This window comes from Leopardus geoffroyi, chromosome C1 (assembly GCF_018350155.1).
Source record: "Leopardus geoffroyi isolate Oge1 chromosome C1, O.geoffroyi_Oge1_pat1.0, whole genome shotgun sequence".
Taxonomy (NCBI): domain Eukaryota; kingdom Metazoa; phylum Chordata; class Mammalia; order Carnivora; family Felidae; genus Leopardus; species Leopardus geoffroyi.
In genome coordinates, this window is record NC_059328.1 from 65,878,274 (window position 1) to 65,950,362 (window position 72,089).

At 38.2% G+C, this 72,089-nt stretch overlaps 1 protein-coding gene across 1 annotated transcript; it reads left to right on the top strand.

Moving 5' to 3' along the window:
* Positions 1-2,123: 2,123 nt before the first annotated feature.
* PTGFR (prostaglandin F receptor) lies at positions 2,124-53,455 on the top strand. The gene is made up of 3 exons (XM_045477970.1): positions 2,124-2,237; positions 3,706-4,576; positions 49,476-53,455. The coding sequence occupies exons 2-3, from the start codon at positions 3,779-3,781 to the stop codon at positions 49,776-49,778; spliced, it is 1,101 nt and encodes a 366-aa protein (XP_045333926.1). The 5' UTR covers positions 2,124-2,237; positions 3,706-3,778; the 3' UTR covers positions 49,779-53,455.
* Positions 53,456-72,089: the final 18,634 nt, after the last annotated feature.

Here is a 72,089-nt window from a genome sequence, read left to right on the forward strand (position 1 = left end):
CCACTTCTCAGGATACCAACTACTATGTTTCAGAAGAGTTTATCAGCCATTCCCCACGTCCCAATCATTTTTGACCTGTTTGTTTTTCTTGTCTGTGGAATTACATGTTATTCTTCCTTATATAAGCAGTCAAAGGCTACCTTTGGGAACTTGGAATAGAGGATCAGATTTGGGTCCCATAAGGCCAAAGTGTGTGTATGTGTGTAATTTTTAAAGAAAAGTTAGGTGTTTAATCTTCCATATTGATTAGTAGCTGGCTCTACTAAGAGTAACATATTGTTTTTATCTTGAGGAGAAGAGATGTTGGTGTTTTAGAATCTTTTATTGAATCCCAAGTGAAATGTGTCTTGATTAAGGATTGGATTCTAAAAAAGAAACTCCAAGAATACATGCAAAGTAGATACTTTTTTTTTTTAAAAAGTGGGATTTATGTAGTATTTTGAAAAATAAATTGCTATTGTTTTGGATATGTCACATAAAGAATGTTATGATGCGACATTACATTAATGAGTTTTTTTTTTTTTTTTTTTTTTTTTTTTTTACACGATAGAGCAGCTGATGTTAGTTAGGTGCTCCAGTGAGAGATGGAGAGTTGTCAAGGTCTCAAAAGTATGATACTAGAAATGCTGGTTGTAACACTGATAAATGCAAACAGCAGATAAATGACCAGGCACAGTCCTAGGTGAGGATGGAGAGATGAACAAGACCTCTGCAGAATTAATTTCAGTGGGAGAGACATAAATGAACAGATAATAGCAATGTAATGTGATTAAGTGTTCTTAGTCATTCAAGGAAAGAATATTGCTCTATGGCATTCATGTTTTAAGTGTAGTTTAGTAGAGTTATTCTTTGGATACTGGTTACCCAGTTATAATATTCCTTTACTAACCAGAATATTTGGTTAATCAAATTGTTCAATTCCCTGACCATACCTGAGCAACAGTTTATTTTACAAGTTATGATCATATCATTAAAAAAAAAAAAATCTCCGTATCTACCACAGGGGAAAACTGTGCAGTTGTTCCTTTCTATAGTTAATGGCTAATTTATTTTATCTTACTTTAGCGTTTTATGGTCCTTTTCAATTTCCAGGAATTTAGAGGCCCCTTCTGATTTTAGAACAAAAAAGAGGGTTTATTTCCACGTGGCACTGTTTTTTCACATGGGTGGTGGCAACATTTTACTAAAATAAAGAGCAAAGGTCGGTAATAGATTTCCTTAAGTGTTTCGCTGGAAAAATGAGACACAGCAGGTATGGATCCAAACAATATTAGCAAAAAAGCAGTTACAGTGTTACAATGACTCAAATAATAATTCCTAAGGAAGTAGTGGGTATTTCTTCACTTGATCATAAAACGATCTCCACAAAATTTAGATTCACAACGCTGGGTAAACACACCATTAGAAATACTGTCAACATTGGGCTTTTAAAATCATTAAAATGTTACTAATCCCTTATCTGCAGGTGTCCTTCATGAATACTTCCCGTCCCTTCTCCTTCGCACATTAGAAAAGTTAGAAAGTAGTCCAGTCTTCTAAGTGACAGTGAACCCTTAGGCAGCTACTGCTTTCATTTACAACACGTGGCTTGAATACTTGTTCTAAGCCCCCTGGGGATATCGGCTAAGCCCCACCGTCGCTCTCTCCCTCCTTGGTTTCTTTACCCCTTTCGAGGTGAATTTGGGGCGAATTCAGTCTGCAAACTACAATCTGACAGTACAACACGCTGCCAAGACAGCTGTCTGCAGGATCTCCTCAACTCTCCCGATTCCTATTTTGCAGCTTTAGAGGCAGCGCCTTTAGCTTGAACACAAGGTTGAAGCAAAACTTTTCCCTGAGCGGTGGGGCTGCTGCAAGGGCAGCTCTGATGCTGAGGGGGGATGCGGTTGCACTGGGGCGCGCAGTCCGGGTGTCTCGCAGTGGGGCTCTGGGCTCCTGGAAAAGGGGGCGGAGAGGAGCGACGAGAGGAAGGGGGGCTGAGGTCACCCGCGCTCTCCATCCCGCCCAGACTGCGAGCGCCGCTGGGCGCTGAGGGACCAGAGGAGCCCAGCGCGCCCGCAGGTTCCGCGCTGGGGCAGCGCGCGGAGGGACCTGCTGCGGCGCCGAGCGGAGCCGAGCGGGAGCGCGGCGCTGCGCCAGAGGAGCCCGCAGCGGCCGGGAGAGGAGCCGGGCGCGCGATGGCACTGGGAACCGCGCGCCCTTCGCCGACAGTCCTGCGGGCGGCCCGGGAGGCCAAGGTAACCACCTTTCCAGGGACTGGATTCCCGCGCGTCGGCCTCCGGGTGCTCCACGCAACCGAGGCGGCGCGCTCACCCAGCCGCACTGGAGGGCACCTTAGTCTGAGCTTGGCAACAAGTTTGGACCAGATGTCCCGAGCTGGGGAGATCTTCAGAGAGAAGAGTATTCCGGCCGACGCGGACCGATTCAGAGCTGCGCGAGTAGGAAGCGGGTGGAAAGGGTCTCAAGGGAGGGAACCGGGCCAAGGGGGAGTTCTCTTCTCGTCCCGCGGTTCCCGGCCAGCGACCCTTGGGAGTCCCGCGCAGGGGCAAGCGCAGGCCTTTGGCGCCCCCCAGGGAGGAAGGGAACCGGCCCTTTGGCGTTTGAGCAATAGCAGAAAGTTTCAGCAAGTTAGGTTTGGGAAGGATGTTGCAAGCGGAGGCTTAGGGGCAGAGGGGTAGTAACGGCGAAAGTTGAGCTGTGAGTAAGACCCGGAGCAGGCGGCCGCCCTCGGGGCAGCCCGGGCGGCCCCACTCGGGCCGGGCCCAGGAAAGACTGGCTCGGTAATTCCCAGCCTCCCGGAAAGCGGCTCGGGGAAACCCCAATCGAATTAGTTGGGGCGGGTGGGTGGCTGTGGTCTTGGGTATCAAGGTCTGTGACTCAGATCTCAGCACACTACGGAGAGGACGATAAATGAATACAAATGAATACTTCGCGTTAGATGTCGCTCCCCTGAAGCTGTCACTTGATCGACAGCATGTAGGCAGATGTGCTCACAGTGTGCATGACCTGCCTCCTTTCCTACCGAGAGAGCCGGGATTTCTGCACAGGTTGTGGCTCGACAAGAAAAGCTTCTTAGCGACCCACCAGTCTACCTTCCAGGGGTTCCAGACCGTGTGGTTTGCTATTATTTGATCTAAATTCAACAGTCTTAGAACGTACTGTGGGAAGCCCCGTTTAACAACAGTGAGTTTGCCCTTCCCCTCGGCCCCCTCCCAAAGTTCGAAGAAGATGGTTTTGTCCTCCTGACAAACAGGTAGTTTACTTAAAGAATAATCTGCAGTTTGGGGACAAAGCCTATGAAAGAAAGAAAAAAAAAAAAAGCAAAACTTGAAACGGTCACTTAATTATTTAAACAGACTAGTATGCTTTTACAAATTTTCTTGGGTTTAAATCTAATCTTGTTAGTGATTTTGTAAGCTTTAAAAGTTTTAAGGTGTCTGTGAAGTGTCAGGAGGAGATTTAGGAGGCACCCGTTTGCAGAGGGGCCACAGCCTTAACCAAAGGGTCTCAAGTTTGGCAGCCTCTTTACCTTGAACATGAAATGTGGAACCGCAGGCAGATGTGTGCTGCTTTGGTATGATGCAACCTTGCTTATGATAGGCCAGATAAATGTGATTCTCACCACAGGGTGCTGGGGCGCTTCAGTCTTAAATGTCAGATGAGCAGTTATCCAGGGCTCATAATTCCTCTGTCTTTATGCTGCAGATGTCCGGACTAGAAGCCTGCACTGTTTTGAGAGGGAGATGACTTAAGTGGCCAGCTTTTTATCTCCACAACGATGTCTATGAACAATTCCAAACAGCCAGTGTCTCCTGAAGCTGGGCTCCTTTCAAATACAACTTGCCAGACGGAAAACCGGGTTTCAGTATTTTTTTCAGTAATCTTCATGACAGTGGGAATCTTATCAAACAGCCTTGCCATTGCTATTCTCATGAAGGCCTATCAGAGATTTAGACAGAAGTCCAAGGCATCATTTCTGCTTTTCGCTAGTGCCCTGGTAATCACAGACTTCTTTGGCCACCTCATCAATGGAGCTATAGCAGTCTTTGTATATGCTTCTGATAAAGAGTGGATCCGCTTTGACCAGTCGAACATCCTTTGCAGTATTTTTGGTATCTGCATGGTATTCTCTGGTCTGTGCCCACTTTTTCTAGGCAGCGTGATGGCCATTGAGCGATGTATTGGAGTCACCAAACCAATATTTCATTCAACGAAAATTACATCCAAACATGTGAAAATGATGTTGAGTGGAGTGTGCTTGTTTGCTGTTTTCATAGCTTTGCTACCCATCCTTGGGCATCGAAACTATAAAATCCAAGCATCGAAGACCTGGTGTTTCTACAAAACAGAACACGTCAAAGACTGGGAAGATAGGTTTTATCTTCTACTCTTTTCTTTTCTGGGGCTCTTAGCCCTTGGCGTTTCATTCCTGTGCAATGCCATCACGGGAATTACACTTTTAAGAGTTAAATTTAAAAGTCAGCAGCACAGACAAGGCAGGTCTCATCATTTTGAAATGGTCATCCAGCTCCTGGCTATAATGTGTGTCTCCTGCATTTGCTGGAGTCCATTTCTGGTAAGCGTCTAACGTTTTGACAATTTCTGCTTTCTTCCATTTTTCCATGTTTAATACAGGGTTTGTTGTGTTTTTTGAAGCTGTTAGTCTTGATGGGCAACAGTGTTCAATCTTAAATGCTGGAGTTTATTCCTACTCAAAACGTATGTCAACACCCAGCTCTGGCTTAGAATTAAGCTACTTATGGTACATGTGGTTATTTTCCCACAAGTCCTGAGTTGAAAGAAGGGTCTTGCTAAACAATTCTAACCATAGTAAACCTGCTTGCAGTAGAGTAGGGAGTAATTTTAACAGAGTAACATAGTTTTAATATACTTAATAGGATTGGTTTCTAAAGTGTGAAACAAAAACGACCAAGTATAATACAGTATTGGAGTGGACTCAACCAAGTCTTGGTAGCAAGTCACAGAGACTTTTAACTTATAGAAAAGGCATATTAGCTACTGAGTTTTTCTAAACATATAAGACTAGGTCTCGGCTTGCAAGAGGAGGTGATGAGTTGAGATAGTTGGATAGTGCAGGTGAAGTCTATGGATAGATTAGGTGAAGTGATCACTAGTACACCAACCCAAGAGCAGTGCCAATAGTTCAGGGAGAGGTATGATTCTCAGGAGAGCCAAGGATCCTTCCCTTATCATTCCATTCCTTTTTTTTTTTTTTTTAATGTAGCCAGTAGCTATGTTTCACAGCTTGATATTTTTATTTGGAAATGAAGGCTAAAGTTAAGGAATTAGCAACAAACATAAGTCATTTATATTACCTTCTAGGTAGAAGGAAAAAAAAATTATAATTGATAAGTATGGCCTTAACTCCCTTCCTCATTTTATGACAGAAAGGTCGACAACATGTCACGAAAGAGAAAAGAATCCTCTGTACATAGTGAGTGAAAGCAGCAAAGATGATTTTTATTCCTTTTTCTGTACCAGTGAAGAAATGGGCTAGAGACAATAACATAGGTGGTCCCCAGGCAGAGGTAAGGCAAACCGGGGAGACAAAGGTAGATGGAACAGAAAGGTTGTGGTCATACTTTGCCCGGTACTTGTTACTGATGCAGTTTTCCTAGGCCCCCAGCAGGACCACTGTCCGAGAATTGTTGCCAGTGGAGTTTTAATCAACAATCCTGCTGATCCTGATGCACAAGAAAGTTGGGGAGAGCTTCTGCGGCTGACAGATTCCATGATGGCTGACTTTATTTTACAAAAGGACTTCTACTTTTTGAATATTTCTTTATTCATATTATGTCCTCACACTTTGAATTTAGCATCTTCAATTGTTAAATCACTTAAATATTTTTTCATGATGTGCCTGAACTGGTCCTAAGAACCCAACCACGGGGGATGGGGGTCAGGTTGAGATTGTCAGTGGCAGGTCAACATTTTGAGGCCTGCTTGTTGTCAGTTTAGGAGGCCTGGGGTGAACCCAAGCAGTGATCTGATCTGTGCTCAGAGTCTAGTTGTTTGAATCTGAATAGCAGAGAGCAGTTCTATCAATACTTAGAATCACTTTAGTGCTCATTCTTGGAGATTTTAATTTACACCACTCAACAAAGGGAATTTCCCTTGGACAATGCTTCTTCTTTTTTCCTTAAACTTTGAAACACAGTAACTTTTCCAAGTAAAAAGTGAGTATGAATAGCACTGAGATTAATTTGGAGGTTGGAAAGGGAATGTGAAGAAGGTGAGAAAAGAGGTACCTGAAAATATTTAAAGAAAAATTTTAAATGAGGGCCCTAGCTCTGGAGAGAACCTGAAAACAACAAAATAGTGAACTCAGTGAGATACAAGATAGTCTGGACAACTGAGATAATCACTGGTGCTTTGGTTTTTTGTTTGTTCCAGTCACGTTTAAAATCCTGCTTCATTCTGGCTTCTGACTGGGAAATAGGAATGACAGGTTAGCTGTGGTGACACAGTGGAAGGTAGCACAATTTCATGCTCATCATGGATATTTTGAACTTACGTTTTTCTTTAATTTCTCGTTCTGAATTCTTGGCTTCCTTCACTGTTAAATTGGATATAATTTAATTCATATTTTGAACCTATTTCTAGTAGAAGCATAATTTTATTTCTGAGATCTGTGTTCTATTTACAAGTTATCCATACATCTATGACGCCAATGTATCAGTACTTTTTAGTGTGAGAAATTATTTCTGTGTGAGATGCATGGTAGATATACCACAGATGCACACTCCTTTTATTTGAAGCATTCTTTGCATTCCTGGTTTCTCTTGTGGAGACCTGGGTCTTCATAGCACATTCTGCCTAAAGGATTTATAACTTTTGTGGTCTGGACACATGTGCCTTGGGCATTAGGTTAAGGCCATCAGACAGCTCTAAATGGAGCCCTCATAAAAAACTCAGGTTTGGGAATGCCAAATAGCGCCCAACCCTAATATCTCATTTGAAACATTTCTTTTTTTTTTTTCCCTTAAATGCTTAGAAAAAGTGCATAGATATTAATGACTGAGCCATCATTCTCTATTCTCCATTTTTATTTTATCTTATATTTTTAATTTTTAAATTTTATTTAAGTCCGAGTTAGTTAACATATAGTGTAATAATGATTTCAGGAGTAGAATTTAGTGATTCATCACTTACATAAAACACCCAGTGCTCATCCCAACAATGCCCTCCTTAATGCCCATCACCCATTTAATTTAGCCCATCTCCCCACCCAACACCCCTCCACCAGCCCTCAGTTTGTCTTCTGTATTTCAGAATCTCTTATGCTTTGCCTCTCCCTCTCTCTTTATTTTATTTTTCCTTCCCTTCTCCTATGTTCATCTGTTTTGTTTCAATTCCACATATGTCTACTGTCCATTTTTAAAGTGCCTCTGAAATCAAGCTTCTGGATTCCCATAGTTGTACTATAATGCTAACAGCTTCCACAGTGCCCTATTTTACATCATGTGTCTTCTTTCTATGATTGATGAGTATGAATCGACTGGATTCATACAATCTAAATCCAATAAATCATTTGGATTTATAATTTGAATGAACATCTATACACATTTTCTGACCTGTTATCACTGTCATGTTCAAGCCTCAAACTGAAACAAAGATACAGGTGCACTCATGAAAAGGAGCAGATGATAGTGTTTGTGCTTGACAAGATTTAGTGCATCAGAGTTTATCAATAGAGGCATACTTTCTAAAATTATTTAAATTTGTAGCTGATGACAAAGGGAATACTTTGTTAATTTTGATGATTAGGTTCAGTCAATACAAAGTAAGATGATCCTGTTGTTTGAGTTTTCTCTTCCTTTGTGTTTTTAATAGACTTTATTTTTCTTGAGTACCTTTAGGGTTACAGGGAAATGAGTGGTAAGCACAGAGTTCACATATACCCTCTCATGTCCCTCCCACACCCCCAGGTATCCTTATTATTAAGTCTTACCTGGGTGTGGTACATTTGTCACAATTCATGAGTCAATACCGTTACATTCTTATTGACTAAACTCTGTAGTGTTTTACCTTAGTGTTGTAGATTGTGTGAGTTTTGATAAATGTATATTGACATGTGTCCACCATTACAGTATCATGCAGAATAGTTTCATTGCCCTAAAAATCCTGTTTTTTTAAAATTTTTAAATTTAATGTGTTATTTTTCCAAAGGAGGAAATGTGTGTTTTCAGGAATTAAGATTTAGAAATATAGTACAAAAATAGTATTAGTTTAAAATATAGCTCATTAAAATTTTGAAATTAAAAATTTTATAATATCTGGATTTTATAGTTTTAAACATGGTGAGCTCATATAAATTCGTTTAATTACAATCCCAACTGAAAAATACAGGAAACTACAAAGGGCACTTATTAGCTTATGATTTCATTTAGCAACAAATTAATACAAAAATCTTTAAGAGTCAAATGGCAGTTATAAAATTGTCTTGTGCATATCCTAGGTGAATCACTTCTCCTTAATAAATAAATCTTAAAGACATTCTTTTGTTGTTTCTAGAGTGAGGGAAAAAAACCCATTTATCCACACTTCAAGTAATATTTTCTTATTATTTTTGCCTTTATACAAGTAATGATTCTTTTTAATGTTCCATTTGTAGAATATGTAACCCTGAAAAGAATTTATTATTATTGCTATGCTTATTTAACCAGTTTGGCAGAGCAATAAATACTTGTTGACTGGTTGACTGTAACTTAAGTAGTATGAATGTCAAAAGATTGCAAATGATTGACCAGAATGTGGATTCGCAGTTTTGTAGGTAAGAGTTAATTAAGCAAATACTGAAACCAAGTGGTAATTTTTAATCTGTTCCCTAAGTCAGCAACTGTAGATGCTATTGAACTTCAACAATCTTTTACTAGAAGGCCATACGTTTGTTTACTTTCTCTTCAGGGATAGAAGATAATTTGACTTGGGAAAAGAAGTGTAAAGTATATGAAAAGTACATAGATTTCTTATGTAGGTGGGTTTACCCAAGAAATGTGTTCTCTTGCATATATAAATTTTGAACTTGATTTTTAAAAAGGCTATTACTCTTACACTAGTGTTTCTAGTCAATGTAGTTAAACATTTAGTCACTAAGATGTTTGCCAGATATAAATAACAAAATTAGGTAGCTGATTGAAGTTTGACTGAATTACTAAAGGTATTGGCATCATAATGAACAGGTCTTAGAGGGCTAATGGCAAATGATAGGTGAGCCTTGCTCTCTGGGAAGTTACCCTTAGCCAACGGAAGCTGCCTTGACTGTGGTGCACCCCTTGGTCACTGTGTATGCAGGGACGGATGGTTGTAGAGATACAAAACTCTTACCCTCTTGCCTCATTTAGGATATTTCTGAAGGGTCATCCATACTTCAGAACTCACTGGCTGAGGCCTTTGTTGCAAATGCACTGAACTCTGCTTCCCTCTTTGCCAAACCCTGCTTCCCTCACCATCCCACACTCCCCGGAACCACTCCCTGCTTGCAGATCTCTGTTTCAAAGTTTATTTCCTGCAGAGTCCAGCTTAAGACAGTCTTTCAGAAGCCCATTTGTTCATATATTATCTAAATAGAACATATATTACACATAGGCTTACAGTCTGATTCGACTAATATATTGAGCTATGTATACATCTTTGGAGTTGAATTCCTTTTAGTTTATTATCTCCCTCCATGGAGCATATAGTGTAAAATTGGTCCTGCAAAGGTCAATCAATTAAAAAAGACATTGCTAAGCTGACGATTTTCATAAAAATCTGCTTTATATGTGTACAGTGGTGTGGAATAATTTTGGTATTTTAAGTTCATTTACTCTTAACAAAACATGATTTCCTGTTTTTAAGGAGAAAGAGTTATAAAAATGCCCAAAGATACCATAGACATTGGGACGGCACTTAAAAACATTGCTTGAGTGATTCAAGTGTAAATGAATCAGAAACATGTGGATTTATTTATACTCCCTTGGATATAAAAATCTTCTGGCTTAATGTGTCTTGGGGTTTTTATTAAGCTCCCAAACATTTAAAGAACAATTCAAGATGTTAATGTGCCCAGAATCTCTCTAGGTTGCCAGTTTTAACTTTATTTGTTTAGTCGTATCCTTACAGGGGGGTATGTAAAATGCCTTCCATTTATATTTGCTCTGGAAGGCATTTATAATCACATGAAATTTACCTCGGATATCAATGCTGTTTATCTATATTTAGAGAGGATTTCATCCAATAGGAAAAAAACTGCCTTTTGATATTTGCAAATACTACTTTTCAAAGCTTGTATAAGTTTGTCATTCTGTCCATCCTCTGTCCTGGGTGTAAGTATGGTAGTGTCACAAAAGAGTGGGTACGATTATGGCTTCATACAGATGGGGAGGTGGTTTTTCTCACTCCCCCTTGGCTAATAAATCCTCAAAAAGAATTCAGACAGTGGAATGTCAGAATGGAGTGGCTGTGGTATGGTGGTGAAGGAGACAGAGACAATGGGATTATGTAAAAGGATTTATTTTTAGCTTTTAGTGCACAGTTTCAAATTAAGCCTTCTCTTTAGGTACTGTAGTTATTCAAGTACAGGAAGGGGACAGGATCCCAGCCCTACCACCTCTTAGCTGTCACATGGAGCTACTCTAAGCCAATTCTGTACCGTTGTCAACCGATTATAATAATGCTATTTCCTTAAAAGTGCTATCAGAAAAAATGATTTGACCTCCCTACATCGATAGTACAGTGATTGGCTCGTAGTAAATCTAAAATCCCCAAATCCTGCCACCCACCATCTCAATTAGAAAAGATCATCCCTGTTTAGTTCAGATGTTTTCCATGTGCTCCTCTATGAAGAAGCTTTGCTTGCACTGGAAAGGAGCATAGGGAGCTTGCAGCTTCATAAAACTTTTCTTGGACATTTCCACCTGAAGTTTCGGGTCACTGTTCCTTATTTCACTGTCTCATAAGAAGTAAAGATGTCGCCTGCTAATCTTTTGCATCTTATTCAAATTCTCTAATATTTTGTAATTATAATAATTTACAAGGTATTAATGTACAAATTATTTAAATCAAGTTAAAATTAGTTCAAAATGATTGAGACTGTTAGGTATAAGGCATTATGCCCAGGTTGTGAGTAGTTCTAGGGAGTGAGAGATAAAGCTCTTTCCTCAAAGAGCTTATAGCTTGGAGTAAAAGATATACCCTGAGAGCTAAGATAAGTCTTATTTCTTCCACTTCCTGGCTGTGTGACCATAACCACTTTGTGCCTCAGTTTCCTCATATGTAAGAGGTGTTGTAATAGTTCTCAACTTCCTTGGGTTGTTGTGAGGACTAAATAAATTAATAATGCAAGTTAAAATAGTGCCTGACATAGTATCATATGCTTCAGTTATTATACTATTATTGCTATGGTTGCTGTTATGATTAAATATTAATGCACGGGTGCCTGGGTGGCTCAGTCAGTTGAGCATCTGACTCTTGATTTCAGCTCAGGTCATGATCCCGGGTGGTTGGATTGAGTCCCATGTAGCTCTGTGCTGGACTTGGAGTCTGCTTAAGATTCTCTCTCACTCTCTCTCCCTCTGCCTCTCTCCCCAGCTCGTGTGCTCTTTCTCTCTCTCTCAAATTAAAAAAACAAACAAACAACAAAACATTAATGTTGCCAGACAGTAACTTTGTCAATGAGATGATTGAAGGCACTTTTTAGTTATTAAATGAATAATGGATGCTATAGTAGATGGCTGTCCACGAGTTATTTGTTTATTTATTTGACAAATATTTATAGAGCACCTACCATTGTGCAAGGCAGTGTTTTAGATACTATAGTAACAATCTCTGTGATTTAACTGTCACAATATCTGTGCTGTAAGCAACAATACTTGTAGACGATGAGAAGAAAGGGTATGTGTAGCAAATTGAAATATGAAGATACTTGATTATATTTTCTATTCTAACAGAGTAACAGGTATTCTGTTGTGAATATTTGTGGATGAGATTGTTTTTTATAACATGAAGGTGAAAAATTTCTATAGTATATCACTTAGAAGGAAAAATTACTGGAAGTAAATGTGATCCTAAGTGAGGTCATGTAAACTGTGAAAAACAAGGAGAAGAGAGATCATAATGCATATAATTCCTAGAGATATAAAAATGTACAAATAAGACAGTATTTGGACAGGTTTGAACAAGATAAGAATACAGCAGGCTGTAATAAACTAATATTGAAAGCTAGAAGAATTTTCAAGTAATGAAACAGGAGTAGCAGAAAAATTAAATCATATCATAACAAGTTAATAATTCAAATCAGTATTTTATGCTATCATTTGATAAGAAAAGTGACTCAAGATATAGAAGAGAAATAAATGGTGAAGTGAAGCATTACAGAAACCACCAACTCTTTCTGAGATTATACATAAAGAAAGTGTTGGAAAGGACTGAAAATAAAGAAAAAAATGTGAACATTCATAATAGAAATGAAGAAAATAAAATATTTCATTGATGCTTTAATGTACTCGTTATTTTACTCATTGATTTGTTCATTCAGCAGGCATTTGCTGAGCAAAACGTGGGGTGTCTCTCCAGGTGGAGGGTGAAGCCGAGATGGAGACTTGACCTGGGAAAGTACTCCTGAGGCACACACTAGGAATCATATTTTCTAGCTTCTTCATTTTACCCATGTTCTTTGCACTCCATTCTTCAATCTCTTGCTCATATGTGCATCCTCCTTTTCCTTCTCTTTCCACATGTAATGTGATATAAATATAACTGTTTGCATTTTTCCAGCCTTGTCTGGGAGCAGGGCAAAGGGTTGATTGCTTTATTGATTGCTCTAGTGATAGTGGAGGAACATCTGGGCCCAAAGGTGCATTAATAAGTATTAAATAATAACAGTGCTGTAGCGGTCCAGCAACAGTGGTTGATATTGTTATTATGATTACGTATTCCTTTATTTTGCTTCTTGCATTTATGTTCATGGCAGAGGACCAGAAAACAAGGAAAACGAAACCCACAGGAATGCCCAGGAAGGACTGGGAGACAGAATGCAGGAGTTGTGAGAGAAACAGGGACTAGGCAGGGAAGGAAACAGAACGCCCAGGGTAGGAGTGTAAGTGAAGAGAGAGGCACTCCAGTGTCCTAGGAATTCCGTTGGAAAGGAAAGGCTTCTGTTTATTTCCACAGGTATCTTTTCCTTATTGAGGAATATTAAATTTTGTGTACTGTGTTCTCTCAAGCTATTTTTATAAATGCAGTGTTTTTTTTTTAAGTATAAAATTTTAGTGTAAAAAAATATAGAAAACTACAAGTTAAAATTAAGGAAAAAAATGTCCCAAATCCCCACTCTCCAGAGATAACCACTATTAGCATTCTGAGTGTATCCTTTTACCTATCGGATAGGGAAAATATATTGATTTAATTTCTTTGATTGACAGAATAAACTTTCTTTTTCTTATATAATTGGGCATTATCTTCTTTTTTTGAGAATATGAGGTTTCTGTGAATCATTTGCAAGAACTCTTTGGATAATAAAGAACAGATAATTCTATTATATAAAAATAATTTTAAAATTAGTTATTATAAAAACAATTGTTTTTCCATATTTATTGTTAACCTTTTAATTTAGTATTTTAATTTATATAAGTAGTGAATGAATCAATATTTTTTTGTGTGGTTACTGCGTTCCTGTTAAGAAATACTTTTCTCAGGCTGAGATGATATTGGTGTTCATCTCTTTTTTCTTGTGGCTTTTTTCTTTTTTCTTTTTCATTTTTTGTATTTATGTTTTTAACACATTTATAGTTTATTTTGTTTAGTTTGCACATTAGTGATATGAATTTTCTTTTGAATGGTTAGTTAGCTGTCCCCAAATAGTTTATTCCATGGTCTTTCTGCAAGTGTTTAAAATTCCACCTTTAGTATGTATGAAACTCTTAAATGTGTTTGGCTCTTTCTGGACCCTTTATTTTACCCTACTGATCCATCTTTAACTTTATGTACAATTACAATCTTCTTCACATTTTACTTAGGCATACTTTCAGTTTATTAATTACAATGTTCCTTTCCATGATCATGATCTCCCATACTTGAAGTCATTTTTAGAATAATAATTTATTTTTATTGTGACAAAATTCACATAACGTAACATTCACTATTTTAACCATTTTAAGGGGTACAATTCCATGACAGTTTTTACATTTAAAATGTCATGTAACCATCACCACTATCATGTCTAGAACATTCTCATCATCCCAAAAGGAAGCCCCATACCCATTTAGCAGTCATTCCCCAGACCCTGTTTCCCACCTTGTGGCCCATGGCAACCACTAATCAATCTCTCTCTGCCTTTATGGATTTGCCTATTTTGGTTATTTTATATAAATGGAATCTTAAAATATGTCGCCTTTTCTGTTTGGCTTCTTTCAGTTAGCATGATGTTTTCAAGGTTCATGCATGTTGTAGCATGTATCAGTATTTCATTCTTTTTTGTGGCTGAATGATAATTTGTTTCTATGGATACACCACATTTTGTTTATCCATTCATTAGTTGATGGACATTTGGGTTGTTTCCAGCTTTGGCTATTGTAAATAGTGTTGCTATTTGTATACAAGGTTTTGTTTGAACACTTGTTTCCAGTTCTTTTGGGTATATAACTAGGAGTGAAATTTGCTGGGTCATGTAGTAATATTAGGTTTAACTTTTTGAGGTAACACCAAATTATTTTCCACAACAGCTGCACCATTATGCCTTCCAATCAGCAATGTATGAGGGTTCCAGTGTCTCTATATTTTCACTGACACTTGTTATTTTCTTTTGAAAAAAATTTTATAATAGCTGTTTTAGTGGATATCTAGTGGTAGCTCATTATGCTTTTGATTTTCATTTCCTTTCTGACTAATGATGTTGAGCATCCTTCCGTAGGCTTGTTGAGCATTTGTGTATTTTGGGGGAAAGTTGTTCATGCACAACTTTTTTGTGTTTAAAAAAGTCTATAATTTTCTTCTTTTATTGTATTCAGCTTTTGATACTAGAATTATACTAGTTTAAAAAATCAATAGGGAAATTCTATTTCTATGCACTGGAATAATTTAAGCAACTTGGATGTTAGCTGTTTTGTGGTGATTTGCATCATTTTGATGTTTTTTTCATAGGGTTTCAGGGTTTTTTCCTGATTTTTGGTTTGAGTTTTCTACTCTTTCTTGAGCCAACATTGGCATATTTTCACATAACTTAATTTCATCAAGAATATAAACTTAGCAAATTTTTATACTGAGAATTTCTTTATAATTGAAGATATTCTTAACTATTAACTTATATTTATCATACATAAAAGTTATATATACATTTATATGTGTTTATTTTACCAATATTTTATATAATATTTATATTTTTGCTTTTTAAATTAGGCTTTTCAGAGGGTTATATAGTTTAATAGTTTAAAATTTTTTATATCAACTTATAAATCTTACTCTTCAAATTAGTTAACTTTTTACTATCAGATTTTGTAAATATTTCATGGGCATTTGAAAAGAATCTACATTTTCTTTTTTTAAGTTATAAAGTTAAATACATAGCTATTAAACCAAGATTATTATTTATAGAATTCTATTTTTCTTCTTTTTTTTCTAAGGTAAGCAATTATGATTACAATAGTAGCATTAGACTTCTTGTATATTTTGGATTTTGTTGTGCATTTACTATTATTGATATAGTCTAAGAAAGTTTTAGGTACATTCTTATTAATAGGATGCAGCATCATCATAACATTCAAACAGAACAAGTGGAACTTCTCCCCCCTCTCTGTCATGCCCTTATACCTCTTGGTTGGGCTTCAGAATCCTGACATTGAAAAAAAGATAATGTGGGGAGTAAATTTTCTTTTCATTTTCTGCTACCTGTATTCTGTTAGCTGCTTTGGTTTTGCTAACTTAGGAAGTATGAAGTTAAATCAGAAGGGAGTCAGTGTATGGAAGGATATGGTAAAATCTGCAGTTTAGAAAGCAAATCAATTCTGATTAGTTCCAGGAATCTACTACTGACAACTCTGGGCATCAGCACTTGCCGTTGGCCTGTCCTCCATCCAGTCCTGCTTGAGGTTTTGGTTTAGAATTGCTCAAGACCTGTGCACTAGGAAGAAGCTTCTGAGAATATTCCTCCAACATAACATGTTCTTTGGGTCTGTTGATATTACAAATGCACTCTTTGGAGAAAAGCAGGACTAGAGCTGCATATAGAAAGAAGGAACTGTTGGGTGCCTGGGTGGCTCAGTCGGTTAAGCGTCCAACCTCGGCTTAGGTCATGATCTCACAGTTTGTGGGTTCGAGCCCCTCGTCAGGCTCTGTGCTGACAGCATGGAGCCTGGAGCCTGCTTCGGATTCTGTGTCTCCCTCTCTCTCTGCTCTTCCCCTATTCATGCTCTGTCTCTCTCTGTCTCTCAAAAATAAATAAAAGTTAAAAAAAATTTAGAAATAAAGAACTGTGTGAATGCCTTCTTACTCGTCATTTCCTAATGTAAAAGCTTATTTCCAAATTGCAACAGAAAGTAGCAACAGATGTCTTTATTATTATGCTTGTGATCATTGTAGTTCAGAGAATTAGTTTCTGATACAGTTTAATCTTTATATGCTTCTATAACTACATATTTTTGCGACTGACAATTTCACTATTTCTCTCATACACTATTTCTGAATCAAAAAACTACCTGACATACCAAAGAATTTTTAAAAATTCTAGAGTCTTTATAAACTTTGATAACATGCCGTGATTTTGAAATGATTGTAGGATGTGTGGTGATTCTTTTCTCTACCGAAAGTCCAAAGGCAGACTGTTTCTTATTTCAAAGGAATACAGACTTTCTAAAAAAAAAAAAAATAAGCAGTTCTAAATGCACGCTTTTTAGAAGAGATCTTTGTTTTTTCAGTTCATCCCCTGGAGCTTATGGTAGGCTGATCTATGGATTTGGGTGCCGAAGCTAGTTTGCTAGAGGCTCTCCTGGATGGTGGCAGATCCAGTAGTCTGTCTGGGAATAATTTCCGCTGTGTGATATTGACCTTCTCCTAATTGCATGCTTTAGGTTTATCTGTGTAAGCTAAATGGTAGTAATACAAAGTCATTTCTGCTTGTTTAGATAGTTTTAGATTGATGTGGATTTCCATATGGTCGATTTAGCACACCATTTATATTTGGCTGTAAAGATGAATGGATAACCTCTTTTATCTATATTGGTACCCTTGCCTCTAATACCTCCCTTGTGTATAAATTGACATTAAGATGTAGCCAAACTGTTGACGCCTTCATTTTTTTGAATTTCTTGGATGGTTTTATATGGTTGCCGAAATCTCAAGTTCAAATCAATTCAACTCACCCAGAGATTATCTGCTAAACAGTATAAAGAAACAGCCAAGAACTCAAAAATCACGCATCCAGTGATTTCTGAGTGATGCCCTATGTATTCAGGTACTGAGCAAAGTAATAGAACCCAAGGAATTCTGAGGAATTTCTGTTGGCCTCCCTTCCCTACTCTCCTCCCCAGTCAGGCCAAAACACTAAAAAATGTTTTAGTTTGAAAGATAAAGATCTCTGTTTTGGAATTAACTTCATTTTTCCTGGCTACTGAAGGCCACTCTTTGTGGTGGGTAGAGGGAGAAACCCAGCCTTAGGCTTTCTTACTCAGTGACAGACCTAGTACCCCACACAGTCTGAAGAGGGGAGGGAGGGATGAATGTGCAGTGACTTTATTTTGATTTTTTAAATTTATTATTTTATTACATTTTAATATTTATTTTTTTTTTGAGGGAGAGAGAGAGAACAAGCAGGAGAGGGGCAGAGAGAGAGGGAGAGAGAGGGAGAGAGAGAGAGAATCCCAAGAAGGCTCCATGCTGTCAGCACAGAGCCCCATGCACAAACTGCAAGATCATGACCTGAGCCGAAATCAGGAGTCAGTCGCTTAATTGACTGGACCACCCAAGTGCCCCTGTGCCATGACTTTAATAATAGGTAAGTGTTGTTCTTTAAATAATGTTTATAATTAAAGTCAGAACGCTCAGGGGCGCCTGGTGGCTCAGTCAGTTAAGCGCCTGACTTTGGCTCGGGTCATGATCTCATGGTTCACAAATTTGAGTCCCGCGTCGGGCTCTGTGCTGACAGCTCAGAGCCTGGAGCCTGTTTCGGATTCTGTGTCTTCCTCTCTCTCTGCCCCTCCCCTGCTTGTGCTGTCTCTCTCTCTCTCTCTCTCTCTCTCAAAGAATAGATATATAAATTATTAAAAAAATAAAGAGTGCTCATATATAAACGCTGATTAACTATTTTTTCTTTCAAATTTGCCCGAAGAAAGGCTGTTTCATAGATAAAATGCCGAAGTTCCATAGTTTAGCATGAAATGTCATCAAATGTGTACATACCTGGTGGCTAAAAATCATGTCTTTAAGAATATATTACTATAGCACATTACACTGATTCAAGTCTGATTTCTTTTTATTAGAGGAATCATAATTCTGAAATTCTTTGTTTTTATTTGTAATAATTTTCTCCATGAAACCTGTTCTGATTATTCTATCCCACATATATATCTCTTTCTGTGGATAAAGTATAGCATCTAATTCTATGTAATCATAAAATTCACACTGTTTGTTGTGTGATTGTCTAATCTCTTAAATGGATAGGGAGCTCTTTAGTGACCGTGTCAATGTCATATGTTTCCTGTGATGTCTGGTATACTTCTTGGAAAGGTTCAAGGAAAGTGCAGCTCATCTAATAGAATTCTTTAATCACAATTAAATTAGTGATGAAACAATATCCTTATAGCTATGGTTATTAAATACCTATGAATATCATATAAAAATTTTATTTTTTAAATGTTATTGTTTTGAAAAAAAGTAAAATTTTGGAAATATAGCTGTAAAACTCTAATGGTGATGATCATTTTAAATGTAAAGTTCTTCCTTGCTTAGAAATGTTGTTTTGTAGTGTAAGGATTAACTAATTTAAAAACCTGTAAATCTGTAACTCCTACCATATGCCAGACACAGTGCTCTCAGCATTTCACAGAGAATTCAACCCATTGAATCTTTATTATATTTTCGGTTGTATATTTTCTCAGCCATGACTCTCTATGTGCAGAGGATTTACCCAAAGGATACAGTCATAGAAGGCTTGATGTTATTTGCAGTTAGCATCAAGAGCAGTTACACTACATTCTTGGCTGTGTGTTATAAGTGAAATTTTAGCTAAAATTAAGATGTCTTCAGATTTAAGCCAAGATTCATGAAAAAGACCTCTGATAGGAAGACAGTTCAAAGACATTGAGTTGCTTGTGATGGAGAAAGATAAACATGATTAAAAGGAAGATTATTTTTGTACTCTTATTATACTGACCTAGGCCTGATTGAAAGTAAATCTTTGAACAAATTTGCTAAAAAGCCTGCCTTCAATAAACTAAAAAAATTTCTTTGCTTCTCTTCTCCTTTCTAGAACATTAACAATGCCCTTAGTCTCCTACCTTCTCCTGTCCCCAACCTAAAAGGGTCCTAATTTATCTGTGTAAATTATAAATTCCAAATTAGAACAAATATGGTAGCTTTGTTAGTTGGTATTGAATATTAAAAATAACCTGGATTTTGTGCAGAATTTTTTTTTACCCTTTGAGAAGTGTTATTTTTCTTCTGTCATTGAAAGGGTAAAAGCCCCTTCCAGGAGAAAGAAGTCTTCACTGAATGTTTTGAGGGACTAGTGAGGCTTTGATTAAAACCAGAAGGTGCCATGAGCATTACAACAAAACAAACTTTTATGTTGAAAATATCTTCATCTTTCACTGAACAGCCTGTTTATTCCAAATGTCTTGCAAAATCTGATGGCTTTGGTATCAGAACACTACTGTTTGCAATCATACCCAGGCATGTTTGTAGCTGGAGGATGCCATAGTCCTTGATTTTTAAAGAGAGCCAAAGATATGGCCTTAGTGAGAATTCACTGTAAAAAAGGAATTAAAACATGTCCGTAAATATAATATGTTTAGAAATGCTCATTCACTTATTCAATAAATATTTTTCTTGGTGCCAAGTTTCAGACACTGTTCTGGGTGCTAGGCTATGGTGCTGGACAAGACAGGCGATATTCCCTCTCTTGCGAAGGTTACATTCTTTTGGAGGAGTGGTTGCCAAGGGCTAGGGGCTGTTTGGAGAGCGTGAGAGAGAGTGTGCGCGAGAGAATATAAGTAAATAAATTAATGGGATGATTTCAAATAGCAATAAGTACTTTAACTGAGGGTGGGGCTAGGACTCTTAGATTGGATGGTTAAGGACGGCCTCACCATGAGGTTAGCCCTGGATGACCAAAAGGAGCCAGCCATGGGGAGAGGGTGGGCAGGGTGGGCAGGTAGAGGGAACAGCCAGCTCAAAAACCCAGTGGTGGGAATGAGCTACTTGTAATGAGGGACAAAACAAAGGCCATTACCTGGAACAAGGGAACCCAGGTGAAGGTGATAGGATCTGATGATGGAGAGGAAGGCAGGGGCCAGATAAGCTGTGATGGGTTTGGGTTGAAATTCAGTTGGAAACCCTTAGAGAGTTTCTTAACAAGGGAAAGATATGATCTGATACATGGCTTAGAAAGATCACTTCGGTTGCCAGATATAGAATGGGTTACAATGGAGAAGAACTATAGCAGAAAGTTTTTTGACATTTCATTTGACACATGAATATGAATAAATTACTTTTCTTGAACTTATATTGGGAAGTAAAGCAAATAATAAGTCACTATTAAACAAAGGCTAGCTTGTGAGTAAAAAAGAAAACATTTTGGGGCGCCTGGGTGGCTCAGTCGTTTAAGCATCTGACTTCGGCTCAGGTCATGATCTCGCGGTCCATGAGTTCGAGCCCCGCGTCAGGCTCTGTGCTGACAGCTCAGAGCCTGGAGCCTGTTTCAGATTCTGTGTCTCCCTCTCTCTCTGACCCTCCCCCGCTCATGCTGTCTCTCCCTGTCTCAAAAATAAATAAACGTTAAAAAAAATTTAAAAAAAGGAAACATTTTCAAAGTAATTCTCCATAGGGCTTGAAGTATAATTATAAAGGAAATATTTAATTATACCTTATCTATTCTGCTTGATTAATAATTTCAGTATATCTTCTCTGCTGGTTTAGCAAAGGGCATTTTGATGGGCATTAATTTGACTGAGAATATGCAATTATACATCTGCAGTTTGCTCTTGAAATGAAGTTATTTGGCTCTTTTTTAATTCTTTTTATTATTATTAATTTTTTGTTTCTGGTTTTGCACAGCCTAACACGCACACACACAATTAAATCACTTCATGTTTTTTAGAAATAGAAACAAATGGTTTTCTATTTCTTGGCTCTTGAGAAGTCAGCTTTGAAATGCTCTAATAATTATTTTACTACAAAAGAGAAATGTTCAGTCATTACGGCATATGTAATTATAGCATGAAGGACACACATGTGCGTGCATTTATAGGAAAGTGTGTATTACGTGCCAGATGGACCATCGACAAGGAGTTTATATATCCCTTGTTTAGGGTTTGACTTTGGAATAAAAGCCATTTTTTCTTTTTTGCAATTGAGTTTAATACCACAGTTCCCCCCATTTAAACTGTGTCAAATATGAACAGGGCATATAATTTTATTTTGTGGAGTTTTACTACAGGGCCCTAAAATATTTTAAAACTTGAATACCCTGCAGAAGTGAATCTTTCTGGGCAAAGAAAGACAGCTGACCCCACTGTAACAAACCTCAGCAAATTCTGACTTGAGAAAAGGCTGTGCTTTCTGAGTCAGGGTGCTTAACTATTCTCTACCTTCTGTTATTGGGAAGAAAAGATGGGCATTGACTCCCAGTTGAATGGCATAGTTAGGATCTCAGTAGGATTCCCTAACTTGGAAGACTGGTGGAGTTTCCAACTTCAGTGCTGCATTCACCGACTAAATATTTAGCGGGCATGTATCATATACAAAGATACCTCAATCTATGTTGTCTACACCAATGAGCATCTTCATTGGCATTGACTCCACAACATATGACTCTACTGAATCTCCTTAGCCTATCCTTGAATCTCTACTTTTAATAGGTGAACTCATATAGCCTATTGTGGTTTGCAGAAATTTCTCACTACTTGAGTTTGGACAGGATAGACACACGTCCTTTGGAAAATTACTAAGAATCTTTGTGAGCTTCAATTTTAACCTCTGTAAAATATGAATAATAGTAATGCTGACCACATCAGTGATTTAATCAAGTAACATGAGTTTTCACATGATACCTGGTGAATACCCAGTAAAAGGTTCTGTGTAATGGTTACTGTTATGACCATTATTCCCTTTGATACCATAGTGAAACCCAGAGGTAATTTGAAAAACATTTATTGAGTGTCTAGCATGGGCATTCGCACAAGTGCTGCATGGCTATATAAACATGACTAAAATGGGATCCCAACTTCAAAGGAATGTGTAGTTTATTTGGGGACGCATGAGCAGAACTGGCTGTATTACAAAAGAACAAGTGTGAGCAGAAACTTCATCTGTGTTTAGTTTATGCCAAGAGGCGAAGGGCAGTAAGTTCTTGATGGAAGCCTCCTTGAATTCAGGTTCACTGTGGTCTCTGGTGGTCTCTGGGTTTAGTGAAGTAGGCTCTTAACCACCAGTTCTCTCCTAGGAATGCAATTCCTGTCTTTTGATTTATTCATCAATTTATAAACTTTCTGTTTTCTTTTCTTCCTTGGATTAAATGACCTCATCTTTTTCCTCACACTGATTTCTTTTCCATAGACTTGTAGTCAATGCCATTTTAGGTTTATACCTCCTCCTTTCTTTTCATGATGTGCTTCTTAATATGAATGTGTTTAATAAGGTCAGTTCTTCTCTAAGATGCCAACCAGACACTGTTTTACTCTTTGGGATTTTGGACCTTTACCTACAGGTCTAAAGGAGTCTTGGCTCCTTGTATCTTTCACTGGTTAATCCAACCAGGGAAATCTGAGGGCTACGTAAGGCTATTTTATCAAGTCACTTACCTGAATGCAAAGCCTAATTTCTTGTTGATTACAGATGTTTCTTACCTCTCGTTTATTTCTGGAAAAAGCCATGGTCTTTTAAGTGAGGCCATTTTTGGGGAATTATTTGAAAAACCTCGTAAGATCACAGTGTCTTCTGTATGACCACAGAGGAAGGACTTGGCTTTCTGGTATTGCAAATAATACCACAAAGGAAAAAATAATAGAATTTGTACTGGAAAGGAGGGAGTGGAATCGGAGCCACAGGTTTACAGTATGCAAGGAGAAAATTTCCTGAGCAAAAACTTCCTAAGGGAAGGAGAACAGTCTTGGTGTTTTTGGTGGTCATTTTCAGACCTGTTCATAGGATTACTTAGACCTCTCTTAGTGATGGGAGTGAATCATTTGGGCAATTTGTGATGATTGGCTTTCATTGTGGGATGGTTTAACCATGGTTAAAATATACAGAGGGTGTTTCTCTCCATTGCCTACCTTGAATATGTTCATAAGGTGAAAATAATTTGACCTCCTAAGCTGCTTTTTGTATTAAATTTACATACTGCTCTGGTGCATTTTGTAAAGGTACTTATTAAGTATGTTGTGCATTAATCACTATCTTTTGATTGCCCCTGGGATCTGAGAATCAAACTCCATGAGGGATTTTTAATCCTGTTGTTTCATAATTTGAAGGCAGGTAATGGCAAGGTCCCCAGTGTTCTCATTCTTGGAACAGCTGAGTTCATACAGAGAGTTGCAATATGAGCTACATGCACTTTTTTGTTCTGTCTCTTCAGAAAGGACAGGATGGTCAGGTGCAGCCCATGTGTGCTAATTCCCTTTCCTGCTTTTCCATTCTCCAGCCTTATAGACATGTCCTACTTTCCATGCCAGCTCAGTTTTTTGCTCTCTGAAATCTTTTCAGTAAACCATCTTGCCTTTTTGATCTTCTTGGGCTGTGTTCCCTTTTTCCTGACTACAGTACACATAATTAATTCAGAGCAATTTCTCAGAGAAGGTAGAAGGCTGAAGTTTATCTTCCCAGACAGTTCAGAGACAGAAATATAATAATCATTTAATTAACAATTGTAAGGTGCAAGGCTGAACTGCCTGTTTATTGCCGGTGCCATTCTGACTGATTGGTGCCAGTGTTCTGCATATTTTGAATATCACCACTGCTATATTTTTATTAGCAAAGTAATGTGTGTTTATTATGTGAAATTTGAAAAGTACAGAAAAAGATGAATTAAAATGTAAGCCCCTTTAAAGGTCCTGTTTATTTCTTAAGTAAATTCCTAGAAACCTTATAATTTCTATGCTATTTTGAATGAAAGTTTTATTATATTCTGTGGTTTGTGATGTTAGTTTAGAGAAGTGTCTTTGACTTATCTAAGTTGGTTATGTATTCAGAAACTTGCTGAATGCTTTTATTGGTGTTAATCATTTTTTTAATATTTATTTTTTTTTGAGAGAGATGGGAGGGAGGGGCAGAGAGAGAGAGAGAGGGAGACACAGAATTTGAAGCAGGCTCCAGTCTCTGAGCTGTCAACACAGAAGTCAGATGCTTAAGCGACTGAGCCACCCAGGCACCCCTGGTTTTAATCATTTATTGATTCTAATCATTTTTAGATAACAAAAGTTTATATTTTTCTAATTCTTATAACCTCATTTTTTTTTCTCAAAGCATTAGCCATGAATTGCCATGCTTTGTGTTTGTTTTTAAGTTTATTTATTTATTTAGAGAGAGAAAGAGTGTGCAACTGGGGAAGGAGCAGAGAGAGAGAGAGAGAGAGAGAATCCCAAGTATGCTCCACATCACAAGTGCAGAGCCCGATGCAAGGCTCAAACTCAAGAACCGGGAGATCATGACCTGAGCCGAAGTCAGATGCTCAACTGACTGAGCCACACAGGTGCCCCACCATACTATGTTAAGCACTGGTGGTAATAATGGGTATCTTTGTCTTGTTCCAGATCTTATAATGTATCCATATTTTCTCCATTAAGTGTAATGACTGGAGATTTCTACTATTTCCTAATTTTAAGTCCTGCATAAGTATCGCATTAGCTTTCTATTACTGTATAACAAATTCCAATAAACTTAGCAGTGTGAAACAGCTTTAAAGTTGTTCTGTAAGTCAGAAGTCTGGGTAGGTTCATCTGGGTTCTCTCCCAGGGAACTGAAAACAAGGTAAGAGCAGGCTTGGGCTCTAACCTAGAGGCCTGGGAGAAGAATCTTCTTCAAAGTTGTTGGCAGAATCCAGCAGCTGAAGACCTCAGGTCCCTGTTTTCTGGTCGGCTGGTAGCTGCTCTCTGACTTCTTGTGCTACCAGCTGGAGAAAGTTGTTTGCTTTTTTTTTTTTTTTTTTTTACTTTATTTATTTATTTTGGGAGAGAGAGTGTGCGTGAGCAGGGGAGGGGCAGAGAGAGAGGGAGAGAGAATCTGTCAGCACAGAGCCCAACGTGGGGCTTGAACCCACGAGCTGTGAGATCATGACCTGAGCTGAAGTAGGATGCTTAATTGACTGAGCCACCCAGGAGCCCTGAAAGTTCTCTGCTTTTAAAGGAGCTCATGTGATTAGATTAGACCCAGCTGGATAGCCTCACTGTGTCACCTGTGTCATATAGCATAATTATGATGGGAGTTATGTCTTATATTCACAAATCCAGGGATCAGGAGCGTTCACAAATCCACAGGGATTGGGGCATTACGAGGCCATTTCAGATTTTTTTTTTTTTTTTAACCTTAAGTACATACCCAGCCTCTGTTAAGCAGTTACATTTTTGTTTATATTCTTCCATGCTTTTCTCAAAGCATATACACATGTATTAGAGAGGCTATATTAAGAGTGTGGCTTTGGGATCCAGATTATCTTTACTAATGATTTGGCTTTGGGCAAGTTAATCAGCTTTCTTTTGTCTCTTTTTCCTTATCATTGAAATGGGAATGCTGGTACTACCTGTCTCAGAAGATACATAGTAATTACGCAATAAGTTCTAGCTATTGTGATAATTATCATGTTAATCAAACTGAAATGCTATTATTTAATAATCTTTATTTTCTTAACTGTAACATATTTTATTTGCAAGCGTCCTTAGGCAATGCCATTTTAATGGCTGCAAGCTATCCCATTGTGTAGATATACTATAACCAATTTTGTTGCGGGTTGCTTCTATTTTTCTATTTTATAAACAACACTGAGATGAATATCCTGTGAATTTTTGCACACTATTTCTGTTTACTTGATTAGGATATATTCATGGACATGGAATTGTTTTTTTTTTCAAGGGGAACTACCTTATAAAGACTGGTGATGTATTTTACCAAATTGCCCTGCAGAAAGATTGAACCAGGTTGCACATTTCCCTCTCTTTCCCCTCACCCCCAGAAGTTTCACTTACTTTTATTTATTTATTTTTTAAATTAAAAAAATATTTTAATGTTTATTTATTTTTTTGAGACAGAGAGAGACAGAGCATGAACATGGGAGGGTCAGAGAGAGAGAGAGAGACACAGAATCTGAAACAGGCTCCAGGCTTTGAGCTGTCAGCACAGAGCCTGACGTGGGTCTCGAACTCACGGACTGTGAGATCATGACCTGAGCCTAAGTCGGATGCTTAACTGACTGAGCCACCCTCACTTTTTAAATGATGGAATAATACTGTTAGAGAGTGAGCCCTAGAAGTAACTACCTTAGAACAGTGGAAGGAGGAGAAATAGTTCAATTTGAAGCTCATGGGGAAGTTCTCACGAATAAAAGTCTGAGTTGGAGAAAAGTCTGAGTTGGGGGAAAGGAGAATGTGAAAGACAAATATAAGTACCTTTGGACTAATAAGGAAATGAAGAATCTGGGAGTTGGAACTCTACATAGAGTTCAGATGGGACATAAAGTTCAATTTAGAAAGCAATATTTTTTTTTGGTGAGGATTACTAACATTGCAACAGAATTTTACTTCAGTTAATTTTTTTGTGTCAGTGGCACACTATTTTAAACTAGCTTACACAATAGGTAGACTGCATTGCTATGGTGAGCTATAAATGGTGGGCTCACAGTGATAACTTACAAATGAATGATATTTCAAAAGTTTGTAAATCGGGCACTGTCTGCATGTCATTGTTTAAAAAAGAGATCCATTTTTATTTATTCATTTATTTCATTTATTTCATTCATGTTCACATGTCCTGACACACTCCTAACTCTTGGGAACTCTATACCTAACATATCTAAAAGTGGCATCTGATCCAGCAAAAGTTAACACCAGATTTCTGAAGAGAAGATCTCAGCAACACTTCTGGCAGGCAGAGATAAAGTTGTGGCTGACAGCATATAAGCAGTGTATGGATGCCTTCTTGTTGGTGTTGCCTTTCAGGCAGCTGCTCATTAACAGAATGATGTAACTTGATGAGGGCACTTGTTCAAAGTGAGCGAGAACTTCTCCATCCCTGTACTTGTCCCTTTCAACTCCCACCCCTCTCACACCACACTCAGCAACTGCATACACTGGATGAGTTAGTTTGTCCCAGACGTATTGGGGCAGGGTTACTCCGTCTGGCTCCAAGTGAAGGAAAGGATAAATGCATACTATCTACAATAGTACTGGACTTTTATTAGTTCTTTTTTTTTAAGTTTATTTACTTTGAGAGAGAGAGAAAGAGTGGGAGAGGGGCAGAGAGAGAGAGAGAGATGGAATCCCAAGTAGGCTCCATGCTGTCAGTGCAGAGCTTGATGTGGGACTGGATCTCACAAACCGTGGGATTGTGACCTGAGCCCGAATCAAGTCGGACACTTAACCGACTGAGCCACCCAGGCGCCCCAAGATTTTAATTAGTTCTTGAAGTGACTCCAGGACCAGAAAAATCCTAATAGTAACAACTATAATAATGACAATTATAATAATTATGATAATGTTCATATGCAAATGCTAAATATACTTTTTAAGGAACGTATTATGCATCTGACACAATACTAAGTGTTTAAATACATTATTTGAGTTAATCTTAATTACTTATAATTTTTTTTTTAATTCTCATTTTAATGATGAGAAAACTAAGGCACAGAGAGATTAAGGAATTGTTCAAGGTCACATTGCTAGTAAGTGATAGAACCATGTTTTAAACCCAAAACTACTCAAAAATCTCTATTTCTTTAAAAAAACATGTAAGCTTTTAAACTTTTTAAAAAATAATTTTAAAGGTACTGAAGAGTTTGCAGAATTAGTATGGAGAGTTCCTGTATGTCCTTTACCCATTTTCCTCTAATATTTTCTTTTCTTGGGGGAGGAATAGAGAGAGACAGGGACAGAGAGAATGAGCAAGGGAGAGGCAGAAAGAGAGGGGGACAGAGGATCTGAAGTGGGCTCTGTGCTGTCAGCAGAAAGCCCGATGTGGGGCTCAAACTCAGAACCATGAGATCATGACCTGAGCTGAAGTCAGACACTTAACTGACTGAGCCACCCAGGTGCCCCAGTTTCTTCTAATATTAACATTTTGCCTTTCCATAGTATAATTATCAAAACTAAGAAAATCACATTAGTACAATATAAAGACTTTATCTGGATCACCAGCTTTTCTACTTATGTCTTTGTTCTGTTCCAGTGTCTAATTCAAGATCCAGCATTATATTATCATGGCAGCCTTCATTGTCATGTCTCCTTGGCCTTTCCTTGTCTTTCGTGACTTGGGCAGTTTTGAAGAATTCTTGCATTATTTTGTAGGATACTCCTCAATTTGGCTCTGCCTGATAAGAAAGCTGATATTCTTCACTGCCAGGCCTCTCAATAAAGATTTATTCCGTTTTCTAGATGAGTATATGATTTTTGCATAATTGGTTTATATTTGTGTGTTTTGATGGACTGTATCATTTTGAGTCCCTGGGATCGTGAGGAGCAAAAGTTTGTATAGGCAGTAGCATCCCCTCCGCTGCTGCTTCTAGAAGGACCTCTGCAGCCAGAATCTCCTACTTGCTTTTCTCCCCAGATGGTGCCTTGGCCACTCAAGGGGCTGGAGGCCTGAGGGGTTGTCCTTGAATGTGCTTACATGTTGGCTGTGGGTGCCTGATTCTCTCTATCTGGTTCAAGTTCCTTCCTGCCCCTCACTGGAGCCAGGAATTAGAACTGAGTTTTAACTGTTCAGACAAGGAATCAATTCTACATTTTTTACCACAAGACTTCTATAATAGAGGCTGATGAATACAAAGTTAGAAGTGTGCCTTCTTCATGGCTTTGGCAAAGTCACTGTTGTCACTGAGCCACGTAGAGAGGAAAGCAACAAGATAAAGCATTCCTGTCAAAAGCTTCAAGCAAGTTGGCAAGGTAGTGCCCCATGTATGCAATAGGGAAGTTTGGTTTCCTTTCTTTTCCTAAAATCCTTGAATGACTTGACATGTCTGTAGAATAATGGCCAAATCCTTTTGGCAGAGAAGTCCTTTCACGATACCCCCAGCTTTCTTCACGGTGCTCTCTTGTGGCCTTTGATTACAGGACTTACATAGCTCCATTTATGCTTTTATGAGGATGAAGTTCCTTCCATTAGCAAAGAAGGGCCTAATAATTCTTCTTGACATCTCTAAATGCCTAGTACTGATTTATAATAGATGCTTTACAAATGCTTCTAGAATGAGTGCGTATCTGCATAGTCTACCTCTTTTGTTACGGAGGTCAGCAGAAATGTAAAGAAGACGTTAAAAGTGCTACTTTAATGATCAACCGAAGAAAGACATGGCATTTGATTATCCTGCGTGCCATTTTTTTTTTTCTGTCTGTCTCAGTGGCAAGGCAACCTGACTAGAATTTATCTGCCTTAGTTCCTGAACAATGTGTTACCACAGGAGGATAAGAATCACAGTATGATTTTAGATACTACAGATCTTATCTTGTCCCAGTTGGATGTTAAAATAGCTGTTGGGCAAATCACTTTTCTCCCTCACCTCAGTTGTTTTTGTCCTTGTGAAATGAACAAATTAGGCTACACAATTTTAAGGTTCTTTCCAGTCCCAACCTGGGACTGGATTTTGAATTCCATTCAAAACCCTACACTTGGAACAAAATGCTGAGAATTTTTTCTATTTATTTAAAAATTTTTTTTTCTTTTACTGCTAGCTATACCTAGGTTAACCAGATGGCTTAATTGAAAAGTTCATGCATATCCTCCCAAGTGCTTCCTAATGGTATGAAAATGGTATGCAGTTCCAACTGGCAAGATCAATATCAGGATGCCTAAACTGAAGCAGTCCAGGGCTATTGCAATACTTCCCGTGTTACTTAACTTTGTTACTCTGACATGCTCAAAGATGTTACCAGGTACCTGCAAAGCGGTTCTGATGCTAACTGCCTGGAGTTATTTCAGATCTCACAGATTAGGGGCACCTTCTCCCTCCAGATTGCCCTCACTTCAGACACTAGCTGCAAGCCTGAGGATTCCCAGGCCCCTTGCTTTTCTGACCAGCTGACTACAAAATCAGGAGTACCCACTACATCTTCAGATATGTTAATTCTCTGGAATGACTCACAGAACTCAGAAAATACTATACTCCTGATTACAGTTTTATTGTAGAGGATACCTCCTTTAATGTGGAGGTACCTATTGTGGAGTTACCTATCATACCTGAAAGGTATGAAGGAGGATACCTTTCATCAGGTTTCATTACCTACCCATGAGTGACTGAATCATCGATCGTGTCCATCTCCAGGAGGTCAGGCCAATTTCTCATGGCTCAAAGCCTCAACCCACCACAGATCTTACTCAACTCAGGAGGGGATTATGTCCTGATAAACCCATTGTAACTTGAGAATATTATAAGTCAAAAATGCTTTCATGTGTTTAAAACATTTTTCCTTTTTTTAAAGTTTATTTTACTTGGTTGGGGGGAGGGAGAGAGGGAGAGAGAGAGACAGAATGCACAAGTGGAAGAGGAGCAGAGAGAGAGGGAGAGAGTCCTAAACAGGCTCCTCACTGTCAGCGCAGAGCCCAGTGTAGGGCTTGAACTCACGAACCATGAGATCATGACCTGAGCCAAAATTAAGAGTCGGGTGCTTAGCTGACTGAGCTATCCAGGCACCCCCAAAATGCTTTAACTATATCTAACCTACTGACCATAATAACTTAGCCTAGCCTACCCTAAACATGCTCAGGACAATTACATTAGCCTATAGTTGGGCAAAATTATCTAACATACGACCTATTTTATAATTGCCTTCAATACCTCCTGTAGTTTATTGAATACTGTACTGAAATTAAAAAAAATAGAGCAGTTGTATGGAACAGAAGGGTGATAAGTGTATCATTTTGTTTACCCTGGTGGTTGAGTGGCTGACTGGGAGCTTTGGCTCACTGCCACGTGCTGCGCAGCATCACAAGAGAGGATCATACCGCATATGGCTAGCCTGGGAAAAGATCAAAATTCAGAATCTGAAATACTGTTTCTACCGAATGTGTACAGCTTTTGTATTATTGTAAAGTTGAAAAATCATGAGTTGGACCATCATAATTTAGGGACCATCTGTAACTACATGAGGGGTCTTTCCAGCATGGCCTGCCCTCATCCTGAAATTATCTAGGTGTCTACCAGGAATCACGTAATGAGCATAAACACCCATGATTCGAGGGGTCCACCATAAATAGTAAAGACATACCCACCAGTTAGGAAATTCCAAGGATTTAGAGGCTCCCTCCCAAGAATCAGGGACAATGGCCAGCCAAATTCTTTATTATACCACAATACTAAAAGCAGTATAACAATATTTTGTTTGTTGCTTTAGAATCTTAGAAACTGTTCCAATTCAATAGTTGTAAATTGGAAGCAGTCTTCTGAAATTGGTGATATGCTTATATAATAATTCTTCACATAATGATTATACCAAGGAGACATGGTTTGTTACTGTGATTAATTTATACCAGATGAAGAGTATGTCTTTAAAAAACAAAAACAAACAAATTAAAAAAAAAACCCACCCAGGTCCTGCTCTGTACTACAAGAACTATACATAATTTAAGTTATTCATTGGAACTAGAACATTATTGCTAGACCTGTATTTGAAAGCGATATCCTATTCAAGTGACAGAAAATTGAAGACAAACTGATACTTTTTTTTCTGAGAGGCTACTGAAGTATAGGGTTAATGTAGCATCAAGCCAACACTATACTGAGATCCTAGGATGCAGGAGCATTCCTGAACCTCCTCTATGGGCATGACTCATTTCTAGAGATAGTCTTACATGAGATGATTGAATCCTACTAGACATGTGCTGGCGCTTTTGTCTTTTGCTTTGTTTGGTGTCATTTGTCAGCAGGAATGATGCAGATGTGAGGTATAAATTGACACGTATAACTTGTATAAGCCCAACACCCCATTTGCCACAGATATCTAGGGTCCCAAACAGTTTTACGTACAGATCTTCCTGAACAACGTGGTGCAGGGCAAGAACACCAGTGATTTTATTGGAATGAAGCCAAGTCATGGGCTTTTTATAATAGAGGTCCTCAGGATTGGACGAATAAAAAGAATGAGATCACCACGTATATAATTGGTGAGCAAGCTACAAGTGAGGCAGTAAACAATATCTTAGTCAGTAGCACAGCAAGGAAATATTCATGACAGGCATTGTGATCTGTGAGAGGAACAGGAATGAGCTGCCTTCAGTGAAGCAAAAGTTTGGGGTCAGTAGTGAATTAGGAAACATTTCATGGAAGGGTTACAGTAACACATTAAAGGGGATAGAATGCACTTGTGCTCATGGAAGAAATAACCAGGACTTATCCAAAAAATAGATGGTGGACTCAATCTACTTCATAAAAGCCAGGTCTGGCAGGACTGTGAATCCCTTGTTAAGGATAAATGATAGCATGGCTGATGTGTCCTTTCCCGCAGACCACTTTGACACATTCTCAAAAGTTTTCTTACACTTTCATACAAGCCATAGTCTTCAGCTACAGAGGCAGCTAATATACAGATTTTTACTAGCAACTGTGAACTTTTAGGCAATCAGTAATTTTTTTTCCAGAAAGATCAGCTCAACCTAATGACTGTATATTCTGCATTGTAAAATGGTTCTTTTTATTTAAAAGTTGAGTTTTTGTGATTTCTGAAAAAGCAATGGGAAATTTAAATGGCATAAAGGCAGTAAGCTTTCATATTTTAGTAAGTTTGATTTTTAGACAATGATTGCTGGTCCCTCAGTACTAACTGTAACTAACAAAAGAATTTAGTGAAATTTATTATTATTATTGTTATTATTATTATTATACTGATAAGGCAGTAAATGATTGACTTTTTGAAGTCTTAGGGAAGTAACGATTAATGAAATGTAAACATGTCATCATAATTGCATCCCTAAAATCATACCAAAGATATACATCAGTGACATACTTATGTTAAACTTTCAAGGCCCAATTTTACCACTTTAAATAACTTTGTCTCTTACCAGAATAGATAAGTAAGTAAATAAGTAAAATAAAATGAATTTAAAAAGATCTCCCTTCGGGGAACCTGGGTGGCTCAGTCCGTTAAGCGTCCAACTCTTAGTTTTGGCTCAGGTCATGATCTCGTGGTTGGTGAGTTCAAGCCCTGCATTGGGCTCTGTGCTGACAGTGTGGAGCCTGCTTGGGATTCTCCCTCTCTCTCTGCCCCTCCCCTACTCTCTGTCTCAAATAAATAAACTTAAAAAAATTTTTTTTGAAAGATCTCCCCTCACCCTCACTTAAGACCCCACAACTCATTAAATCTGTCCTCTATTGGAGGTTGAACATAACGGTATCATGAACCTTATGAATGTTAGCTATTCATTTATAATGGTGGTGTAGCCACTGAAGTAAATTGGAATAGCTTTGTGAGTTATAGAGAAGGTAGTATGCCAATTAACAATTAGTCGCCCACTATGTGCCCCGCAGTGTGCAGTAATAATCATGGACCTCCATGGACCCTAAAATTTCTAATTTATTTATTTCTTTATTTGGTATTTATTGAGTGCCTGTTATGTACCAAGTATCGAGTGTGGCTCTGGGGATAAAGAAGTCCACAAGACAGATTAAATCTTTCTCTTTCTGGAGTAGATGGAGCTGTAGTATCTGCTTCTGAGACAGTTGAAGAATAGACAATGGATATCTTTTTATTTTTAAAAGCACACTCATTTCGTTAAAAATTGTCATTAACTTGCAAATTATGGTCCCAGAACTTAGAGTGCGTCAGAAAATCTTTCTGAACTTCTGTAATAATAAACTAACTTTGCCAGTTGGAAACATCTCTTTGGAAAAACATGGTATGCTTCAGAGCAGACATTTGCTGAATCACCTTACTGCTGCAGTCTGCATTTGCTATTGAAACAGTTTTGCCAACAGTCAGAGTAGTTTTTCGTTCCTGAAACAGTGTGCCTCCAATACTACCACTAATTTCCAACTAGGTCTTTTCTCTTTAACTCACACATTAGTTGCTAATAATTACTTTAGTTCTGACATTTTAGATAAAAAATTCTTGATTAGGATGAAAATGTCTTAAGTGTCTATCATTGCCAATGTTTAAAGCATAATCCACCTGTGGTACATGACCCTACCTGTCACTTACATCTGTTGTTATGGGCATAAGAGATTTGGAGCAAAGTATTTAATAGCATATGTTCCTGATTTTCACAAAAGATATTAGTGAAATGCATTAATAGAAATACTGAGTGAGAGAGTGCTAGAATTGTAGCAGGATTCTCACACAGAGAGTCATGACACTGCGGCTTTTTAATTTCCAGGAAGCAACTTCATTCATGCCAGCACCGCTTAGTTGTGTTCGTACCCGAAAAACTGAGCACCAAACGTTACGTGGCATAGTTTTTTATACATTTTCTGTTTCTTTGTCTCACATATATGGTAACACACACAAACACGTAGTCTGATAAAGTAGTCTCAGTTTATAAGGTCCTGAGGGATGTTGTCACGTAGGCACCTAGCCAGCTTACCTTGAAGTTTTCTCTCCCTTTTTTTCTCTCCTTAGGGAGGGGTCCCTACCACAGAATCGGCTAGAAAGAACACTAGATATGGACAGAAAGAGATAGGAACCTAGTGAGTTCAAAATGAGATCTGTGAATGCCAAGGAGACCAACACGTTCATCCTCACTCACCATCTGCAACTCTTCAAATCCTGACACTATTACATTTTAGTGCCATGACCTTGGGCAAGTTACTACACTTCTCCAAGCTTCAGCTCCTTCATCTTCATATAGAGATAACACTGCTTTCTTCAAGGACTGGTAACAGGATTAAATATGATGATAGATGCAAAATATGTTAAGACAGTGCCTGGAACATAGTAAGTACTCATAAGTGTTTGTTACTGTTTTCTTTTTATCATCTTGTTCATAAATGTATCATACAATTATTGGTTTCATTACTGGAAATGGTTTATTAAAGATCATAAGTTTTGAAGCCAGATAGACTTGGGTTTAACATTTTTTTAAATGTTTACTTATTTATTTTTGAGAGAGAGAGAAAGAGAGACAGACAGACAGAGCATAAGCAGGGGAGTGGAGAGAGAGGGAGACATAGAATCCCAAGCAGGCTCCAGGCTCGAGCTGTCAGGACAGAGCCCGATGAGGACATGAACCCGTGAACTGCGAGATCATGACTTGAGCTGAAGTCGAACGTTTAACCAACTGAGCCACCCCGGTGCCCCAGACTTGGGTTTAAATCCTGCCTCTTCCACCAACCAGCAGTGTGAACTTGGCAAGTTAATGTCTCTCTGATTTTGTTTTCTTATCTGCACTATCAGAAAAATAGTAACAATCCGTGTGAGTTTTGTGAGGATGAAATAGTTAAAATATATAAAGTGCCAACAGGACTTTTCCTTTCCCTTTCTCTCCTTTCTTGTAGACACGTTGGGGCAAAGGAATCCCATCATTCCTACGGCACCTAAGTCACCCCAGTGGACACTAGTTTGGTCTTCCTGCAGCCCCCTGTGGCTGGAGCTGTCAATGGCCAGCTGTAGGTGGGCCAAAGCCTCTCTCAAGTTAGATCAAACTCATTGATTAGTCAGCGAGTTTGATTTAACAGCTGATGCAGGAGGTGCAGGGATGGCAGAAGCCCTTTAGTCAGGACCTCTAAGACAGAGAAGTCTCTGGTGTAGCATTTTGAATGTACCCCCTTGCCCTTCCCCAGGCCCCCAAACCCTCCTGGGGTCTGGCCAAGGTGGGAATCTCTGCATCTGCCCTGCTTCTTTACCCTCTGCAATGATTCTCAATTTGACCAGAGGATGAGGGACATTTCTCTGAACCGTAAAGGCTTCCGGGGGAATGTTTGGTTAATCCCCTGAAAAAAAATTAAAAAATTGGGGCTCCTGGGTGGCTCAGTAGGTTAAGTGTTCAACTCTTGATTTTGGTCTGGTCATGATCTCCTGGTTCTTGAGTTCGAGGCCTGCATTGGGCTCTGTGCTGATGGTGTGGAGCCTGCTTGGGATTCTCTGTCTCCCTCTCCCTCTGCCCTTCCCCACTCATGCTCTCTCTCAACATAAACGTTAAAATAATTAAAAATTTAATTAAAAAAATTTTTATTTATTTTTGAGAGAGAGACAGAGCATGAGTCGGGGAGGGCCAGAGAGAGAGAGAGGGAGACACAGAATCTGAAACAGGCTCCAAGCTCTGAGCTGTCAGCACAGAGCCTGATGCGGGGCTCGAACTCATGGACCGTGAGATCATGAACTGAGCTGAAGTCGGACACTTAACCGACTGAGCCACCCAGGTGCCCCAAAATAATTAAAAATTTAAAACTAACTTTAATTGTACCAGGCTCTTTTAGTCTCAAATACATGGGTGCTCTGGGTAAGCTATAGACGAATGGTCAGAGAGCCTGAGGCATTCTTTGAGACACAAGTCCACATAAGCTTTCATTTACTTCTCTTATTTTTCAGTAAATCCTTGACTTCTTGGATCTGGGACTGCCTGACCTACTTTCTGCTTAACCCTCCAAAATTCTGTGCTCAGAATTACCTGTTTTTTCTTGTCTTTCTCATCTCAACTGTGGGAGTCTTTTCCCCAATTATCCTGTCAAAAGTAGAGGAGAAGGATTTGAGAAAGTTAAAGATACAAGGCATTTACAGTATAATTGAAGGGCTATTATGCTGACTTGATTTGGTTATATTTTACACATGGTACCAGTGGGATGGTGAGAGCATAATGGGAATGTAGAATGAGAGAGTACAAGCCATAGAGTGATTTAGGAAAGACTTCCCAGAGAAGATTGGATAGGAAAGGTGGGAGGATTTAGACAGGTCCTGCCTGGTGAGGGAAGGACAGGGAAAATGACCTGTTGTGGCATTTATGAAATATTTGACAAATAAAATGAACAAGTTGAAATAAGATAAATGAATAATTACATTGTGTCTGCAGGATAAGTTAGGAGCCTACAACATAATGGTCTGGTTTTTAAGTGATCAGACACCGAACAAGAGAGGGCAGGTGTCGGTTTGAGAGACATCATGCTAGTGGATCAAAGAGCATATACAGAGGTCCTACCACGGGGTTGACATTGGAAGCTCCAGAACTGGGTATTATACCACAAAACAAATCCATTAGGATAGCCACAGATATGTGCTATAACTGTGCATATTTATGTCTAAATATTTATTTATTTGATTTGACTTAATTATTTATTTATTTTTTTAAATTTTTTTTTTCAACATTTATTCATTTTTGGGACAGAGAGAGACAGAGCATGAACGGGGGAGGGGCAGTGAGAGAGGGAGACACAGAATCGGAAACAGGCTCCAGGCTCTGAGCCATCAGCCCAGAGCCTGACGCGGGGCTCGAACTCACAGACCGCAAGATCATGACCTGGCTGAAGTCGGACGCCTAACCGACTGCGCCACCCAGGCGCCCCATATTTTTTTAAATACACATAAAAATTAGCATATAATGAAACAATGATTTCAGGAGTAGATTTCTTAGTGCCCCTTACCCCTTTAGCTCATCCCCCTCCCACAATCCCTCCAGTAATCCTCAGTTTGTTCTCCACATTTATGAGCCTCTTCTGTTTTGTACCCCTCCCTGTTTTTATATTATTTTTGTTTCCCTTCCCTTATGTTCATCTGTTTTGTCCCTTAAAGTCCTCATATGAATTAAGTCATATGATTTTTGTCTTTCTCTGACTGACTAACTTCACTTAGCCTAATACTCTCCAGTTCCATTCACGTTGTTGCAAATGGCAAGATTTCATTCTTTTTTATTGCCGAGTAATACTCCATTGTATATATATACCACATCTTCTTTATCCATTCATCCATTGATTTTTTTGAGGAAGCTCCATACTGTTTTCCAGAGTGGCTGCACCAGCTTGCATTCCCACCAACAGTGCAAAAAAGACCCTCTTTCTCCGCATCCTCGCCAACATCTGTTGTTGCCTGGGTTGTTCATGTTAGCCATTCTGACAGCTGTGAGGTGGTATCTCATTGTGGTTTTGATTTGTATTTCCCTGATGATGAGTGAGGTTGAGCATTTTTTCATGTGTTGGTTGGCCATCTGGATTTCTTCTTTGGAGAAGCGTCTATTTATGTCTTTTGCCCTTTCTTCACTGGATTATTTGTTTTTTGGGTGTTGAGTTTGATATATTCTTTATGGATTTTGGATACTAACCCTTTATTTGATATGTCATTTGCAAATATCTTCTCCCATTCTGTTGGTTGCCTTTTAGTTATGCTGATTGTTTCCTTCGCTGCGCAGAAGCCTTTCATTTTGATGAGGTCCCAGTAGTTCATTTTTGCTTTTGTTTCCCTTGCCTCTAGAGACGTGTTGAGTAAGAAATTGCTGCGGGCAAGATCAAAGAGGTTTTGCCTGCTTTCTCCTCGAGGATTTTGATGGCTTTCTGTCTTACATTGAGGTCTTTCATCCATTTTCAGTTTATTTTTGGGTATGGTGTAAGAAAGCGATCTAGGTTCATTCTTCTGCATGTCGCTGTCCAGTTTTCCCAGCACCACTTGCTGAAGAGACTGTCTTTATTCCATTGGATATTCTTTCCTGCTTTGTCAAAGATTAGCTGCCCATACGTTTGTGGGTCCACTTCTGGGTTCTCTATTGTGTTCCATTGATCTGAGTGTCTGTTCTTGTGCCAGTACCATACTGGCTTGATGAGTACAGCTTTGTAGTATAGCTTGAAGTCCGGGATTGTGATGCCTCCTGCTTTGGTTTTCTTTTTTCAAGATTGCTTTGGCTACTCAGAGTCTTTTCTGGTTCCATACAAATTTTAGGATTATGTGTTCTAGCTCTGTGAAGAATGCCGGTGTTACTTTGATAGGGATTGCATTGAATATGTAGATTGCTTTGGGTAGTATTGACATTTTAACAATATTTGTTCTTCCTATCCAGGAGTATGGAATCTTTTTCCATTTTTTTTGCTGTCTTCTTCAATTTCTTTCATAAGCTTTCTATAGTTTTCTATAGTGAATAGATTTTTCACCTCTTTGGTTAGATTTATTCCTAGGTATTTTATGGGTTTTGGTGCAACTATAAATGGGAATTGATAAACCACTAGCCAGTTTTATCAAAAAGAAAAAGGAAAGGACCAAAATAAATAAAATCAAGAATCAAAGAGGAGAGATCACAACGAACACAACAGAAATAAAAACAAGAATAGAATATTATGAGCAATTATATGCCAATAAAATGGGTAATCTGGAAGAAATGGACAAATTCCTAGAAACATATACACTACCAAAACTGAAACAGGAAGAAATAGAAAATTTGAACAGACCCATAACCAGTAAGGCAATTGAATTAGTAATCAAAAATCTGCCAAAAAACAAGAGTCCAGGGCCAGATGGCTTTCTAGGGGAATTCTACCAAACATTTAAGGAAGAGTTAACAACTATTCTCTTGAAACTGTTCCAAAAAATAGAAATGGAAGGAAAACTTCCAAACTCTTTTTATGAAGCCAGCATTACCTTGATTCCAAAATCAGACAGAGACCCCACTAAAAAGGAGAACTATAGACCAATTTCCCTGATAAACATGGATGCAAAAATCCTCAACAAGGTATTAGCTAACTGGATCCAACAATACATTAAAAAAATTATTCACCACGACCAAGTGGGATTTATACCTGGGATGTAGGGTTGGTTCAACATCCACAAAACAACATGATTCATCACATCAATAAAAGAAAGGACAAGAACCATATGATCCTCTCAATAGATGCAGAGAAAGCATTTGACAAAATACAGCATCCTTTCTTGATAAAAACCCTCAAGAAAATAGGGATCGAAGGAGCATACCTTGAGATCATAAAAGCCATATATGAATGACCCAAGGCTAATATCATCCTCAATGGAGAAAAACTGAGAGCTTTCCCCCATGTCTAAATATTTATACATCCTTACATATAAGCCTGAATAATTTGGAAGCAAGCAGGGAAATATGATGGTTGTCTTGCTCCACATATTCATTAGGAGTACTTTTAGTAAGTAAGAAGCTTGTTTCCTGTAATGAGCCAGGATCTGTTCACAAGGGGAAGCTGGCTGACATAATCCTGGAGGCACAGATAGGAGTGGTTTCTCCAGATTTCAAGAAGCGATTGTTCCCCTGAGCTCTGTACTTGTCGGACTGTATAAGAAAGTGTTAATTTTGCTTCCAACCAGTGCATTTTTTTAAAGGAAGATTGAGAAACTCAGGTATAAGAGGTGGATAGCCAGGCATTTTCAAGCCATGTTGTATGAGGAGCAGTAGAAGAAATGGAGAAATAGATAAAAGTGTTATTTATAAAAGTTGTGAAAAGCTGACAGCACTTATCCTATGGTGCTCTGGAAACCAAACCTAGAATACATAAATTTCAGCTCATGATAATAGAGAATATTCAGCAACTCACACAGTTTAAATGGAAGAGATTCTCTCATGAGTAGGGGTGAGTCTTCTCCACCAGATGCTTAAAGACACCTGCAAGGAATTTCCACTTTATACAGAGGATTGGACTAGATGAAGGAAGGTTTCCTGCTTTCTCTAAGATTTTGTGATTCTGTCTTTTCATGTGAAGTGATGTAGACAGTTCTGTGTATATAATAAGCAAAGCAGATTTTGTTTGCCTTTGCTCTTAGAATCCTTTCAGTGACATTCCTGCTTTTCTTTCTGAAGTATGAACTTGCGTCTTGGTGGTAGTGATCCCGTGAACACGTAATTGTGCCCTCTACATCATCTCTAGCTTTGGGCCAAGAATTTTGAACGGAATTCCCTGGACCCCTCTGACTAGGAGACATCAATCTGGAATCTTGTTTACCAGCCTCTGCCTTGTCATCCTTGTCCTATCTCAGGGGCAAGGTGTGTATATCTGTGTTAATCTGAAGGGAGAAAGAGAAGGACTTCTTAAGGCATTTTTATGATTGGAGCAGGGCCTTAATTCAGCATTGTTTTCTCCTATCCCCACCACTGCCTCAAGGTGGATGGGGATGTTGGCAGAAGAAGTGGCAGGAACAAGGCCAGGAAAGGCACTTTTCTTGATGCTGAAACAGATTCTAACGGCGTCCTTTCCTTGGCATGGTTGCTGTGAGGTCTCTGTTCCTTCAGGCAAGTGCCTTCCTGAGTGTGTCCCAGTCCTGAGGAGGCTTCGTCTACTCTTCCTGGGTGAAGTTTGGTCAGAGGATTGAGCTAGTAAGCTGCAGAGCCTGGAGGTAGTAATTAAGAAGACAGGCCTTGGACAGGCTTTTATTCAGGCTCTGACGCTTACCATGGTTGGGTCTCTTATCTTGCCGGACCATACTTTCCTTATCTGTAAGATGCAGATAACAATACACAGGTCACAGGGTTGTTAGGAAGATGATATGACCTGTATATCAAAAGAGCTTTCCTAGCACAGGGAAATACTCAGTTTTAGTTTCTGTTGTTAGTATTCATGGCTATGTCTCACTCCTAGGTGGCATGTTCTGGTTTAGAGGAGACTTTGTGTCTTTCCCATGATCCAGGATCCCATCACTGCTGGAATGACCAGTCCTTATGGACTAGTGCCAGCCTGGGTTTTGATAATGGTCAAGTTCTATGAGGGGTCTGCAGTTTGTAATAAGGATGTTCTCTTAACTGGGTAGTTGGTTTTCATTCAGTTATGAATAATTTACTTTTATTATAGCTCAGTACAATCTCTTTGGTCTCTAGAGCATATCTTTTGATTGTATTTATTTTACATTTTCTTTTTTTTTACTTAAAATTTTTTTAATGTTTATTTATTTTTGAGAGAGAGACAGAGAGAGAGACAGAGAGAGAGAGGCAGAGAGAGAGGGAGACAGAATCTGAAGCAGGCTCCAGGCTCCAAGGTGTCAGCACCTTGAGGTGTCAGCCCCATCTCGGGGCTCAAACCCGTGAACTGTGAGATCATGACCTGCACCGAAGTCAGATGCTTAACTGACTGAGCCACCCAGACCCCTATTTTACATTTTCTATATTTTTTCTTAAAGACATGATCACCTGTGACATAACTGATATATAAATTTTATTTATTTTAAATTTTGTGATATTTGGTGTTTTGGGATAAATGACTGTTTTATTCCCTTAAAAAGTATCAGAAGAAGAAATTACAGCATTCTTTTGTGAGTACTAACAGCCAAGGACGACATGGACAGTTATACCTCGGGCGTCTGGTATAAATCTTCCCACTAACAGACTTAAAAAATGATGCAGACCTTGGAGAAGAGACTGCAATAGCAAATGAAAATACATGGGTTCTACAACTGAATCTTCTTTAGAGAGATGAGCTTTTGGATTTTTCAGGTAGCACACATTTTTTTTTTTTTTTTTTTGGTCTCTGTGTACTGTTTAGTTAAAAATTTTTCCCATTGCTCATTTTACACATCATTTCTTCAGCTGATGTGAAGGAGCAAGGATGCATGTGAAGTATTATGGGTATTATGGTTGGGATTGCACCCATTCCAAAGGGGGCAATATCTATACAGCACTCCCTGTTCTCTCATTTGTTTACAACTTTGTAAGTCTTTAGGCAGGCGCAAGAATGTGCTGTTGACTGGGTCTTTGGTTAATCTTCTTTTTTTTACATTTACTTATTTATTTTGAGAAAGAGAGAGAGAGAAAGAGAGAAGGGGAGAAGCAGAGAGAGAGGGAGAGAAAGATAATTCCAAGGAGGCTCCACACTATCAGCCTGGAGCCTGACTCAGGGCTCGAATTCACGAATCATGAGCTCATGACCTGAGCTGAGGCCAAGAGCCAGACGCTCAACCAACCGAGCCATCCAGGTGCCGCTTGTTAATCTTCTGTCAACAAATCAAGTAGAAAATAAAAATTTAATCTGCACAAATGTTTGTATTTTGCAGCACTGATCTGTACTTTGGGGGTGGCAACATTTTGTAGCTGTTCTACAGTTGGGGTATAAGAAATACCATACGCTTTTGTCCTCTCCCTATTGTAGTATTCTAGTTTTACTTATCTCTAAATCATCTATCATGTGCAAAATACTGTTTAAAAAATTTCAATGAGCAGTCTGTAAATGGGAAATGACTGAAATATTGCTACCTTCTATATTTAATGGTGTAAAAGTTTACATGGTGTAAATTTAAGTATGGAAAAAATTCATAGTTGTAAAGAAGTATCCTGTTAGAGCTTCTATGTTTCTGTTTCTGACAGTTTTTTTAAACCTATTTTTCTAGATTTGCACAAGAGTAGTTTGTTTTTTTTTTTTCCCCTGAAGGCTCTTGTAGTCACTATTGTAGAGATACAATACTATTCTAGTTCCAGAATAAATGCTATCTGGTTAAATCACCACAAATATATTTAACTCTAAAAGTCACCCGTTTAGTTGAGACAGATTCAGTAACTTATATGATTTTCCTTTTCCAAAATTGCGATTACAATTGAATTAAATGGAATTTCTCCTTTGAAGATACTCTTAGGTGCTGTGGCACTTAAAAATCCATTATCTTTACCTAGTTCTTTATAGTCACTAGTCATCCAAATAACATAAGCTGAACTTCTCAAACATGGAGATAGAATGGAATGGTCCATTGGTAAAGCTTACAGATGGAACTTTTTTTTGTCATCCAATAAGGCTGGATTGTAATTGCATATTCACACCTATCCCCTATCTCTGTGGTTATTCAAGTGCCAGACCTAAAGATCAGTGTTTGGTTGATAATATTATAAGGGACAGTAACTTGTAATCAGTGGATTGTACTTCTGTATACACTATCATTCCTCAAAGAAACTGTCCCTGAACTGGTGTTCTGTGATGACAGAAAGGACGGAAGTTATGGTCTGCTTCTTGGAATAAGATAATTACGTGTGAAAACACCTGCTTCAGGGACTAGATGAGAACCCTGTATAATTGTCATAGACATTGTTCATATGCAAATAGATGATAAAATTCTAGAAAATGGTTTGCTGTCTAAAGAAGTTGGACATCCCACCAGAAATGGTTTTGATTATGTATTCATTTAAATTTCCTTAAAAACCAGTGACAAAGAAAATTTTGACAAACTGCAGCAGAATCACCATGAATTCAAAATTAGTCAAGTATGGATAACTATAGTTGTGGTATACTGGGAAGATTGCAAAATGTTATAATTTCCAATGACCGCATCTGAGCTCACATGTCAGTAAATAGCCCTGCCTATGGCATCTTTTACATGCCTGTATTACACTACGACATTATAACGTCTGCTTTCTCGTTGGGCTCTCCTCATAGGGACATCCTTCATTTAATGCATTCAACAAATACCGACTGCCCTACTGTATGGCAGGTGCTGGGGATACAACAGAGAACCAACCAAAGAAAAATATATGCTTTCTAGAAGATTTCATTTTGGTGTGAGAGACAGAAGTAAAAACTAGATTCATAAGCAAAATATATGTTAGATGGGATTTCTCTATAAATATTCATCTCTGCATCACTACTATCTAGCACAATACCTGGATATAGTAAACACTCAAAAGCTAATCCCTGCTAGATGGATTTACTTATTTAAAAAAACTGAGATAAAACTGACATATAACATTATATTGGTTTCAGGTTTACAACATAATGATTTGATATTTGCGTATATTGCAAAATGATCACCACAATAAGTCTAGTTAAGATCACTACAAAATTCCCTCACCTGTGGCAAGCACTGGTCTGTTCTCTGTATCTGTGAGTTAGTTTTTATTGTTGTTGTTGCTGTTGTTTGTTTGTTTTAAATTCCATATATATGTGAGATCTAGATTAATTTACTTTTATAATTGCTCAGAGGAAAGGAAGCATGATTTTTGAATTTACCATTGCTTTTAACTGTGAACAGCCACTGGGGTCCTGATAGTGGCCCAAAGATACATAGACTTACAGTAGAGGATGATAAAATAGCTTCCAGAATAAAACTGTTATCTATGAGTAAATAGCCTGGCAGATTTATTAATTTCGGTGACCTTAACAATTCATATAATTGTATTACATGGTCCAAATGAATGGATGATTTATTCCACCATCTATCTATTTTGGTTTTTGCAACCAGCAGTGAACATAATCCCTCCCCCCCATATACTTCTTTGACTTCATTATTTGTCTTTCATCTTAGTGTGGAGTGTTTAGAGGGATCATGGTAATCAGTTGGTTTTTCCATAGAATATGCAAACACTTGGCCCTGTCCATTTCTCAGAATTCTAAGTCAAGATGAACATGTCAAGGTTCAAAGGAAGATATTTTAGAAAAATAACACATAATATTCCTCTAGTTCCATGTGATGGATAGCACTTGGAAATTAGATGAAAGGTGGAGTGTGTAATGAGAATCTAATCTGTACACAGCTCTCTGGAATCCGTTTGGGTGGGCTGACCAGAGAAGAAGTCTTTCAAGGATTATGAGGTGACTATTGACAGACACAGCCCAGACATGACAGAACATGGCATACTTCCTCATTCACTTCCTAGCCCCCACACTTCTCCTGTCAGTGTCATCAGGTCTTGCCCTGTTCAGGCAATTCTCTGGCACCTCATTCACATACACACAGACATACATAAATAATCCACATAAGTTCTGATTCTTTAGTACAAGAGTATATTTCAACTAATTACTTGGAAAATGCATGAATTACAAAAGCAATGCATGATCTACCTAAAATATTAGTAAATTAGTGCTTAACCAAAGGCAAAAATCAAAATTATCTGTAATTCTACTATCTAGATATAACCAATTGAAATACTGATATGCACCCTAGTCTTTTTTCTACACTTTTGCAAAATTAAATATTTGGTTTTGTTTTTTTTTTTCCTCCAAAATTGGGATTACTTAGTTGATACAGTTTAGTAACTTGCTTTTTAAAAATTTAACTCTGGATCACAAACATTAATGCTTACATATTTTTCCATCACATAAAATTACCATAATTTATCTTTTGTGGGTTACTTAGGTTGTCCTGAATTTTCAATAATATGCTAATAAATATATTAATATACTTCCGCTAGCCGAGGCCACAATGTCTTTGCACAGCTGGTGACCACACTGCAAGGAGAGAGGAGAGTTCGAGAAGCACGTGTCATGTTATTCAGGTGTTTTTAATTTGAATGTCTCTAAACAAGGCCCAGCTGTTCTAGGCAATTACATGAAGCATCTTTGTTCCCAACTTTGTTCCCAGTGTCTTGTCTGGGCTCTGAGATTCCTAGGAACATATCTAATCATTAATAGAAAATACATTCATTTAATACTCACAAGGCAAGAGAAATACTTATTCATTCATCCCTGAGCCAACTCCCCATCTCCCAAACCCCAGCAAATAGATTGCAAATTCCGTGGGAGGCAGGCACACGTCTACTTGTATGCCACTCCATCCTTGCCTGGCCCATAGCAGATAATCAATAAATATTTGATTAGTAAAGAAAAAATATATAGTGAAAATATCTCAATCCAACTACCTGAGTCTTGGCCCTGCTTTCTTCTAAGAGGAACTAGGCTCATAAAGGTTTATTTGTTCTATGCTGTTGGATAACTTGGGGAACAGTGACATAAGAGCCTATACTTGACCCAGGTACTTATTGGATGAGGATTTTTATTTTTATTTTTTTTCTTTTTATTTCCATTTTTTTTCAATCTTTTTACTTTTGAGAGAGAGACAGAGACAGAGTTAGAGTGGGGAAGGGACAGGGAGAGAGAGGGAGACACATATATGAAGGAGGCTCCAGGCTCTGAGCTGTCAGCACAGAGCTGGATGAGGGGCCTGAACTCATGAACTGTGAGATCATGACCTAACCCTAATCCTAACCCTAAACCTTAACCCTAACCCAAAGTCAGGCGCTTAACCAACTGAGTCACCTAGACATCCCAAGGACTGTGATTTTTTTTTCTACGTTGAAACTTGGTTGGCCTTATTTAGCTACAGAATGGTTAGGTCTAACGTTTGATACATTATTCCCCTAGGAAATGAACCCAGAAGGAAAGAGCCATTTCCCAAGGAATTAGCATGGAATGCAAGATCCTGTTCCTTTGAGTGACAATAAAGCATTTTGGAATCCTTCACTAGTGGATGCTGTTGTATTAAAACTTCCAGAAACATTTAAGCCTCAAAATATTAGTTGGTTATGATGGTTGATCACGTATTTTGCTGTACTTCTAGAAATAGCCTCAATGAATAGAAAATAATACAATTTTATTCATTCTAATACTGAGTACGTTCTAGGTGTCAGCTTTTGTACTGGATATTAGAAAAAAAAAGAAGAGATGCTTACAGATAATAGAGATAAATGCATGATTATCACACAGTGTGGTAAGAGATATAATTGGCTATGGACAGGGGGTTGTGATAGCACAGAAGAAGGAGCAACTCATCTTGGAGCTAATTCATCTTGATAAAGTTGGGGAAAATGTCATGGAGATGAGCTCATTTTCCATGGGGCTTCAAGGATGGATTGGAGTTTATCAGGCAGAGAAAGGGGACATAGGAGTTTAAAATAGAGTTGCACAAGCCAAAGCTCAGAAGGGCAGGGTGCTCCTGGGACAGGTGAGGACTTCACAGCAGTTGGAGCATAGCATATAAAATTGCAGCAGACTTCAGATGTATCATCAAGGAGCCAGCCAGATAAGGAGTTTGTACTTTGTCGTGTAGGTAATGAAGGTTTGGATGAGGGACGTTCATCCTTCAACCATTCATATCAGGCCAAATTAAGTCATTTCTTTCTGATAATGGTCCATTAAGAAGACAAGAAAGACGATTTTCTTTTCATTTGGGTTTTAGGCTTTGTTATACCCTCTCTTTTTTTTTTTTTTTTTTTAAATTTTTTTTTTCAACATTTATTTATTTTTGGGACAGAGAGAGACAGAGCATGAACGGGGGAGGGGCAGAGAGAGAGGGAGACACAGAATCGGAAACAGGCTCCAGGCTCTGAGCCATCAGCCCAGAGCCCGACGCGGGGCTCGAACTCCCGGACCGCGAGATCGTGACCTGGCTGAAGTCGGACGCTTAACCGACTGCGCCACCCAGGCGCCCCTGTTATACCCTCTCTTAATGCTGGTGGTGTAGTGGTCTGACCCTCCCTTAATTTTTCAGTTTCACCTTTGCTTCATTTTCTTTCTTTCTTTCTTTCTTTCTTTCTTTCTTTCTTTCTTTCTTTCTTTCTTTCTTCCTTCCTTCCTTCCTTCCTTCCTTCCTTCCTTCCTTCCTTCCTTCCTTTCTTTCTCTCTCTCTCTCTTTCTCTTTATTTCTTTCTTTCTTTCTGATAGCCAAGGTTTTTCAAATCCCTCTTGTTTGTCTGTTCTGCAACTGTTTATTTGGAAGTCAAAGCTGGGCTCAGTGATTGGACCAGTTCTGACATGTAGCTGGGGCCATTTATGGAACTTATTCCACAAAACGATCTCTTTAACATCACGGGAGGTCAGGAAATGAATACATGAGGCCAAAATCTACATTGTTATTGTTGACCAAGTGGTAGTATAGAGGGGACTCATTTCCTCAGAACCCTTAGAAAATTCCATTGCATTTTTGGAATATTTTAGCCAAGTTGAAGCGAGGGTGAGGAATCAGAGAAGGGAATAAGAAATAAGAAGAAAGCTACCGGTATTGTGGTTACAAAGCAGAAAATTCTAAAAGTAACATTCCAGAACAATACCATTTCCATGTGCAAATTGTATCAGATGCTCTAAATTAATTTTAAGAACCTCTTATCTATAGTTTATCTACACTTTAGTTTATCTGAACTTTAATTGGTTTACATAAATAAACTTTAGTTTTTTTCATTGAAACTTCCATGTTGGCTTTGAACTTACTATTCCCAAAAGTAAGAAAAGGTCTGTTCCTGGTCTCATTTTTTGTCCTCTCTTAGGTCATTCTATTTGTGTACATTTGACTTGCCAAATAAGTTATCATTGTTGTAGTTCTAATGTCAATTTGAACTCAAAGGATCCAGATGTCTACATCAGTGTTTTTGCTACTGTTCATTTTTTTCTGTCAGTATTTTGCAAAATAACATCACTTTGTGGAAAATGAAATGGATGCCCTGTAGCCTAGCTAGTTAAGCTAAACAACTATATGACTAAGAAAATGCCTGTATCAACTGATTTTGTTATTTTGTTTGTTTCTCAGGTGACAATGGCCAACATTGGAATAAATGGAAATCATTCTCTGGAGACTTGTGAAACCACGCTTTTTGCTCTTCGAATGGCAACGTGGAATCAAATTTTAGATCCCTGGGTGTATATTCTGCTACGGAAGGCAGTCCTTAGGAACCTCTACAAACTCGCCAGACGCTGCTGTGGAGTGCATATCATCAGCCTGCATGTTTGGGAGCTCAGCTCCATTAAAAATTCCTTAAAGGTTGCTGCTATTTCTGAGTCACCAGTTGCAGAGAAAACAAATCAGCGAGCACCTAGTTTAATAGAACAGTAAGTCAGTGTAGGTCTAAGACAAAATTAAAAGCGTCGTCAGTATTTAGTTAATTGGCTAGAAATAGAAAGCCTAACAGGGAAATTCAGACCTCAGCAGTTAGTTTGGGGGCACTTTTGTCAGACTCGGCTTTTGAAATTTGTTAAATTAACTGTATAATTACATCTTTTCACTTGTTTTTGTCAACTGGAGGTAAACACGATGGGATAATTCCATGGGAGAGTCAAATTGAAAAAAAAAATTGAGCTTATTTATGTTATTTACACTTTTGGAATGAGTGACTGTGTTGAAACCTAAAGCATTGACTCAGCCTATCTGACAAAGAACATCTCAATACTTACCTTCACAGTGAAATGGCTGATTTGGGGGTCACTGCTCTGCAACTGTTCCTTATAAACGAGGCTCAATGAAGGGGAGCACCCTCACTGTTTGATCTGGTCTGTTACACCCCTCATTATGTTGCTTCTATCTATATATGTATGGTCATGTCACATGGGAGTCACTGTGGCTTATAGTTATAATGACCTCTCTTACACCAGGTGTGGCTGTCAGGTTGCCTGACTTGGCGAGCCTCTATAGAATGAGCCTATCCTTGTCATTTTGACAAACATGACTGCTTGCATGTTTTACTATGGAGGTAAATTGTTGTTTGAAGGTTTTTGTTTTGTTTTGTTTTTTGTTTTCTGGGTTTTTTTTTTTTTTTGGCAAGCTATAGATTTGCACGGTTTTCAAGCAATCTCCTTTTTCTCTGAAAATTCTAGTGCACAGTAAGTAGTTTTTAGAGAAACAAAGGCTCTATGTCAGCACATAAACAGGTAATTTGCAGTGTAGCAGATCCTAAGAAACTCTGCCCAGTGATAGGTACAAAGAATGTTGGCAAAGGAGCTCTACTTTGAGCTCTCATTTTTGTATCAGAGAACAAAAGAAACACAATGTATATATAATATTCAAAGACTATCTGTAGCTTACTTGTGCTTTCTACACACACACACACACACACACACAAGCATATGAGAAATTTCTGTTGAAAGCTGGTTCATTAAATCTCTAAGATGGCATCTTTAAAGCCTGTGCTACCTGTGTCAAGGGGAAATTGGCAATTAGTCAGGCATTTGGAAATCATTATTATGGTTGACCAAGAGATCAGGGGATGATGATCTCTCCCCAAATTTCCCAGTAATACTTTAGACTTCTTTGCTTGTTTGTATAATTCAACCCCCCAAATTTTAGTAATCATTCAAAATGTCCTGGGGCCATCAGAACATAGGGTAGACAGTTCTGTTTCATAGTAAGGAAATGTATTTCTGTAAAAGAATTTTTTGCCTTCATTAACTGTGGTCCATTTTAAAACTAACCTTCTCTGTGAGACTGATTTCACATTCCCCAGGAAATCTGTGTGGTTCAGCTAGACTTAAATTATTATATTCACAAGTTTTTGCTTTTGGCTGGTAATTTACATTGGAAGTTGTTAGCTTTTGTGAATTTTGGTAAATTCTTATGAACAAATTAAAAGAAATGAAGCAAATAGTCTCATTAAAGGTTTAAAGGAAACTACTTTTTCCAGTGAATTCAAAGAAAGGAAACACGCTCCCCAACACACACAAAAAGGCACATGATATTCTTTGTTTAAGACCAGTAAATGATGGGTAACACAAAGGTTATTCTTATATATAGAACACATAGAACATGCTCAGTAAATACTTGTCAGTTGAATTGCAGACAAGAATTTTTTGATGCAAAATAAGCATGGAATTGCAAAGTTTTTGTGCATTTTGTTTCAAATGACAGTTACATATTGGTTATTTTGATATATATATATAATTTATATATATATATAATTTATATATATATATATAATTTAAATATATATATATATTTAAATATCCAGTGTATATACTTTAAAAAAGCCATTGCAATTTTTGATTGATTACATTACATGAATGTTCTCGTGTTTCAAGAGCACTTAAAGCCTGGAACTTTTAGATGGTTTAGAGGAGACATTTGTTTCCCATAGCTACTTAAGAGAATGTTGGTTTCCTGGGAACTGAGGCACGAGGAAGCAAAATTTCATCCTTCCTCCTCATGCTGGATAGGATGCTGTAGCAAACACTTCCATGTGTTGTGACTCAGGATTCCAGGCCTCTTCTCCTTAAGGCTTCTAAGTAAATGGCATAATGGTTGCTCTATTGCCATGATGTAACCCTGGCCATGTGTATCTGTATTGAAGAGAATTTGTGACATTACCATATGTGGGAATGCATGGGTGTGGAAGGTGTTAGGGAATGACAGGTGAGTCACTCTCTGCATATCCTGGAAGGATTATGTGTATTATCTGAGTGTAGGTTTAGGGCAACTAAGTTGGTTTTATAATGATGTTAAACCCAAGAAATAGACACCAAAAACTGAAAAAGAAATAAAATAAAAGAATATGCATTTACATTGTTTTAGGCTTTTTGTTCAAGGAAAATGAAATAAAGTGAACACGATAATATGCATATATCTGATTTCAGAATTTTATCCCTGTTATTATATATATTTCAGTGTAGTTTGGCATCCTAAGTTGAATAATAGAATGTAGCATCCATCGATAACTTTCATATAAATGTTTAATGTGAAAGTACATTTATTAAGATGAGTGGAAATAAATAGCACAAATAGTGGTCAAAAGGTTAACCAATTTTGAAATTTTAAGCTCTGTTTAAAACTTATAAAATGTATAACTTAAAAATGTATAATTAGATTACCAGAATAACTGACTTTCCCTTCTTATTGGGTAAAGTAGTATCGAAGCAACTTCACATAATATTTGATCTTATTATTTCTGGGAAATTATTTTATTCTGGGAAAATGGCTTGCAAATGACAGGCTTTTTCTTTTTTTAGTGACTTTAAAAAATGAGCCAAAAAAGCCAATGGCATGTGGGTTTTTATGATTATGATACAAAGACAGATAATACTCACTCATAATTAGTTGTAGGTGCATCTCAACGCATCACACGTTTTACTGAGGCTTTAACTAGGTGACAGAAATTTCTAAATTTTTTCCTAAAGGCCAAAAGTTGCTTCTACTTGTTTGTATTGCTGAAGTGCAATACAGTCTGTATTGCTGAAGTTAACCCAAAAGCTAACACATGTGTGCGTGCATACACGTGTGTGCGCGTGTGCACACACACACACACACACACACACACACGTCTTATGGAATAAATGGTCTTGTTTGCTCATTTTCAGTCTGCAAAAGAAAAAGCTGCTTTAGTATTGTGTCTGTTCTGAATTTAGAACCCAGATAAGAGCACCTGCTAAATACATAGACGAACTTTTTATGAAACCTGCTGCTAGTTTCACCTGTATTGCCATCATTGCTCCAAATTAATAAACTAAGGTCAGAAGATGAAGGATGGGAATGGACATTTTCTTGCTTCTTCAGCTGGTGTCAGAATATTTTACCACCTGGTAAATAATGTTGGACTTCAACTTGTTACTGATGCATTTTAACAGTAGACGCAACGTGTGATGTGAATAAATATATTTTGTGTTCTTCATATGTGCTGCACTGTATGAGATTAAACATGTGTATATTTTGTTGCTTGTATCAGTATGCAACTCATGTAATTTTAGTGTTTTAGCTTAAAACTTCAAACAAATGATTTATAATAAACTTGGACTAGTGTTTATCAAGAATCTATTTTTGGGAAGGTCATGTAAAGCTTGGAACTCTTGAATCTAAACTTCTATTTTTATCTATTCGGTGGGAAGAATTTCAACTTGTTTTCTTTATTATCTTTGGTATGTCTGTCCTTCCTACTTTTCTGTGACATTGGCTTTCTTTCTTTCTTTCTTTTTGTCTTTCTTTCTTTCTTCTTTTGTGGTTCACCTAAGCAGGTGAAATTAAATTTTTAATTTAATTAATTTATTTAATTAATTTTAATTGATTTATTTATTTAATTTAATTTAATTAATTTTTAAATTAATTTTAATTAAAAATTAATTAAAAATTTTTTTCTATGTTTTATTGATTTTTGAGAGACAATTGTTTCTATGTTTTATTGATTTTTGAGAGACTCTTTTAGAGACAGAGAGTGAGCGGGGGAGGGGCAGAGAGAGAGAGAGAGACACCCAGAGAATCTGAAGCAGGATCCGGGCTCTGAGATGTTAGCACAGAGCTAACAAGTGTCTGAGCTGAAGTCAGACACTTTACAGATGGATCCAGCCAGACATCCCAGCAGGTAGTAATTTTGATGGAAATCTGAAAATTTCCAAATGCGTCAGGATAGCAGAGAAATGTCTGTGATAACAAATAACCCCCCAAATTCTCACCTATGGCTCCTGTCCATTCAGAAAGGGAGCTCTTTTCATTGTAATGACTCAGAGACCTTAGGTGACAGAGCAACCACCATCCTACATGTTGTTCCCCATGCTACAGGGGAGAAAACACGGCGAATCACGAACTGGCTCTTAGAGCTTCCACCTAGAGGTAAGACATAATACTTTTGTTCATGCATCTCTGGCCAAAGCAAGTGATGGCCCTGTGACCTTTAAGGGAAGCAGGTTAGTACAATACTATGATATGCCCAGGAGGAGAACTGAAAATAATTGGTAGACAGCACACATGATTTCCATATCAGGTTATATATTTTCATTCTTGCCTTCCTAATATAATTCGAACCTGAACTTAATTTTTTTTTTTTTTAATTTAAGAGTATCATGGGATGAAAGCATTTAGGATTTAGTCCTCTGAGTAGCTTATAATCTATAAAGATAAGGGAGAATGAAGGCTACATATGTTGTTGGCAATTAATAGAAACGTTAGAAGATAAAAAAACCACTATAGAATAAAAAGTGAAAAAACTTGGTTTTAAAAAAAGGCAGGAAGTGAGACGCTTCTGTGCACTGCCCAAACATTGCTTAAATTGCAGCTCAGTCTAGAATGGCTGCTTTTCCAATAAATGAGGATGCTTGAAATACATTTTTCTCTTTGTACTTTCAGTTTCCTTATGATAGAATATATTTACCTTTGTATATCCCATGCCATTGAATTCTATCAAATGGTCAGAAAGTCTAAAGTAGTATAATAGCACTAGAGAGAGATTAAACTGTTCTTTTTCTCCAAGTAAGAACAGTCCCTTCATTTCCAACCTAAACATGAAGTATATAAAACAAATCAGGGGTGCCTGGGTGGCTCAGTTGGTTAAGCATCTGACTTCAGCTCAGGTCATGATCTTTGTGAGTTGGAGCCCCATGTCAGGCTCTCTGCTGACAGCTCAGAGCCTGGAGCCTGCTTCAGATTCTGTGTCTCCTTCTGTCTCTGCCCCACCCCCACTCACGGTCTGTCTCTCTCTCTCTCTCTCTCTCTCAAAAATACATAAAGATTAAAGAAAAATATTAAAAAGAAACAAATCAGAAACCTGGCTAAAATTAAATCATAATTTTGAGATGCACGTTCATATTTACCAAGTATTTTGTTCAAAGCTGCCAGAGGGAAAGAATTGCAAAGATTGCAATTATAAAGAATTTCTGGGAGAGCTGCCTTTCTGCCTGCAAAAATACCACCTGAACACAGTATGATGAAAATACGCTATACAATAGGAGAAGTGTGAAGATTTTTATGCTGTCAAAAATCTCACATGCATTAAACATATTTTCAGTTAACAATCTAGATAGTTTATGAAAGAAAAATGAAAATGTCATTTTATATATACTGTACATCTTATAGTACAGTAGGGGCAGAATTATTGAAATCAAAGGAACCAGATTTTGGATTTGATGTGCACTTTACATTTCCACTTACAAAAGCATGGAAACTCTTAGGTATTTGATAACATTTGAGTTATTTTTTAAAAATATCTTATTGGTAAAACCCCAAACTAACAAAATGACTTCTGTTGTTGTAGTACTGACTTTCCCATGTTAAATAAGGCAATCCTATCCTTGTCTACACCTAAATAATGAGATTCTACTAGATATACTCTTGTGTTGTAAAAGTTGTGGATTTCAACAACCCATTTTGGTACATACAGAGTATTCTTCTTAACAACTAACTACTCTTACATAATGCAAGAGTTCCGTGATGTAGATAACAATTTTTCTGTTGAAGGAGAGCTGTTTTTGTTTTTGGTTATTTATCTCTTTCAAATAACGCTGTTTCAACACATATCCTTACCCTTTGTTATGTTCTGTGGGATCGCTAGGTAAAGGGCACGTGTATTTTCCATGTCCATGGAAACTGCCATATTGCAACATATGTACTCCCATCTTCTTCTTCTTCTTCTTCTTCTTCTTCTTCTTCTTTTTTTAAAGTTTATTTATTTATTGAAAGAGAGGGAGAGAGATAGAGAGAGAGAGCACATGGAAGGGGCAAAGAGAGAGAGAGGATCCCAAGCAGACTTCACACCATCAGTGAGGAGCCCAATGCAGGGCTTGAACTCATAAACCTTGAGATCGTGACCTGAACTACCCAGGTGCTCCCTCCCATTCTTTTCTTAAGAAAAGGCCCTATTTTTGACACCACCTACTGTTGATTTCAGCAATCTTTTTATTGTCACCCATGGGATTAGCAAAAGTGAATCATATTTAATACTTTATGTTACTTGTATTTCCCATTGCGAATGAGGCTGAGCATCTTTTCATACCTTTATTAGTCATTTCCACTTCCTCTGTAAATTTTCTGTTCCTGACCTTTCTTTTCAATATGTTACTATTATTTTTTTCTTACTGACTTGGAGGAGGGCTGTGTTTTTTAAGGATATTGTTTTAGACAGCCTGGGCTGCTATCACAAAGTACCATAGACTGACTGCTTAAACAAGAGAAATTGATTCCTCACAGTTCTGGAGGCTGAGAAGTCCACCATCAAGGTGCCAGTCAGTGAGGTACCTGGTGAGAGTTGTCTTCCTAGCCATCTTCTTGCTGTATCCTCACACAGTGGAGAAAGGGGGGAAGTTGAGGGGGAAGGAGAGAGAGAGAGAGAGGCAAAGAGAGAGAATAGACAGAGAGAGAGGTCTCAAAGGTACAAATCCCATCATGAAGATCCCACCCTCATGACCTCATCTAAACCTAGTTAGTTCCCAAAGACCTATCTTCAAATACCATCACACTGAGGAATAGGCTTTAATTTCATGAATTTGGGGGTGGGGGTGGACACCATTCAGTCCATACCAGACTTTATCTTTTTTTTAAAAATTTTTAAAATGTTTATTATTTTTGAGAGAAACAGTGCAAGTGGGGGAGGGACAGAGAGAGAGGGAGACACAGGATCTGAAGCAGGCTCTAGGCTCTGAGCTGTCAGCACAGAGCCCGATGCAAAGCTCAAATTCATGAACTGCGAGATCATGACCTGAGCGGAAGTTGGACGCTTAACTGACTGAGCCACCCAGGTGCCCCTATTTTTTACCAGTGTTACAAATACTTTTCTCCCAGGCTGCTGTTTTCTTGTGACTTGAAGGTATCTTTCACCGTACTAGAGTTCTACATATTTACTTAGGCAGAACTAACCTTTCATGGATTCATTGTTTTGTTTCTTGTTTAGAAAGACGTTCTGTTCTTGGGGTGCCTGGGTGGCTCAGGGGTCTGACTTCAGCTCAGGTCATGGTCTCATGGTTCATGAGTTCGATCCCTGCATAGCGCTCTGTGCTGACAGCTCAGAGCCTGGAGTCTGCTTCAGATTCTGTGTCTCCCTCTCTCTCTCTGCCCCTCCACCATTCTCTCTCTCTCTCTGTCTCTGAAAAATGAATAAACCTTAAAAAAAAAAAGACATTCTGTCCTCAAAGATTATAAACGTATCCCCATATGTCATTTTCTACAGTTAGAGTTTTGTTTTTTATCTTTAGATTTTGTAGTTTTCATGGAATTCACTTATTTATTTCTTTTGTGCCATGTAATATAGGGACCTTTTTAAAAAAATTTTTTTAATGTTTATTTATTTTTTACAGAGAGAGAGACAGAGCATGAGCAGGGGAGGGGCAGAGAGAGAGGGAGACACAGAATCCGAAGCAGGCTCCAGGCTCTGAGGTGTCAGCACAGAGCCCGACCCGGGACTCGAACTCACAGACTGCGAGATCATGACCTGAGCCAAAGTCGGACGCTCAACCGACTGAGCCACCCAGGCGCCCCTGCCTTTTTTTTTTTTTTTTTTAAATACCAAATGTATAAATAATAGACCCAACACCATGATAACAATTTTAGAAAAAACATTTTTTTTTTCTAGTTGTATTCTTGGACTCTTATCTGGGATAGATTTTTATTAGGGATTTTGAAATATTGAGCTTAGCTCACCTGGCCTCTCTTACTAATTCAGGTTGGGAATACTAGTCTAGACATACATAATAATAAAAGTAATACTACCCTTAGGATTCAACAATGACCCTAAGACCTATCACCAGTAGAATATGGTCTTTAAATTGCTTTTTAGCCAAGGAATTTTAGGTATATGCCACATAATTTTATGTAATGCTATTTTCCCTTTTTGCCAGATGTCTGCTGTGGCCAGTAGTTTCCAGATGGTTAAGTGGGTTAATTAGGAGTCGTATTAGTGTGCTAGAGCCACCATAACAAGTACCACACACTGGGTGGCTTAAACAACAGAGATTTATATCTTCACAATTCTGGAGGCTGGAAGTCTGAGATCAAGATGTTGGTAAGGTTGATTTCTTCTGAGACCTCTCTGTCTTGTAGGTGGTTGTCTTCTTCCTGTGTCTTCACATGGCCTTTCATCAGTATATAATCTCCTCTTCTTATATGGTTACTAGTTATAGTAGACCTAGTGACCTCATTTAACCTTAATTACACCTTTAGAGACCATATCTTTAAATCCAGGCACCTCCTGTGGAACTGGGGGATTAGGACTTGAACATGCTAATTTTGGAGGGACACAATTCAGCTCATAACAGGGATATACTCTGTGATATTGAGATAAAGTTACAGAAACTGACCCACACAGGGATTGAGCTTGTTATCACTGATTTATTACCCAGTGGTTCTCAAATATTAGCATGCATCTGTTTTACATGAAAGACTTGCTAAATTGCTGGACCCCACCCCAGTGACTGATTCAGTTGGTCTTAAGTAGGGCCAGAAAACTTATATTTCTAACAAGGTCCTGGGGAAGGTCCCAGGGCACTGCTGATCTGAGGAATACACTTTGAGAACCACTGGCTTAATCAACTTTGCTATGCAGCCACAGATGGCATGATATGAAACATATAAAGAACCGTGAAGCTTTCTGTCAATGCAAAATTGTACCACTATTTTAGTACTGGCAATTTAATTCCTTTCCTAAGGACTGTTTTTGCTCCAACCTGAAACAAATTGGACTTGAAAAATGTCAGAGCTATGCAGGAAGGGGATAGAAGAACACAGGATACTAGAGATTGACAGTAAGAGTCACATATAAAAAGACAAAGCAGACAAAAGTGAGACCATGGTTTAGCTGCTCACGTATTTCTTACTGGTGTCAAAAAGACTTTTGTTGCCACATAGACTGGCAAGATTCCCATAGTAGCCTGGAAATTGTGCTATATTGGTTATGTTTTATCAGGAACCCAAACTCTCTTTTTTTGTTGTTTTTAAAGAAAAAGAACAAGGCTATTTGGATTAATTTTACATTTTCCTCCCTTACACTTCCAATGTTTATAATCTTCTTTGATTCTTACATTTTCCATTCTTATTCGAGTCCAGTTGGTTTTAAAATACTTTTCTACTCTAGTAAAATAAATCTTGAGTCAGTTGTTGGGTTTCAAGGTTGGGGGGTAGTATTGAAACTTTTTCAGTTTCCAAATAAAATATAATACTAATACTTTTGGGACAAGTAAATTATTATAGTGGATTTTGTTGAAGACAATTAGAATAACAGTAGAGAATAAATGGACCCAAACTAAACAAAAATGCTTGAACTCAAAATCTCATTCTGAAGGCATTAAAAATACAGTGTCTTTTATATAAGTCCAAGTAAGTGGCATTTCTAAGGTAAGAAGAAGAAAAAAAACTACAGAAGAAAAAACCCAGGCCGAGATTTTTCAAGACATGGTTCCACTCAGGAAAATTCCTCTCCTTCTTAAGAAGAATATGTCATGGGTCTCTGGGAGATATCAAACCTAAGCACAGAGAAAAATGTTTGAAGTAGTCAATTATTTAAATATATCATTCTGAAATCTCAGAGCCAAGTATACCAGTCTGTAAAATTTGAACTATTAGAAGAGTTGAAAACAGCAATAGGATATAGTTTCCCGATGATTGTGGCATTTGTCATCACTTATGATTATGGCTTTATAGGATTAGTGATGTCCTCAGAGCAATACTCAAACGCAAATGCAAAACAGAGAGCTCAAAACTGTTTTGAGAATTAAAGAAGCTAAAATTAGAAGTACTACATAGCTATTTGCTTTCTTAATTGTGGTGAGGCAGCTATTAAAGTTGTCCTTTAATGATGTTTCTGGTGGTGCCTTAAAAAAGTAATAATGACATTTCCCATGAGGCAGAGTTCTCCAGAAGATCTAGCTATGGCTCCTATGAATCTTACCCAAAACATAAGATTTGTGGTACACATCTCCTAGCCCTTCTTAGTTGCGCCAATCAGTAACTTGTAATCATTGGGAAGAATTTTCTAAGAAGAACTCCATGTGCCAAGGCCTTGGGATGAAAAGGAGCTTGGATTTGTTTGGTGGCTATAGTTTTAGGCTATAATAAAGAAGCATCAACTGACTTCTGTCTCCTACATTCCCTAAACATGTTAGCCCACCCTTCAGGCCTGTGAAGATAGGTGATTTGTCCAATACTGATTTCAGCCCATTACCGCTTATATCCAACTAAAGTATCAGTATATTTTGGACCAGTTTGCCTTCACATGTCAGGAGAACCTATTGTGGATTGTGATTCAATTCAGAATGGAGGCAGCAGTTCATTTTGACCTAATGAAGCATTGGGTCTGGCATTTTTGTCATTCACTTGTACTTGTGTTTAGGAGCTTTCCACATTTCTGCTTTGTGAGGAGTAGTCATGGAGTAGGATCAAGAGGGAGATGATTTTAGTGTCTCTAGCCTCAGAAGAAAAATCTCTGCAGATTTCAAGAAAGGAAGATATTCTACCATTACAACATTGCTCTTGGAAATACTTCAACTCTCATAAGCCTTACCAGTAATTCTTTTCAAGATCATAGCCACCCTCCGCAATTTAACATTTCAGCTGTAATTCTGAGTAAATTTTGCTAGTGGGTAAGAGTGTCATTATTAAATTTGTAACTATTACTACCCTCTTAGCAAAGGCCTGTGATTTAGACTTCACTTGCATAACAACATATTTCTTTATGGAATACAAGTCATTCTTTGCTCTGATGATTAAGAGATGATACCTGGCTGTTGAGTCCCAACATACAAGTTTCTTGATTTTGCTCTTCATTGCAATTGCCACTGTAGGTTAAGTTTCATCATGTTTTTCCTAATGTGTAGCTGCCTAGCTGTTTTCTTTGTCACCACTTTGTTTCCGAAAGGGTCACCACTTTGCCTCTTCATATTGAACTTATAATTTCCTTCCTAAAAAATAACTATGACTGTTTTATCTACCTGCTTTCAAATCATTTCTTTCCTCACTGCCTTCAACGTCAGGTCAAACTATTTAGCATGACAACAGCTCTTCATTATCTTGTTTATAGTGGATCTTTGCTGAGGAGTCTAAGCAGCCTTCTATCTTCTCTTCTCTGAGATTTCTGAGTCTCCTTCTATCATTATCAGGGGTATTTATTTACCAATAACTATGCTTGTTCCTTGAGACTCACTGGATCTGACCATGAGTAGGTGAGTAGGCCTCTTTATCAAGTTGTGAAACTCAGATTCTCCTGAGTGGGATTTTAGATTCATGGAGTACATTGATTATCTAATTTGATCTTACTGTGGTAATATTATTCCGTTATATTATCATATTATTTTAAATAGAATCTATAGCTTGAAGAAGCTATTTGCTTAGAAGCACATAGAGAGGTTTAAAACACCAGTCTCTTAGAATCCAGGTTACATTGCTGCCATGAAAAAAATTTGTAAATGTGGTTTTATAATTAAAGTATAATTCCACATAAATTACCTAATTTGTAAGACTGGACATCAGAATCATTAGCAAGAATTCCATTTGTCTAATGTCATTTAATAGTGATTAAAGGAACATGAACAGATAATTTCTCAAAAGAAGACATCCAGATGGTCAACAGACACATGAAAAGATGCTCAACATCACTCATTATCAGGGAAATGCAAATCAAAACCACAATGAGATCTCACCTCACACCTGTCAGAATGGCTAAAATCAACAACACAAGAAAACAAATGTTGGCAAGGATGTAGAGAAAAAGGACCCCTCTTACATTGTGGGTGGGAATGCAGACTGGTGTAGCCACTATGGAAAGAGAGTGGAGGCCCCTCAAAAAGTTAAAAATAGATCAACTCCATGATCCAGTAATTGCACTGCTGGGTATTTACTCAAAGAATATAAAATCACTAATTCAAAGGGGTACATGCTTTCCTATGCTTATAGAAGCATTATTTACAGTAGTCAAGATATGGAAGCGCATGCGTGCTCACACACACACACACACACACACACACACTATGTATACACATACACACAATGGAATATTATTTAACCATAAACAGAATGAAATTTAGCCGTTTGAAATGACATGGATGGAGATAGAGAGTACAATGCTAAGTAAAATAAGTCAGAGAAAGACAAATACTATATGATTTCACTTTAATGTAAATTTAATAAACAAAACAAATGAGCAAAGGGAAAAAATAGGGAGAGACAAGCCAAGAAATAGACTCTTAACTATTGACAACAAACTGATGGTTACCAGACGGGAGGTGGGTAGGGGGATGGGTTAAATAGGTAACAGAGATTAAGAAGTGGACTTGTGATGAGTTCTGGGTGATGTATGGACTTGCTGAATCACTATACAGTAAAACCTTGGATTGTGGGTAACTTGTTCTGTGAGTGTTCCACGAGATGAGCAAACATTTCTAATAAATTTTGACTTGATAAATGAGCAGTGTCTTGCAAAACGAATAGTACCTGATACCGAATGTGACGTGATCACAACTGAGCCCAATGGTTCTTGAAATTCTCTTTGATATACAAGTGCTTTGGATTACAAGCATGTTTCTGGAATGAATGATGTTCACAAAACCACGGTTTTACTGTATTGTACACCTGAAACTAATATAACATTGTGTGTGAACTAAATGGAATTAAAAACTTAAAATAAAAAATAAAAACATTTAAAAACCAGTAAAGGGGCCCCTGGGTGGCTCAATTGGTTAAGTGTCTGACTTATGATCTCATGGCTTGTGAGTTTGAGCCCCACATTGGGCTCTGTGCTGACAGTGCGGAGCCTGCTTCAGATACTCTGTCTCCCTGTCTCTCCGACCCACTCCAGCTTGCTCTCTTTCTTTCTCAAAAATAAATAAACAGCAAGAAAATTTAAAAATAGTAAAAAAAATAAATTCTATGTTTAGTAGATCTACCTCAAATATGACTCATGAAATTTTTTGTTTTTCCAGAATTATGCCTAACCATTTCTAATATTTATTGTAAGTATATTTAATAAATGAACAATCAGGATGAATGTAAATTTTAAAAAGAAGTATTTATTTATAGTTGATAATTGGCTTTATAAAAATTGGGGGCAATAAAGTCATTTGGCATTACTGACGCTCATGTATTTCTGCACCAGTTGCAAAAGCCTGGTTGGAAAAGGAGGAATATATGTGCGAATAGGGAAGAAAGGTGGGAAATACATTTTTTGAGTATGCTCTATCCCAGTCATTGTACTTGACGCACATTTCTGAATCCTCAAGAGACCCCAAGAAACATGTATTATTATCATTATTTTACAAGGAAACTGAAGTAAAGAAGAAGGACTTTGTAGATTTCTAAGAGGCTTTATGTATTTATCACATCACAACCATACTATTAAATATTAAATATTGTAGAGGATCATGTTAGAAAAAAACCCCTGAAATCTGAAAAAAAAAAAAACCCGTTAGGACAACTGCACTGATACCAGGTGTTGGTTGGCAGGACAAGAGAAAATCGAAGGTAGTCAATCACTCCAGTGACATCTAAGTTTAATTGTTGTCATGGGGATGTTAACTTTGTGAAGTACCAAACTGTGGCACACAAAGGTGATGCTAGAAGTTTGCAGATCTTCAGTTTTAAAAATTATCTGTGCCACTTTCTTTCACTGGTGTAGATGAAGAAGGTCATCTAAAGAAAGATCACAAAGAATGGATTAGTTCAGCACACGGGGCAGGCAACAGAAGACACAGTTGCAGGTACCACCGGATACGATACATTCGGGAACTTTTTGGCACATTAGAAGGGGCTATGGTACAATGTTCATGTTTCCTCTTGGACTTGGGTATTTCATATCTTCAGGATTTCCGTATTCCTATACTAGCTTCTTTCGAAATTGTAATGCATGAAAGATAAACTGTTAATTGATGTTGTTTAAACAAAGTTTTTCTTGGTCAAACATATTTGAGAAACTCAGTCTAAATCTTTCCCAAGGTGTGCCAAAGTCTACAACAGGGTTAAAAACCTGTTTAGTTTGTTTAATGGTTTTAAAAATGTATTAGCTAGGGCAAAAACTGTTTGCCTTGTATACTTACTATAATCCTTTAAAACCATTTTTGGAAAACACCATTCTTGATAAACAGGACATCGTTTCTTGCTGCTCTTAGCTATAATTTGTGATTTTTCTCTGAGTACTACTATCTTAGATACTAATTACACAAGGAAAATTCTAGAGCAGAAAGCCATCAAATAATAAAAATGCCAAGAATTATCAATATTAGTATGCATTCTTGATCTTTGAGAGAATAAAGCAGATGGCTTACTGACTTCTGAGCATTCATCTTAACCATAAGGGAGGATAACCAGGATCAAATAAAGTCACTTAGGGGGCTAGATGAAGTAATGCTTACATTGTTGCCTTATTTTCCAGGGTTTACTTGCTTGTTCCTAAATAGAGATATTTCTGCTCTCACATTCCAAAGCAATGCTTGATGTGGTTTCATCCTTGAATGTCTGAGACAGTTATTAACTAAGTGAGAAGGTGTTAAATGGAAACTAGCTGAGAAAGAAAACTTTGACATGGATTTCAGAAATTGTTTCTGGCCTTCGGAATACTTTTATCCAGTACCAAATTTGTACTATTCATGGTCTACTCTTAGCCATTCCTAATTTTGTCAGTGCTCTTCCTACAGCAAAGTAAGTAAATGCAAGCATTCGTTAATAGTGAGAAATATAGGCTTAGTCCATGAAATCAGGTTCCCAGGAGTAGTCATAACCAAGGATAGCCCAGTGGAAAGGCACAGTGTATTAAATGTGTCTTTAACCAATAAAATAGAAAGTAGGACAAAGAAAATGGAGAAAGTATTTTGGGTAAAATACTTTCTCAGGCTAACCAACTAGTTTGTTAGGCTAACTAACTCAGGCTAACTAGTTTGTTTCTCTTATATGCCTGTTTGATTTCTTTCAGGGTATGAACCCCTGGAAATACTGCAGATTAAATTTTACAAAATGAATGAAAATAATCTAGGCCAGGCAAAAGAAAATCTCTACCTTGATTGTTAATTTTGCCACGTTACTACTATCAGTTACTTGGAGCAGTAGAATGACTGATTTGAGCCAAGTGTTACAACTTGAGGTTTTATTTATTTATTTAAAAATTATTTTTTTTAAATTTATTTTGAGAGGAAAAGAGAGAGCATGAGTGGGGAGGGGTAGAGAGAAAAGGAGAGAGAGAAAATCTCAAGCAGGCTCCGTGCTGTCAGCACAGAGCATAAGGTAGGGCTCAAACCCACGAACTGTGAGATCATGACCTGAGCCAAAACCAAAAGTCAAATGCTGAACTGGCTGAACCACCCAGGTGCCCCTCACTTGAGGTTTTTGAAGGATGTTCTGCACTTTTTCTTAGAATTGGGTATTCCTGTTTCTGACTTCCATTGATTCTTCTCCAGAAAGAGAAAGTGGAAATGCATACAATGTTGTGGTCACTCATGGGTGAATCCATGGGACTGAGTTTCAGAAGTCGGTCAGTTGTCCGATGACTATTGAAGGTGAGGAAAAATTTTCCCTACCCAGTGGGAAATCTCCATCAGCTATCAGAGTAGGTTTTCTTGGGACTGAATGACAATGGTATTTCTCTTTGCAGTTGTGGTACATCTACCAAGAATTCCATAGCTTACCTTCCACACTGCTATTGCTCAGTCCGAGAGTCACAGAGAAGGTTTGAAGGAATAGTGAATTTATTGACTCATGATAGCATTTTAAAACACAACTTAACTTGTATTTCAAACAGACTTCAAATAGTTTCATGTCTGGTTAGTAAAGTGCAGTGAGACTAGAGTAGTGATTTTGCATTGTGTTGTTAGTCACGTGAATTTGCAAGGGAGAAATGGCAGGGGCAATGCGTCTTGGCTAAACCACAAGTTATTCCTCCATGGAATGAAAGATTCTGAATTAAGATTTCAGAACTTTCCCGGAAATGTGATTAGGTATCATGTTCCCATGCATCCCACAGAGTGTGAACCAAAGTCTCTGTGCAAAGATCAGGGCAGTAGGTAGCTAGGCAAAGATATTTACACAGATTTACAAGAAGATTAGAAAATCTAGACAGTAAACTGATACTATACTTTTTCTTTTTCTAGAAAGAATATGGGCAACATATTTACAAAAAAAAATTCACAGTAATCAAATACAGCATTTAAAAGATATTCATAGTTTTAGGGGGAAAAAATCTGACAGTTGTCAAAGATACTAGAAAAATCAGTGAAGTAAGAGGGTGGATGGAATAGCAGGTAAAGTAAAAACAAAGGATGAGAAAAATTCCAGCTTTGTGAACTTCCTGGATTGAGGCTGGGCTGCAGTGAGATTGACTGCATCTTTTGGCCTGACCTATCTGACCTGAGCTGCAAGGATTCAGGTAAAGGGCCCTGCCCTGATGACCTTCGTCTGCCTTTCTGCTTTCTCCACCTCCTCCTAGTTTAGAAGAAAAACAAAAGTGCTTCCTTGATCTCCTTTTGTATCTTTCCTTTTTTGATTCCCTCTTAGTTTTCCCTAAAATTCCCTTTTTTTAAAAAAAAAATCTTGGTACAATTTTCAGATAATGTAGGTTGCTAGAAGAAAGAAACAAAGTGAATTGAGTGGCTAAACTGTTATTTCTTCTGCTTTTACAGCTTATTTATCCTGCAAGTAATATTCCAAGAAGATCTGCTTTGGTCTTAACAGGTTTTATCATTAGCTTGTAAAGCAATTGATTTTATTAAATGCTTTTAGCAAACAAAAGATTGTTTTCTTACTGGCATCCTGGAATTGCCTAAATACAACCCATTATGGATGATCATTTGCTAAAGGTTTTTAATCAGTGGCCGCTCATCTCTTAAATGCTTCAGTAATATATTCTTGGAATCAAAATTGTTGATATTTTTGAGATATTGACTATGCGTATGATATTTTAAAGAAGTTTTATAAATACCCAGCAGGCCTACCTCTACAGAGTAATCAAGTACCTTAATCACTAATAAAATGAACCCAATCTTGTTGGTGTGTACCTCTTTCATGTCAGTTAATCATCACAGTGCATTAAGGAACTCACTAGGTGAAAAATATTATACTGAGAACTTTAGAAATCAATGAGGAAAATCTTAAAAGTGGAAATGAAGGCAGCAGATCCATTTGAAGTGTGTTTTTTATTTACAAACCGGCAATCTTGTGCATTGATAAAATAAATAAAAAGTAAACAATAATAACTATTTAACAGATTAGGTCAACTGTCGCAACCTGCTTTGATAAACATGAATGTTTACTAAATCATAAATTATGCTTTAGAATCCTGTGTCTGCAAAGCTAGAACTGGAGCTCTTTCTGAAATTGACACAGAAATGTATCAAATTCAAGTACCTGGAAGCGTCCTCCAACCCAACAGATTAAACTCTTCAACCTATCTGTTCTCTGGGAGGATAATCTGGGGCCTGGCAGGAGTGATGAGGACACTCCCATCAGCACAAATTAATGAAGGTAAGAGAAATAGGACTTGCACAGTTAGGGAGAGCACCTTACCTCAACCAGTTTGGAGACTGTGTTTATCCAGGGGTTTTCACCAAGTTTTACGATGTTTAAGACTGCAGTGAAAGGCAGGAATGAGCAAAGTGTAAACCAAGTTCAGGATTGTTTCTTATTTCTTAAAGTGTTTATTCTCAGATGGCTGGGGGAAAGCTCAGAGACCTGACAAACAATGACCGTCTGATATCACGATGATAATAACATGAATGGGTGGCTTCTCAAGAGCTGTTAGTTTCTGAAGTCGGCACGTATGGCAATGAGGGAGTTATCCTGACAAAGTGACATACCACCTCTGAAGCACAGTATTGGAGGTTTTGTGTATACAACAATATGGGGCAATACATACATATAATGAGTATAGAAATATGTAATAAAGAATATTAATATGCGGAACAATCCTTATCACTATTTACATACTTCCTCCCTTACTCCTTTTCCAAGCAAATGATGTGACTCCACTGAAATAATATTAATAACTATTTTATTATGGCTTCCATTTAATGAGTGGCTTTATCTTCACCAGAACTTTGCTGATGCTTTTTTATTAATTCAATGTATTATATTTCATTTAACACTTACATTAATACTGTGAGATGGGGTCGCCGGAGCCAAGTGCAGACGAGAGGCCCATGGAAGAGGGTAGGAAGGGCGGCAAGGCAGTGCGTGCTCCACGGACTGGCGGGAGGGAGCGGGGTGGAGGGGCGGCTCGCCGGCCAAGCAGAGCCCCGAGTCTGGCGGGCAAAAGCGGAGGGGCCTGACGGACTGTGTTCCGACAGCAAGCGTGACTTAGCGTCTGGGAGGTCATAAGTTAACAGCTCTGCTTGGAAAGCGGGAAGGCTGGAGGACAAAGGGAGGGAGAGCTGCGGAGCCCCTGGACGACAGAGCTCAGTTTGGTGGGGAACAAAGGCGCTCGCCAGCGCCATCTCCCCCGCCCATCCCCCAGCCAAAATCCCATAGAGAACCAGTTCCTGCCAGGGAACTTCCTCGCTCCGCGCAAACACCCAACTCTGTGCTTCTGCGGAGCCAAACCTCCGGCAGTGGATCTGACTCCCTCCCGCTGCCACAGGACCCCTCCTGAAGTGGATCACCTAAGGAGAAGTGAGCTAAGCCTGCCCCTCCTGCCCCCGTGCACCTTGCCTACCTACCCCAGCTAATATGCCAGATCCCCAGCATCACAAGCCTGGCAGTGTGCAAGTAGCCCAGACAGGCCATGCCACCCCACAGTGAATCCCGCCCCTAGGAGAGGGGAAGAGAAGGCACACACCAGTCTGACTGTGGCCCCAGGGGTGGGCTGGGGGCAGACATCAGGACTGACTGTGGCCCCGCCCACCAATTCCAGTTATACACCACAGCACAGGGGAAGTGCCCTGCAGGTCCTCACCACGCCAGGGACTATCCAAAATGACCAAGCGGAAGAATTCCCCTCAGAAGAATCTCCAGGAAATAACAACAGCTAATGAGCTGATCAAAAAGGATTTAAATAATATAACAGAAAGTGAATTTAGAATAATAGTCATAAAATTAATCGCCGGGCTTGAAAACAGTATAGAGGACAGCAGAGAATCTCTTGCTACAGAGATCAAGGGACTAAGGAACAGTCACGAGGAGCTGAAAAACGCTTTAAATGAAATGCAAAACAAAAAGGAAACCACCACGGCTCGGATTGAAGAGGCAGAGGAGAGAATAGGTGAACTAGAAGATAAAGTTATGGAAAAAGAGGAAGCTGAGAAAAAGAGAGATAAAAAAATCCAGGAGTATGAGGGGAAAATTAGAGAACTAAGTGATACACTAAAAGGAAATAATATATGCATAATTGGTATCCCAGAGGAGGAAGAGAGAGGGAAAGGTGCTGAAGGGGTACTTGAAGAAATTATAGCTGAGAACTTCCCTGAACTGGGGAAGGAAAAAGGCATTGAAATCCAAGAGGCACAGAGAACTCCCTTCAGACGTAACTTGAATCGATCTTCTGCACGACATATCATAGTGAAACTGGCAAAATACAAGGATAAAGAGAAAATTCTGAAAGCAGCAAGGGGTAAACGTGCCCTCACATATAAAGGGAGACCTATAAGGCTCGTGACTGATCTCTCTTTTGAAACTTGGCAGGCCAGAAAGAATTGGCACGAGATTTTCAGTGTGCTAGACAGAAAAAATATGCAGCCGAGAATCCTTTATCCAGCAAGTCTGTCATTTAGAATAGAAAGAGAGATAAAGGTCTTCCCAAACAAACAAAAACTGAAGGAATTTGTCACCACTAAACCAGCCCTACAAGAGATCCTAAGGGGGACCCTGTGAGACAAAGTACCAGCGACATCACTACAAGCATAAAACATACAGACATCACAATGACTCTAAACCCGTATCTTTCTATAATAACACTGAATGTAAATGGATTAAATGCGCCAACCAAAAGACATAGGGTATCAGAATGGATAAAAAAACAAGACCCATCTATTTGCTGTCTACAAGAGACTCATTTTAGACCTGAGGACACCTTTAGATTGAGAGTGAGGGGATGGAGAACTATTTATCATGCTTCTGGAAGCCAAAAGAAAGCTGGAGTAGCCATACTTATATCAGACAAACTAGACTTTAAATTAAAGGCTGTAACAAGAGATGAAGAAGGACATTATATAATAGTTACAGGGTCTATTCATCAGGAAGAGCTAACAATTATAAATGTCTATGCGCCGAATACCGGAGCCCCCAAATATATAAAACAACTACTCATAAACACAAGCAACCGTATTGATAAGAATGTGGTAATTGCAGGGGACTTTAACACCCCACTTACAGAAATGGATAGATCATCTAGACACACGGTCAGTAAAGAAACAAGGGCCCTGAATGAGACATTGGATCAGATGGACTTGACAGATACAGTTAGAACTCTGCATCCCAAAGCAACAGAATATACGTTCTTCTCGAGTGCACATGGAACATTCTCCAAGATAGATCATATACTGGGTCACAAAACAGCCCTTCATAAGTTTACCAGAATTGAAATTATACCATGCATACTTTCAGACCACAATGCTATGAAGCTTGAAATCAACCACAGAAAAAAGTCTGGAAAACCTCCAAAAGCATGGAGGTTAAAGAACACCCTACTAACGAATGAGTGGGTCAACCAGGCAATTAGAGAAGAAATTAAAAAATATATGGAAACAAACGAAAATGAAAATACAACAATCCAAACGCTTTGGGACGCAGCGAAGGCAGTCCTGAGAGGAAAATACATTACAATCCAGGCCTATCTCAAGAAACAAGAAAAATCCCAAATACAAAATCTAACAGCACACCTAAAGGAAATAGAAGCAGAACAGCAAAGGCAGCCTAAACCCAGCAGAAGAAGAGAAATAATAAAGATCAGAGCAGAAATAAACAATATAGAGTCTAAAAAAACTGTAGAGCAGATCAACGAAACCAAGAGTTGGTTTTTTGAAAAAATAAACAAAATTGACAAACCTCTAGCCAGGCTTCTCAAAAAGAAAAGGGAGATGACCCAAATAGATAAAATCATGAATGAAAATGGAATGATTACAACCAATCCCTCAGAGATACAAACAATTATCAGGGAATACTATAAAAAATTATATGCCAACAAATTGGACAACCTGGAAGAAATGGACCAATTCCTGAACACCCACACTCTTCCAAAACTCAATCAGGAGGAAATAGAAAGCTTGAACAGACCCATAACCAGCGAAGAAATTGAATCGGTTATCAAAAATCTCCCAACAAATAAGAGTCCAGGACCAGATGGCTTCCCAGGGGAGTTCTACCAGACGTTTAAAGCAGAGATAATACCTATCCTTCTCAAGCTATTCCAAGAAATAGAAAGGGAAGGAAAACTTCCAGACTCATTCTATGAAGCCAGTATTACTTTGATGCCTAAACCAGACAGAGACCCAGTAAAAAAAGAGAACTACCGGCCAATATCCCTGATGAATATGGATGCAAAAATTCTCAATAAGATACTAGCAAATCGAATTCAACGGCATATAAAAAGAATTATTCACCATGATCAAGTGGGATTCATTCCTGGGATGCAGGGCTGGTTCAACATTCGCAAATCAACCAACGTGATACATCACATTAACAAAAAAAAAGAGAAGAACCATATGATCCTGTCAATCGATGCAGAAAAGGCCTTTGACAAAATCCAGCACCTTTCTTAATAAAAACCCTCGAGAAAGTCGGGATAGAAGG

Coding starts and splice junctions, on each gene's coding strand:
- PTGFR (XM_045477970.1), top strand. CDS start 3,779: ATGTCTATGAACAATTCCAAACAGCCAGTGTCTCCTGAAGCTGGGCTC. Junction 4,577..49,475: donor TTTGCTGGAGTCCATTTCTG/GTAAGCGTCTAA, acceptor TTTGTTTCTCAG/GTGACAATGGCCAACATTGG.